At 34.3% G+C, this 72,089-nt stretch overlaps 1 protein-coding gene across 3 annotated transcripts; it reads left to right on the top strand.

The window, feature by feature from the left end:
- Nucleotides 1-18,520: 18,520 nt before the first annotated feature.
- LOC149552420 (serine/threonine-protein kinase PBL34-like) lies at nt 18,521-46,981 on the top strand. 3 transcript variants are annotated; one of them, XM_089787974.1, is made up of 7 exons: nt 18,568-18,727; nt 18,808-19,045; nt 35,418-35,752; nt 35,888-36,023; nt 43,237-43,373; nt 43,456-43,579; nt 45,705-46,981. In XM_089787974.1, exons 2-7 carry the CDS (start codon nt 18,826-18,828, stop codon nt 46,187-46,189), a joined length of 1,437 nt encoding a protein of 478 aa, XP_089644100.1. In that variant the 5' UTR covers nt 18,568-18,727; nt 18,808-18,825; the 3' UTR covers nt 46,190-46,981. The 3 variants fall into 3 exon arrangements, with proteins under 3 accessions (XP_089644099.1, XP_089644100.1, XP_089644098.1); XM_089787972.1 differs by having other exon boundaries at nt 18,591-18,727; nt 43,234-43,373; XM_089787973.1 differs by having other exon boundaries at nt 18,521-19,045.
- The last annotated feature ends 25,108 nt before the right edge of the window (nt 46,982-72,089 follow it).

Here is a 72,089-nt window from a genome sequence, read left to right as displayed (position 1 = left end):
ATCAAATGGGAGACCACATATAGATTCCACAAAAGATGTTTTGGGTTTCTCTTTTGGTATTTGTAGTTGAGAAAGTTGACTTCTTAGCTTTTGCATTTCCTTTCTTAGGATCTCAGCCTCAATGGGTTCTCGTTTCTGTATGATCCTTTGAATGTCATAGTCATGAGGGAGTTTCCATCCCCGAGAGGTCATGTATTGAAAGTATTGGTCTCCATTTTGTTCTAAATCATTTAGCATAAGTTTTTGGAGAAGTTCATCTTCTTGAAATCTCATAAGATCATCACTAGAAACTTCATTATCTACCTCACTCTCATGATGTGATTGTGAGGGTCTAGGTGGTGAGGGACATCTCGCAGCATGTGTCCTTGGAGACCTCAATGGCGTGTTATTTCCATTGTTGCCACAAGATGGTTTTTTCATGAAGGGGTTGTTATAGTTTCCATGAGCATGCCAATTTTCAAAGTCACATGTACAAGTATTGGTTTCAACATGTGTCTGAGACATCTCTCTAGTGGTTATGTGCCTAACCTCTTCTAGTCTCTCTCTACCCAACTAAGCTTGTTCTTCTCTAAGTGCAAAAAGATCCTCTAGATGGCAATTCCTCTCTTTAGGATTCATGGTGAGTAAAAGGTTATTAGTAGCCCTAATGGTGTCAAAGTGGGTATCGAAGAAATTGTCAAAATGGTAGAGTGGATTATGCCAAGTAGTAGTGTTATCCTCTTCCTACCTATCAAGGAAAGGTTCATCCTCATAGGTTTACTTACGAGGACATCTACTTGGAGTGGACAATTTCATAGAAGTAAATGAGGGATGACTTCCTTGACTGAGAGCCTAGTCACAACTGGCATGTAAGGATAACTCTTTATCATAATGAGACAAAATAGAGCCTTTCAAGGTTAGAATTTGTATAGTCAAAATGATCACTTGTAAAAAGATAATATGGAGCAAATAGCTCTTCAAGAGCACTAAAGAATTTATAATACTAATGATTCTAGCTAAGAATTGAGCAAGAAACTCAATAGAAAATAGCCAAGAAAATAAGGTAACCAAGTTTTCAACAAGTGAACAATAGAGACATTAAGTTCATACCCAAGAGACTAAACTCATATTTTCAGCTTTAGATAGTACTAGACACGGAGATTTCAAACCAAACTATGGTAGGACTAAGTAAAAAGACCCCAAATTTAACCAAAACACAACCTAGAGTTAATTCCATAAGCCACAAAATCTAGGTGACGGTTTATAGTAAACCAAACAATAGAAGTTCAACAAATTATATTGTGTGATAGTTCATACAATAGGCAAGTGATACTTCTTTAACATGTGATAGAAGTTTAGCAAATTATATCGTGTGATAGTTCATACAATAGGCAGGTGATACTTCTTTAACAAGCAACAATTCATAGTTGATTATATGATAGAAGATAGCATAGTAGGGCGATAAAGTTTGTGAAGTGGTATGATACTTCTAACAAATCAAAAGTATCGTACGATATTTCTCTGAACTGGCATGCAATAAAGGGCCAATAAACTATGTAGTATGTGACTCACTCTCTATAATGTTTATGTTTTGGTTTAGTTTTTCAAGTGTTTTAGGCTAGAATACAATCATGATAGAATAAAACTCTAGTTTATAACAATATACACAAAGGTTTGAGAGAAATTGGGGATATAAGCATGTCTCCAAATAGTTGAACAAGGGACAAAGCAACCTTGCCAACATAAGCACTTGTGATATCAAAAATAAAACCCTATGAATGCTAATGTCATGTGTATGTCCAAAATATTTCCACGGTTCTATCACATTTGAAAACACATCAAGTATAACTACCTAAAGGTCACACCTCATTACTCAACAACTTGGCACACACTTGATGCCCTCTTGCCTCACACAAAGTGTTTTCCCACAATAAATGTTGGCTTTAACATGGAGGTGTCATTGGCACAACCAAAGGGACGCAAATAGTGAGTGTGAAATCTTGAGGCAATCTGGGTAGTCCACTAGGATCAATCCTTGCACCAATATGTTGAGTGAATAATAAGAGTAGCTTCTAATCCTAAGGTGTTTTGAAAGGGTCTCATTCATGAAACTCCTCTTGCACCTAATAATAGGACACCTTTTCAGAGACAAGTAATGGACCTTGCAGCCACAAGAGTACCTTAACTATTCTTGCTTAGTATTTTCCTCATGGTCCCAATCCCACAAGTACTTCTACTAAATGAAGACAGGTTTTACACCCCCCAAGGCTTTGCCCTTTGTCAAGTGGTTTGTGATTATAGTGGGTTGGGTTAGCTAGGTTATTCTCGTTCCCACTTTGGGTTACTCCTATTGGTATCTTTCCACCAAAATAGACCCTTTAAAGGTAGTATCTCACTAGGAGATAGAAACCAAATGGATCCACACTAAGAGGTCAAGATTTTTGATTCACCCAAAGGGTGAAGAGCATACTCACCTATTCTTAGTGCTTCCCCCAAACACACCAAGGAGATTAATTAAGACCACCAAAAAGTGGAATATGCCACTCATTTTTGAGACTCAATGAAGGGAAGCCACTAGTATATGTCGCACACAAAAATGAAATAAAAGAAAGCACACTTGGTTTGTTTATTTTTGCTTTGTTTGGGCAGCCCTGCAAAACTATTAGTAGCGCCTTTTAGCAAATTGTCTTTGACATGCATTCTGTTAATGAGCAATTTCACAAGAAACCTAGGAAACCCTACAACTTGCAAAACCAATGAGTTAGCACATCAAGAAGAGGTTAGCAAAAACCTGTAATAAACTTGCAAGGCACTGGTCAAACAACATATAATCTAGAAAACCCAAAAATAAGATACGTCAAGGACTCAAACACTAATAAAAATTGAAAAAGTCCTCTGCCCTGACTCAAACAATATTTTCTGCTACACAAATATTGTATGATACTTCACTGTATTGTAGAGCAATACTTTATGCCCATGTGATACTCTCTATTAAAAAATGCAACTATATTTAGAATTATCATGCGACATAACTTTGTATCATGTGAAATACTTTTAACTGGTAAAGTATCGCATAGATATAGAAAAAAGTATTGTACGATACTGGAAAAGTATCATACAATAACTCTAACAACAAAAAGAAAAAAATAGACAAACCAACAAATTAAGAAGTGACTAAAACATAAAAAGAAAGGTAAAACAAAGTTGTTCTACCCCATGGTGGGCACCAAAAATGTACACATGAAATGTGCACTTCTCTAAGTCCTTCTATTTTAGAGATCTCATGGATTGAGAGTCCCAAACGTTGACCTAGAGCTCCCTAGTCATGAAGTGCAAAGGAATGTAAAGGATAATAAGAGGGCTCTCAACTAGACCTAAGAAATGCAACCCCTTGCAAGTACACCATGAAATGGGAGATTCTAAGACAAGAGAAAGGATGCTAGTGTCCACGAATTACCATGGAAATGTTATGCAAGATGCAACTAAACTATGTGAGATGCAAATAATGCAAGCTAAGATAACAAATATGAAAGTATTACAATCCCTCTAATTAAGCTAAGTGTGTTATTCTAATGTATAAAGGAAACTATGCTAATGCACTATGAAACTAAGCTACAATGCTATGCAAGGATGAAGATGAAACCACAAGCTCCAAGAGTACTTATAGAAAAACCTGCAACATAACTCTAATGCAAAAAAGATAGATGAAGATGAGGAGAGAGCTCTCCCTTTTAAAGAAGTACAGATGGCAGAGATCATGAGACATGAAGATCCTGGGAGTTGACTTTTGGATGATCCATATGCAAGATCATTTCCTACGATGAGAAAGAGTTGACTTTTGCATCTCCATGTGAGACAAAAAGTCATTTATTTATTTTTTAAATGGGAAAATGACTTTATGTGTGCAACTTAGGATAAGAGATGAAAGGGGTCTTTTATTTAATTAAAGGGGGACATGTTCCTTTTAATTAAATATGAACTTAGGATATAGTGGTCAAACTATAGGATAAAATCAAATAAATAAATTTTTAAATATTTGATCTAGATAAATGATTTAATAATTTAGCAAAAATGTTGAGAAGGGGGCTAATAGTCTAGGTGACCATTTTTGGGTGAGTACAGACACCATGCACTAAGGAAAGGGTACAAAAGATGGTGTATATTGTATACAACTATAATTTATGATGCTACAAAAAGGTGGTTAGACAATTCCAACTTTCACATTTGTAGTTAGCAAATTAGTCTAACCCTTTTGGCTTAAATTTAAGGGATGAAAAGATTATAGGGCGTAACTATTACATTTGAAATCTACATGAGTGTTGAAGTGTGGGGCCTTAATTGCATTGAATTTCACAATAGGATATGACCAATGTAAGCATGTTATGATATATAATAAAAAAAGACACTTAAAATAAGCACCAAAAGATGACTGCATTGAGACTTAATACAAGATAGGACTTATATTCTTGATTTAAATACCAAAATGGCCCAAAATGTGCTTAAAGGTAGAGGAGGTGAAAAAATGGGTGCCAACATAATGTAAAATTAGACTCATTAAATAAAGGAGTACAATTTACTACGCTACAACATGTCAATTAAGTTTTAAGGATTTGCGACATGATGAAATCACCGTGTTAGCCTATATATTTTTATGTTTCTGTAATGACCCCATCTTTTAGCCTTCACGTTCTCCAAAGGCTAAGTGGAACATAAGAGGAAATTAAATTAATTTCTTATAAAGTCATTAAATAAATTAAAAATTAAAAAGGTGACTTTATATATAATTAATTTAATTAATTATTGTATTACAAGGGAGAAGCTTCTAGAGTGTGTATTGCAAGGGAGGAGTTTCTAGAGAGTGCATTAATTATTGGAAGGGGGAAGCTTCTAGTACTTGCAATTAATCAATATTTTATTTCCTTCTAGAAGGGTGAAGGAAAAGTATAAATAGAGGTGGGAGAGTCATTGTTTAGCATGGGATGATTGTGAATTGCATTTGATAAGAGCTTGGATGTGTGAGTCACATATCTTTCTTGGCATTAGAGGATGTTCATCCTCTCTTGTAACATTCTAGATGTCATTCCCTTGGGGTTTGGCCTTTGGAATACATTGCTATGTACTTGATTTTATCATTGTGAGAACTAATATTATTTCAACAATGGTTTAGTTTTCAATTTGCATAAATTCCTTCCTGCTCATGTTGTGTGGATTGAAACCTATGCAAAGACATTTAAATCACTTTCAGTAATTGGTTTAGTTCTTGGGCATTTCCAGGGTGCCCATTACAATGGTATCAAAGCTTGCTTGCAAAGTGTTTTATGAAGTTATAACCAGTAGGTGCCCATTACAGTGGTATCAAAGCCGTTTCTAGGATATCCATTACAATGGTATTAGAGCGGTGCCCATTACAGTGGTATTAGAGTTATAAGTCCTACCATCCTGTGGAGATATTAAGCATTTATGTTTGAGCATGCGACAAGGGCTTTATAATTTTTGCAATACCAGAGTAAGACGAAGTAGGAGTTCAGACTTGCAAAATGGACAAGGTAGTTCATCCATGTAGAGGGACATATAATCCAGTCATACAAACATAGAGGAGATATTCTTTGAACAAGACAATAGTATGGGTGACCGAGATGATAGGAATACTGGTTTAGATTAGGAAAATGTAATATTTAGGTTCCTGGATACATTAGAGGAGGGGTAGCACATGCAACAGGAGTAGAATAGGCGAATGGATATGATGTTATAGCTAATGGCTAGACAGATGGGCATCAATATTAATCTAGGTGATGCCAAGAATGGAAACAAAAATAATAGGGGCAACGATAATGGAGGTCAAGGCAACATTAATGGTAATAATAGACATGACAACAATGGAAATGAGGCTGATAACTTTAGACATGTTGCACGCCCAATTGAACAACCAACTCGAGACCTCTTCTACCCACCTTCCCACCCAGAGATCTAGTTCAGCTGATTAATGAACTGCAGATTATGGAGTTACAGGATCAGTTCAGGAGGGATTAGGAGGCTAGTAGACTGCAGTTTCAAGTGAACATTTCTCTCAGAGATTACATGGACTTGAGGATGAGACACGTGCCTAGATAAGGAGGAGGAAATCAAAACCTTGAGCTGAGAAAGAAAGTTGGGAAACATTTTTTTACCTTATTATGATGCTTTAGGGAAGATGATCGCATTAGCTTGAGTGCAGAAGATGGATACATACTTGCAACTGAATCCTATGCCTGAGGAGGAGGCTATAAAGTATGTAGATATTCACTTGGATGGACCAGCACATGAGTGGTGGCACCATGGCATAGTAACCTTGGGACATAATCAGATCACATCTTACGAGGAGTTCACTAAGAAGCTCATAGAAAGATTTGATACTAGGGATCCTGAATTACAATTTAAGGAGATGGCACAACTCAAGTAGTGGGGATTAGTTGAGACATATATCAATGAGTTTCAAAGGTTAGTTGTGTCAGTCATAGATATTTCAGAGAGGAGGTTAGTAGTATTGTTTATGGATGGACTCTTAGTACCCTTGTGAGGTTGGGTCAAGGGGCATGACCCAGCTACATTACAGGAGGCCACTAAAAAGGCTCATAATTTAGCACCTTCTTCATTAAGGAGTAGATTTTAGCACATGGATTCTTATATGAAAAAGGACAAGGAGAAGGACAAAAAAAAATTTCACAAGGATGCTCAGCCAAAAAGAGATAAGTTGGATAATGACACCTCGAATGATTTAAGAAAGCAGAAGGTATGTTTTCATTGCAGAGAGCCTTGGGATTTATCTCATAAGTGTCTTGTCAAGGCTAAGGCAAATCAAATGGAGTATTTCTCAGTAGAAGAGTCATAGTCAGAGAGGGAGGACCAACACTCTGATTCAGATGAGGATAGAACTATAGAGGAGAGTAGCATTCCTGAGGATGAGAATTCATTAGCACAATTAATGGGGGCTCAGAAGGCAATCACATTTAAGGTTAGGGGTACTATGTAAGGGCAGAAAGTGATCTCACTCATTGACACTGGGGCTACACATAATTTTATAGATGCAAAATTGGTAGCCAAGAGAGGTCTATAGATTGAGGAGCATGCCAGATTTAGAGTCATGGTAGCTCATGGTGAAAAACTATTATTCACTTGGAAGATATCTAATCTTCACATCAGGTTTGGAGATGGCTATGAGTTGGAAGATGAGTTCTAGGTGGTAGACATGGGGGACTATGATGTCATCCTCGGCATGATATGGATGGCCTCGTTAGTAGAGTTTGCACTTAACTTAGCAAAATTGGAGATGAAGTTTTAGCATGAGGGAAGAACCATTGTACTTAGAGGACTTTCAGATGGGAGTTGCAGAGTAGTTTCCCTGAGGAGAATGTAGAGACTTTTTTGGCATAATAACATAGAGTGGGCAACAAAATGTTTCCCCCATAGTTTTTGAGAGCAGAAAACTTCGTGGAGTGGAGAGGAGCTATTCCATCTATGATCAGGTGATGTTGGCTATTATGCATGCATTGGCTAAGTTTCGGTCCTACCTAGTTGGGGGAAAATTTGTTATCAAAACTGATCACAACAGCATCAAATACTTCATGAACCATCATGATCTGAATGATAGACAATAGAAGTGGATTATGAAGTTATAGGCCTATGACTTTGACATTGAGTTTGTCAAAGGTAAGAAGAATGTGGTGGCAGGTGCTTTGTCTAGGAGACCTCATATTTGTGCTCTAGTTGAGATTACAGGAGATTGGAGAAATAAGATCACAGAAGAGTATGCGAGGGACACTTGGGCTTATGGAGTAATTGCAGGCACCATACATGATGGTTATTACGTGGTGATGGAAAGATTGATTAAGTTCCACAGTAAGATATATTTGATTCCTTCATCACAATTTAGGGAAGTAATAATGAAGACATTTCACGATGCACCTACAACTAGACATCTAGGGGTCTTTAAGACCTACAGGCAGATCCATGAGCGGTTCACATGGACAATACTCAAGGATGATGTTCAGAAGCATGTCAGGGAGTGTGTAGTTTGTCAACAGAATAAGGGAGAACACACATATCCTGCAGGGTTGTTACTGTAGACACCTAAATCTGATTACATCAATAAGTAATCATATTTAGTCATCTCCTAGGACATTATTGATTAAATATTTACTATTTAATTAATTAATCATCATCCCATAGTTAATTAATTAATTTAATTAACTATAGTCCAATTGATAAAATCAAATGATCACCCAAAATCAATTTATCAATTAAATCCCTCTTCCTCTATTAAATTGAATAAATCATCAAATCTATTCAATTTAATTCCATACTCCCATTTTATTGAATAAAATATCTAAAATCCAAAAGCCTTCCTAAACCTTATCCTAACCCCTAATCCAACCCATTCACCCATACTAACCTCACTTAGCCACCTAACTAACACATCCCATCAAATCTAAATCACTCACCACCTAACCCCCCTTCTAAGCTAATCCTAAACCTCTTCTAATCATGTGCACAATCATAAACATGGGTTAAGACTTGCTAACCCAAGCTAAAGTCAACAAATATCTTCCCCCTCACCCTCCAACATAAATGACCCTCAAATATCTCTTACACTCCTCTTAATGGCTCTTCCATCCTCACTCATGACTCTTACATACTCAACCACCCTCATCAAGCCTTTGACCAACCCTTATCCTATCCTCTCACACTCATCCTCCTTTTGACACTTGTCACCTCCTCATTGGTGCTAAACAAGCACAATCCATGTGCTCCCCTTTGAGTGCATCCTAGCCCTCCCTCACCATCTTGCCATCCTTTCATCTTGGCCCTCCATTCCTCCAACCCTTGGCCTGTAAATTGAACCTCCTCCCTTCACAAAATCAATCCACCTTTTCATGCAAAGTTATAATGCTATTTTGAGAGCTTAGAAACTACCAAAATACCATTATAATGCTAAAATACCTCCATGACTCCCTTGTTTGAAACCCTCACCCATACACACACTTGGTAAAAACCCCCATCCATTGGAAGCTTGAGCACAAAGTGAGCATACATCCCCTCCCATCAGGGACATAGCTTCGTCATCATGAGAAGCATTTGAGGAGTTTACCATTCTTGGTCTACTTTCTTCAATTATGTCTTCTTTGGTCCTATCATAAGTGTTTTCCATGTTTAGTATGGTTAAAACTTTCATTTAATAGTTAGTTTTCATGTTACACTACTAAACTAGGTGATACAGTTACAACCTTTGCCCATTCCAGATAGGAAATGAGAAAGTATTTCTATGGACTTCATCACCGGGTTACCACAAGTATAGGGGAAAGATCACATCTATGTGGTTGTTGACTGGTTGACGAAGTTTGCTCACTTCTTTGCTATTCCATCCACTTACACAACAACACAGGTGGCCAATCTTTTCTTCAAAGAGATATTCTGGTTACATGGGCTACCTAGTTGTATTGTTAGTGATCGAGATAATAATTTTATGAGTACTTTTTGGTAGGAATTGTTTAGGTTGTGTGGTACAAATCTTACGCCTAGCACTAGTTATCATCCATAGACAGATGGGCAAACAGAGATTGTAAATAAATGGGTGGAAGGATATCTGAGGAACTATGTGACTGCACAACAAAGAGCTTGGGTCAAATGGCTACATATGGGAGAGTATTGTTATAACACCACTTATCATATGCCCATCAAGATGACTCCATTCATGGCATTATACGGTTATGAAGCACCTAGTTTCATCGGTCTGGTTTTGGGGGATAGTAGAGTGCCCAAAGCAAAACATTTCTTGTAGGATAGTCAGGATATTTTGAGGGTGCTCAAGGAGAATATACAACAAGCCCAAAATCAATAAAAATTGTATGATGACTAGCACTGGATAGAGCACAACTTCGAGGTTGGGGATATGGTTTACCTGAGGCTACAACCATATAGATAGTCATCACTCAAGAAGAGCAGAGTAGAGAAGTTGAAGCCTAGGTTTTAGGGTCCCTATAGAGTGATTCACAAGGTGGGTGAGGTTGCTTATGAGATTGAGCTTCTAGAGGGCAGTTGGGTGCATAATTTGTTTCATGTGTCAAGGCTTGAGAAAGCCATCGGTCAGAGAGTTGTGCCTTCTACATAATTGCCACCATTATATGAGGAGGGAAAGCTCGTATTGATTCCTGAGGCTATTATGGATACTAGGGAAAGGACTTTGTGAAGCAGGTTGATTAAAGAATATCTAGTCAAATGGAGATATTTGCCAGAGGAAGATGCTATTTGGGAGAGTGAGCAGGTGCTACTGCAAACATGACTAAGATTGCTTGAGGACAAGCAATTTCAAGTAGGGTGGACTGTAATGACCCCATCTTTTAGCCTTCATGTTCTCCAAAGGCTAAGTGGAGCATAAGAGGAAATTAAATTAATTTCTTATAAAGCCATTAAATAAATTAAAAATTAAAAGGTGACTTTATATATAATTAAATTAATTAAATAATTGTATTGCAAAGGAGAAGCTTCTAGAGTGTGTATTAATTATTGGAAAGGGGGAAGCCTCTAGCAATTTATTTTTCTAAAAACATTATTAACTATTGTATTGCAAAGGAGGAGTTTCTAGAGAGTGCATTAATTATTGGAAGGGGGAAGCTTCTAATACTTGCAATTAATCAATATTTTATTTCCTTCTAGAAGGGTGAAGGAAAAGTATAAATAGAGGTGGGAGAGTCATTGTTTAGCATGGAATGATTGTGAATTGCATTTGATAAGAGCTTGGATGTGTGAGTCACATATCTTTCTTGGCATTAGAGGACGTTCATCCTCTCTTGTAACATTCTAGACATCATTCCCTTGGGGTTTGGCCTTTGGAATACATTGCTATGTACTTGATTCTATCATTGTGAGAACTAATATTATTTTAGCAGCGGTTCAATCTTCAATTTGCATAAATTTCTTCTTGCTCATGTTGTGTGGATTGAAACCTATGTAAAGACATTTAAATCGCTTTCAGCAATTGGTTTAGTTCTTGGGCATTTCCAAGGTACCCATTACAGTTTTGAATGATTAAGTATAGATAACCAATCTACACCATCTAAGCGCAAGACCATTAGACAAAAAGTGGTAGAACACCATTCTAATATGAATCAATTAATCAAAAGATAAAGTTGAAGATTATATTATAATTACTAAATACTTCATATCGATTTCATTTTCATTTACATTGATTGATCAATTTTAACTCTAATATTCTCACATTAGCTATTTGACATATAAATTGATAATAAAATTAGATTATTTTCTTATATACACTCAAATTTAAACTAAAATAACATCTGACAAATTGAATATTTGCATTATAACAACCTTGTAACCTTTGTCGATTCAAATCTAAACTTAAATATATTACCCTATCATTAAATAATTAATTATAAAAATCAACCATAAGTTTGAATTATGTTTCCCTTCATAAATCCAAGTTTAGACCATAGTAACCTCTAAGCAAGTGTTGATGGTCTAAGCGAGTGTTGATGGTCTTGTTAAGTAGCTAGGTGAGGGATCCTTGTTCATTCCCTTAATTAGGGGGCAACAAGGAGCAATGATGGAGTGGAGTCCTCCATGGAACCAAAAAATAAAAATAAAAATGTCCTATTCTAATATAAAACAGCTTTCCAAAAGAGTAGGACAAAGACATAATTATCCCACAAGGACCGACCAAATGTCACAAGCACATATAAACACTATGTTTCCCCCATCCAAGAATAAGTACCAAACACATTTTAATCCAACTACAACTAGATCCCACTTTCATCCATTTCTTTTACTTTTATACTCATTTTTAAGAAACACATTTTCAAACCAACCGCACGGGCTATACGTGAACCAAGTTGTAATAATTATTGACTTAATCTCATTACTCCAAACCGTAAACAAATCAATACCATGGGATTAATTCTCATTGCTATGACTTTTTCAACAAAAGTTAAAAGTACTATTCCAGAAAATTAAAAAATTAAAAATAAAAAAAAATCTTGGCATCAAGCTTGTGTATGGAGAAGCACAAATCAATTTAAGAATTAATTTTTAATATGGGTAGAGATTTTTCTGTTTGGTTTAGGAATTTCTTTATTATGAATGATATATTTTGTATTAAATTTGGTGAAGAATCTAAATTTAATTAACCTTTATTTCGATATGTTTTTAAAATTTAAATATAATTTCTCTTTTATTTTTTATTTGGTTAATTTAGATATGCAATTTAAATATGTTATTATTATTTTCAATTTAATTCTAGGTCTAAATTGACTTTCTTAATAGTCATTTTTTATAAACTTGAGAATAATAAATGCAGATCTTTGTATAGGATATTGTAAAAAAGAATAATTGTAAATCGTCCATCATTTATAATCATAAGAGAGTTTCATTACAAATCATATCATCATTAGAAAAAAACATAATATCAATATGATATCAACATGCCTACACTCTAAGCTTCAAATCATATCATCATTAGAAAAAAACATAATATCAATATGATATCAACATGTCTACACTCTAAGCTTCTTACATGATTACATAACATACTTTCAATCTTAATCAAAACTTGTATTTAATTTTAGGGACTTGACATAGGATAAAAGTCCTTACCTAATAAATACTTGTGGGTGAACACTCGTCCACATTGCTAGTTTGTAGATATGGATTGCAAAATAGCAATGTCAATTTGATATTAAATGTAAAAGATATATAGTTAATAAGATTAAATATGTAGTCATAAATATAAGTTTTGTCTATGGACTCATTTCTTGAACCACAAAAATGACATTAAATATCATAAAATTAAGTTTTCATCTAATGTTATTTCAAATATTAAATTTTTTATTTTCACTAATAATATGAAGAAAAAATAGTTTAAAGAAAATTTAAATATTTTTTTAAAAGAAAAATAGTTTATCAATAAAAAGCTTTAAAATATTATTTTTAATTCTTAAATGAAATGAATAAATATAATAATTAATTTAGAATAATTAGTTGAGATGGTAATAATTTTAAATTAAATTCTTTGAAGATTATTAATGGGGCATGTTGTAACAACAAATTCTAAGAGCATTACATAAATAAATATATTATATTAAATAGGTCAAATTACGTATTGACCAAAGAAACTAGATTTTATCTTCTTTTTTTATGGAGAGCCTAAGTATCGTATGGCCATTGGCTACCTCCTTACATTTTTCTTTATATTCTTTATTTTTGTCCATTTCATAGTAGCTTCCTCTACTTTATATGATATAAAGTAAAACGGTTTAAATAAGATTGATTAATAGTTGCTAATGAAGATTCTTGAATTTGAGGATCCACATCTCATTTCTTTTTATTTGATAAATCAAGCAGTCCACTTACTTTTTCACCTTTTCTAAGATGTATGTGGGGTTGTATAATTTTTAAGAAGAGGAGAATATTTTTTGATTTGATTTTTTTTCAATCTCAATTTATTTCTAAATTGATTAATATTTTTTTATAATTATTATGATTTCTTTTGAAAAATTAATGAAATAAATTATCTAGCATTTAAATGATAAGAAGTGATGGCAGAAAAATACTAACTTTCTATTGTATCTTTGTTTTATCTTACATTTAATTAGTTGATTGCCTTTAAAAAAAATTCAATTCCAACCCTTCCAAACTTTGTAGAAACTCAAGTTACAATATTCACTATGACCCTACTTGCTATATACCTTACCTAGAACTAAACCAACAATAGAAGAGAATACTTCATAATTAATAATTTGCTTCCAGATCCTATCTTCTACCTTTAATCATATCTATCTAGTAAACCTTTACATATATCTAGTTCAACTTAACTATAAGTAAAGGAGGAAATAGTCAAGTGATTTTTGTGTGGATCAAACACCACGACCATTACATTTTCAAACATATCTTTTTCATTCCTTATAAACAAGATTTTGCCCAAAGTATAAAGGTGGAAAAGGGAGCCCAATCTACACTAAAATAACATATAATTTTTCGATTACCAAATTACATGAGAAACCAATCATTCTTATCTTAGACTTACCCCTACTTTAAAGCTCATGACATATCCTCAACTATTTCAAACAACAAAATAAAAACACCTTGTGCCTATTGTTTTCTTTCTATTGAACCTTCAATTTTCTTTTTACTACAATGTAAAAATGGTGCATGAATCTTAGCCAATATAGAGCATAAAATATTAAATCTATATTCTAAGCCTCTTTTCTTAAAAGTTTGTTCCTCATCCAAGACTCTTTAACCAAGAGAAAAAAGTTACTCATTAGTATAAGAAATGTTATTTACATATTAATTTCACTTTGATTAAGTTTTCTTTGCATTCCTTTCTTCATTAAGAAATCTTTTAACACATTAGACATAATGTAGGCTTTGACATAATAGCTCTCTTTGGATGGAATGAAAATGGTTTGCATTTACATGGTCTTATTTACTAGGTGAAATAAAGCCACCAAACTCATGCACCTAAATAATCTTGGGCCCATCTCTAATACCTTTACTCTTTGTTAGTTAAGATATTGTCTATACAATAATTTTTTTTTAAAATTAAGTACAAATGTTGAAGTACTTAGCTTTAGACGCGGCAATAAATCAATATATCATAGATTGCATTCAATGATATAAATGTGTTCTTTAGGATTTGTTCTATTTTTGGTCCACTTTCATAGCTACATTACTAGTCATTGTAAAACATGTACAAGTGTGGTCTAAATTTGTTTAATCAACATACACATTCTTGACCTTCACAAAACTATTTCTTAATCTAATCTAAATTATAGTGTGACACCTTCAATATATCATGGATCTTTTCGTAAGGAGTTTAACTTTAGTCTAATCCCTTAACTTGATTTGCAATTATAACAAGATTGAAATACAATCAAGCATTTATGAATTATTCTTAACCTATTTTTTATTATATAGATGATGTAGCTAGCTAGAACTCTTTGTTGGTTGTGTGCTAACATCTCTCACAAGGATTGGTGACATGGTTTAACAACCTCCCATGTCTTCTATAAGTCTAGTGGTTGTATCAGGAACTAACATGTGATCTTTTGGTGTAGAAACAATTGTAGCTTCTAGCAAATGGTATTAGAGATTGGTCACAAGTTAGAATTCGTGCAGCTTGAGATGAGTAATGGTGGGAGGGGGATTGTTGGTAGTGCACCATCATCTTTCATGGGGATTCGTGACATGTTTTAACAACCTCTAGTGTCTTCTACAAGTCTAGTGGTTGTATTGAGCGTTAATAGGTTGATCTTTTGGTGCAATGACAACCCTAACTTGTAACGCTCTTGACAATTGAGTTATTTTTAAGTGATAAAGACATGAATAGAGAAAAGGTTGATGTAGATTAGATTCAAACAAAATGAATCACAATTTGTCCTTTAATGTGACACCCTATCATACAAGTTAAACATTTCATACTCTACTACTAAGGAATGGATAGTTGGAAGGAGGTTGATTGAAACATTTCATACTTTACCACTAAGTAATGGATAGTTGGAAGGAGGTTGGTTGAATTTGAACTTTCAACTTTGGGAGGTTAAATATGCGATTATGGATTAAACATAAGTTAGGGAATATTTTTTTATAGATTCATTTTTTGTCCTTGTGAGTGTATATGTTTGTTTTAGTAAATACTTGAGTTAATTTTACCAAAAGTTATGTAGAAACATACCACTATACTAATAATTACATTCAAGGCAACTAAGTTATAGTAAGTAAAAAATATAGGGGACTGACTTTTCATGCTTAGAACGATTAAGAAATGTTCATAGGTGTATGTCAACTAAATTTCTCCCCTTATGTTATAAATTTAAACTAATTATTCCTTCTAACATTAACAAAAATAAAAGCACATACTATTATTTTATGTGGTCTAAAGGGTAAAATTATTAATTAAAATAAACCCCAGATTTAATCTACTAGGATATGAGATTAATCTACATAAATTAAAAATTGAGCATGCTACAATGAAAATAATTGAAAATTGAGAGGAGTGAAAGACTATTTAATTTTTTCAATAATGTTAATTTTGATCCAACTAGCTAAATACATGTGATAGACAACTGGAGCAAGTATAAACTAGGATTAGATCAATGGTTAAGAGCTTGATACACAATTATTCCAAGGGTTTTGATGCTTGAGACTAGACCACATTCATACTTCCATCTTTGCATTAAAGTTTGTCGTGACTGATTAGGGAAGTATTGTACATGCTCCATAATTCCTTGGCGGGGTTTGAGGCTATTTTATTGGCATTTTTGGGCTGACATGTAACTAATTTTAATCCTAAAGCAACAAAAATACTTGTATAAAATGGCTTAGGGTTAGGGTTTTTTTATAACGTGTGATGTGATAATAGCTTCTTACATCGATATTGAGCTGTAAGGGATTACAACTTGTAATAAGGTTGAATCAATGGATAATAAAATGTTGGACTCGCTATTGGTGGACGTAGCCCAAGGATTGGGTGAACCACATTAAATCTTTGTGCCTTGTGTTCTCTTCTGCGTGCATTACTATTTTCTGATATTGGTTATATTGGCATGTAAATGCTATTCCCGTCTCTTTAAATCCTAACACTTTGGATTTTTTGGTCCTACACAATTTTGTCCCTCATACTAATCAATCTTTGAATTTATAGAACATTTTCATTTATCTTTATCCTTGTATCTAAAAATTGGTGTTTCTTAAAGAAACGTCAAGGGCCTCATACAAAAAATGATATAAGTATTAAATTCCTTGACAACAATTAACCCCCATGGAAAATGTATTGAGATTGAAGTGATGCAAAATGACATAGGGAATAGGGACAAGGCTTCTTAGAAGGCTAGTGATAATCTTTGGTCATTGGAGGAAAAAAAAATTGTGCTAGAAGAGTTGCTAGCTACAAAGAATAATAGAAAAATGCTTGATGATAAAGTGGAGGAAGTGAACCAGACGATGGGAAAGATTGATGGTAGGTTGAAGAAGATTCTTCAGCATAGCCATGAGAGCATGAAATTCATTGCTTCTAACTTGAAGGCTCTTATGGCTAGGTTGGAGGTTCCCTTCTAGGAGATATCTATTGTAAACATGGATTTATACATAGATGATGCTATTGGTTAGATGTAAGGGCCTAGGAAAAGGACCCAAGCAAGCCTCAAGCATAAGATTGCTACTTTTCCCATGGACATCAAAGAGCTAAAGGAGTCAACACAGAGGATGACTGCCTCGGAAGAAGAGGTCATTAAGACACCCCTATTTGGCTTAGTTTGGCCCTTTTGTGTGTTCCTTTTATTTTTTGTTGGTTTTTGGTTGTGCTAGTTTGTTGGTTGTTAGATGTCTGTTGGTGTTTAGATTTGTTTCCAACAATGTTTTATTATCGGGGATCTAATGCTTAATCTTTTGGTATTGTAAAAAGGGTCTCATGTCCCTTTAAAACCCATTTTTGCATCTAATAAAAAACAAGATTGAAGTGATGTAAACCATAGAATGAAATACACTAATATGACTAAGAATGATATAAGATTGATACCATGCTTGATGTACATGTAGATGCAAGATGCACTCTTGGATAAAAATACCCTAAGATGATGTCTTTATATATAAATCTTATACACATTATTCAAGATCTTTGACATGCAAGTCAATGGGTAATAATCTTGTTCCTAAAGTTTTCGACCGTAGAAACATGAGATTTACATTTCAAATAAGGCAGAGTACACATGGATGTAAATTTATATAAAAGAAGAACCATATATGCAATCTAGTCCATGAAGACAAAGACCTTAGAAATAGGTTACTACTAGTCTAAAGTGCTAGATGTAGGATATAAGAATGATAGTTTACAATAGAATTGAACTAGCATATATAGCAAATTTCTAACTTCAATTATGCATAATTTTTTAATCATTGTAATTTTAGATCATACTACATAATCTATCATTAAGATAGAACAAAAAGCACAGTATATGATGAAACAATATATCAAAAAAAAGAGTCAAACCAAAATAAAAATATTTATAATGCTTACACACAATCTCTAAATGCTATAATTTTTAACAAATATTTATAAATTTCTTTATATTTTCAAATTAACTTCTCTTTTTGTATTTTTAAAAATCATTGAATTATTAAAAATACATTCAAAGCCCACTTAACCTTACAACTCCGAGTCCAGCTTAATTCAAATATTTTATCTATAGACTGGCAACCTACAGCTTAATATGGGGCAACGTGTGCATGCAAAAACAAATATATAAAGTGTTGTGAAATCTAAGATAAAATCTGTTATTCTGAAAACGTATTTAGTTATTGGTATCAGATGGTAATTAATGGTGTAGGCAATGGAGTCGAAATGAAAAAAGAAATGCAAAGGTGGCAGGCAAGGCCAAGCCATGTCGAAATCAATATTCATCTTTATGCTTTTCCATATAAATAGAATCGAGATACCCATCAATCACTCCCCCACCTTTCCCTTTCGCTTTCTCTAAGCACTCACACAAAACCATTCAGGCAGACAGCCACTTTGCATTGTCCATCACATCTCTTTATCTAATTAATTCGTTTTTTCCTTCTTTCTTAGTACTGTTCTGCTTTGCACATGGGTTGTCTTGTTCAACGTTTGATCCCTCCAATGCCCGAAACTCCTGCTTTTTCTAGAATTGTAGTCATGGTCGAGTCACAGTCACAGCCATTTCAGCTGGATACCCTGTAACTTGTAAGCAAGCTACCATCACTTGATTTCAATCACCTTCCCTTGGTCAATGAATTTGGTGGATTCTGTGTGTGATTTGGTAGGTAAGGAGGTTGTCTGAAATGGGGATAGTGACAGGAGTGATGAAGAAATCGCAGGCATGGGAGAGAGTTGGCGGCAATTCCAGTGTGGTGAGGAGGAGGATGAAGGACGATGACTGTAATGACGATGAACAGCAAGGCATCACTAACAATAATAACAAGTGTGGGTGTTGGCATTATCTCATGCCCAACTGCATTGTCACCAGATCCTCCACCTCTACTGTGATCATCACTACTACTGGTAAATCTAGCCCACTTTTTTGCCTTTGTAAACTTAAATTTTGTTTGCCAAGGAAATAAGTGCATACCAGGTAATGAATCTCCTTTCTTGCTTGTTTTTGGTCCAAGGATATAAGTCCATGTGGGCATTAGGTTCAATCCTTATACTCACCCACATTTGTCTGCCTACCATTGCCGATAATCGATCATCCCTTTTTTGGCTTAACTTGTTTAATTATATCCAAGTCCATGTGCACTGCTCATAAAGTAATATTTGTCTGATTACTTTGTTCCACATACAACTATTAGGTGCATCACAGCATTTCGGCGTAATTTGTTTAATTTTGATTGCCAAGCAAAGGAGGACATTTAGGTTCATTGGTTACAAAGAAGCCTTTACTTCCTTTTTCCCTGCGCACCACCATTGATAATCAATCCCTGCACGATTAGTGTGTGTCAAGGAAGGAACTCCACTTGCGTATTGAGTTCAATGCTCGTAAGAAGCACCTTTCCACATTTTTACTTCGTAGCACCACTGGTAATCCGTATCGTATCTTTTTAATTATATTTTCACATGTGGGTATGTATTCAGTGCTATTACGAGAGCATTTGTCTGCTCTATTTTCTAGATTAACGAAAGCTAGTATAATGCCAACATCAATTTGATCTTGTATGAGGTCACTGGAGTTTCACTCACCCAGAAAGCTTAAATTGCTTAACATCAGCATTCTGCTTTTCTTCAATTAAGCAGCTAAATCATGTTGTTCAATCCCAGGGATAATTCCAATGCTCCTAAACTGAAGGAATAATGCCAAGAGAATGACCATATAGTGGACTAAAGAGATAAAGAAGCTCCAAATGCACGGATTTGGTCTTATGCAGCTCCAAACATGTGAATATGACCATGTACAGCTCTTCTTATTCTGAGTTTCAGATATGTGGACCTTTTTACTACTACCAGGAATATCTTTTACGGTTTGGGATTCTAGGTAGTCATGACCTATGCCCACGCTAGTTTATAACTGAGAGAAAAACATACATACACAAATACCCTTGCCTGTTTGATTGAGTGCATATTTATGTGCATACCCGATTGGACATCATGCATATTGTCGAGTCCATACATGTCCCTTATAACATGATTATCAAGTATATAAGTAGACTCTGATGGCTTGTGTTGCTATGCATATCCGAGGCTCAGCTTACCCGGGTTCCCTTGCTATCAGGTTTTGCCTATAAATCCAAAGAACTGGGGTTTGCAGTTTGTCTGATGCAAACTACTCAATGAATAAGAGGTCCAAGTCAGTCTCGCATGTTGACAGGCATAATGAAGATGTCAGATTGTGTTTGAGTGGAAGGGTCAGGTCTCAGTGACCAAGAATCTTACAAATCATGGCTCAAATTTTAGTTGCTATGGAAAGAACTAATATGGTTTTCCATTTACGATAACATAAAGTTGGGTATTTAACAAGAGGCTTAATAGAAGTGCAAGATTATATCCAGAACTTTGTGGTGCAATTCACAGACTTTATTGGGATCTGAAGAGTCAGGGCATTGATTGTTATTATTGAAGTTAGATCAGATTTGCAAATACTATAATTTTGCTTAATTATTTTTCTTATGTTAAACAAATGAGTAAGTAAGGTACTTACATCTGCTTGAAATGATGGGCTTTGAGATTACAGCTATTTACAAAGGCTAACAATCTAAACTTTGGGTTTGTGATCCTGCTCTTTGAAGGAACCACAACGTACCAAATTTTGTAAAAGTGGCAGTCATAATTTAAGCTTACAGTTGTAAAAAATGGGTAGTAGATCAGGAATTCGGTGTTATGACACTGCTCACTGAAGGAGCTGTAACAAACCGTATTTGTGAGTTATCTGCAGTAATTAGTTGCCCATAATTGCTTCATTGGAGAAGTATTGCAAACCTAAGCACTCATAGCATAGTTTTGGTATTGAAGTTTTGGATTTCTGATTTCTTCTCGTATCTGCAAGGAAAATTCATTAGCGGATGCAGGCCACCTACATGGCTGCAAATTATATACTCTGCTCCAACCAATCATGGAACAAAACAGAACAACCAAACTGCAACATAACATCCGACTTAAGTTCTACAAGTATTCATTCTATATGTACTATTAAGTTATGAATTCATGATGAATGCAGAAAAACAACAAAGTATAGAGCCATTTAGCAAGTGGAAAAATCATTCTTTTATTTCTTCTCTTCAGTGGCACAGCATGATCTGCTTTTGTCCTCAGCTAAGAGCCCAGACCAGGAAAATTCCTAAAAGACCAAAAAACTATTAGACGGCAAAAGGGAAAGCCCCAAATATAAAATCACAACTGCCAGCAAAGGCAGTTACAAACCAAAACTCAAAACAATCTAAAGAAAAGAAACTAACAGAAGAGTGAGAGGCTCATTACAAAAGGGTGGTTCCATCATCCTCCCCACCTTGTACAGATTATGCTCAGAGGAACTGATTTTTCAAACTTCTAGAAACATTTCATCACTACCATTAGGGAGGTGCCCTTGGCATGATCTGAGTCACCACAAGTTCTTCCAATTTATGTCCTTCCTGGGTCCAGAGTCGATGGCTGATTCCACCATCTCGTTGGGTAGGCATCCACATAACAGGTGAATCTCAAAATCATTGCTGCTGCTGCCGCGAACAGGCCTGAAATGTATCCTCTTTTTCCAATCTTGCTTTTTATCACTGTTCTTAAACTGAGCTAGGCTGTCACCTTTGACCAAGCTCTTGAAAACATTCTTGAAGTATTTTCTATGATTTTGCTCTACTTTCATAATTCACTATCCCTCTCCATCCAGTGAGAATTACTGGTAGGATCCTCCAGAGTTACCTTGGAATGAAAATCACAGCCAACCAAAACATCTTCTGAGATGTGCCTTAAGCTTCCCTTCTTTTTCATGTTTATCACACTTTCCATGTCGTTAGTGCTGGTTCTTACACACGCTTCCAGCTTACATGTCGGTTCATCTCGAAAGAGTTTTTTCTTCCAGGCTCAAATCTGGCTTCTGTAATAGAGACAAAGCTGCTATGTCAATTTCTCCTTTCTGTTTCCATGGATTTAAGAGATGTTTCAATCCTCTACGTTGTGCCTAATAAGTGCCTAATAAGTTACCTTGGAATGAAAATCACAGCCAACCAAAACATCTTCTGAGATGTGCCTTAAGCTTCCCTTCTTTTTCATGTTTATCACACTTTCCATGTCGTTAGTGCTGGTTCTTACACACGCTTCCAGCTTACATGTCGGCTCATCTAGAATGAGTTTTTTCTTCCAGGCTCAAATCTGGCTTCTGTAATAGAGACAAAGCTGCTATGTCAATTTCTCCTTTCTGTTTCCATGGATTTAAGAGATGTTTCAATCCTCTATGTTGTGCCTAATAAGTGCTCCTGTAGCTTTGATGGATTAATTTCAGTTTTTGATCATATTGACAAGGTCTTCACAGCAAACAACACACATCTAATGGCACCACATCGCACAGCACTTCATCCATGCAAAGACCAATTTTGAAAGCAACAAGACAAGTCTTATCCATAAATGAGCTTATGATCCTTCTTCAACCAAACACTCTTGTAAAGGTTGATTTTGGAATACAAGCAAGCTGCAATTTGCTAATCATTGATGTACTAATAGATTGTCGGTAGATGTACACCTATGATCATTTGGAATTTTTAATCCTTATGCTTGCATTTTATTCGAAAGACACTCTTTCTCCTCCAATCAGCCTTTGGGGCCTCTTTCTTCCTAGATGTCAAGCTTCTTCTCAATATCAATTAATTTCCAATTCTTGCTTTAACTTCTTCTGTTAGAGGGTTTTTTTTTCCCAAGGTTACCATTGCCCTTTTGGGGTTTTGAGGGCAGGCTATGACAGTATGGGCTTCATTCCAAATAAAAAGGGCTTCCAATCTCTAGAAGATTTGCATCCTTACCCCATACCTCCAAAGGTTCCGCCTCTTTTAAAATTTGGCCTTCATTCTTGCCTTCTTCTGTTTCTTCACTCATGGCCAGTTCCGAGGAAACTTCTTTGCCTCTATTTTAGCTTCTATCACCTCATTCATTCACCATGTTGCTTTTTCTGATCAGTTTCTCTTTTGCTCTTAAGGCATATTCATATGCCTAATCCACAGTAAATATCTTCACCAAGGCAAACTCATCTTGAGCTTGAAACTTGAATCCATTCATGCAGTAGACTGCTGTCTGCCCTTCATTCTACTGTATATCTGTCTGAATTTGAGACTGATTCCTTTGTGCTAAACTCTAAAAAAAATTAAATATTTTTTGCTGATAATTATAAGCAAGGAATTGAGCCTTTAGATGTTTCGGCAACCTAGGCAAAACCATACTTTCATTCCTTCTTCTGAGCATCTGGCAAAACCATACTTTCATTCCTTCTTCTGAGCATCACAGCAAGTTCCCCTTTTCCATGACTAGCAGCCCATACCAGAAAGAGGACTCCTATTCAAGAGTAAAATCTGACCGACCTCGAAAGATAAAGCCCCAAAAATAATATCACAACCACCAGCACTAAAGGCAGTAACAAACCAAAATCCAAAATAATTAAAAGAAATGAACTGAAAAAGGAGTGGGGGAATTGTTACAATAGGAAGTTAAATCACATTTTGTAAATACATATTATTCTATTACTGACTTTAAATACATTTGGTTATCATTATGATTCACATGTCAGGAAAAAACTGTTGTACTATGAACTTTTCTTTATACTTATATAAACTTTCATTGTTGGCAGCCATATCCAAATCTTGGTTAAAGTTAGTAATAAATATTACAAATTATCGTGCACCAGATGCTACAGAAAAAGCGTAAAGTTGCTTATTACAAATTATCATGCACCAGATGCTACAGAAAAAGCATGAAGTTGCTTTATGAGAGCACATATGAAGTGTTGTAGAAGATTTGTTCAAACACTTGGTGTCCATAAACGAACAGTAAGAAGGCCAATATGTATTAAGTTTATATATATTGCCTGATGTCAGCACATCTCACTTGCCTTAATATTTTGATTTTTACAGATTTTCTCAAAATCTCCTGTTAGATGTTCCCACCATGCTTCAGTCCCTTCAAATTCATCTCATCTTTTCCTTTCTATTAGAGATTCACTAGTCCACATCCTTCCATGCCAGTGCCATAATCTTTTGAAGAAGAGAATTTTCTTGTTTGTTGGAAAAGAGGTCCATTGGACAAAACCTTAAAAAATGAAACAAGGGAGGTTGCAGACAAGAGCATTGGGCATTGCACTTATAACAATGGGTTTCCTTTCAACATTGCTTTATCATCTTATTGGTGGGATATGGTGAAGACTTTATGCAATACACCTCTTCGTTATGTTGTCTTAGGTGTGAAAATGTGAAAACCACCTTATTGGTGAAGGAGAAACTTTCCATAGAGATTATTGAGAGTAATTGAAGATACATGACTCAAAACAAGTACGCCCATCATTTTTTATGGATGAAAAAATTGTAAAAATAGTCTATTGATCAATGTTATAGTAGTGCCTCCTAAAGGTGTGATGTTTTGGAAGGCAGTAGATCAAAGTGGTGAAGTAAATATGCAAGTTTCATTGCTAGCATCCTTGCTGAATCCATTGAAATGGTTGGGTTTGAAATTGTTGTCTAGATCTTAACTAGCAATGGTAAAAATGTAGCATAGCTGGGTCTAAGGTGGAGGGTGCATAAGTCTCATTTTTTGGACACCATGTGTAGTCCGTTCTTTCAATTTGATATCGAAAAATATTGGCACACAAATTGAGTGCGTCGAACAAATCTACATGGAGGGCAAGTGGATCTAGATGTTTGTGATGGATCATAACATGTCACAAGGCATTTTTAGGACCTTCTCCAAGTTGGAGTTGTTGAAGGTTATATACATTTTTTAAATATATATTTTTAATTTTTTCAATTTCAATTTTTTATTGTTGACATGTGACATTTATTTTTTTAAATACCAGTTTTTTTGCTGAAAATTGATCTGCATGTCACACAATCTTCTTAAGACATCTTGTGAAGGTGCAAGAGGCCTTGAGTTCTACTGTCATCCATAGCCCTTGTAGCGTATGGAGGCAGTCAAGCATAGAAAGATTCCAAAAGTAAAATAACTGATCTTAGATGACGAGCAGTGGGCTCATGTGGAATATGTTTTGAATTTCATTGAGCTCATCATGAGCAAGATTAGGTATGCTACTACCAATCACTCATGCTTGGGTGAAATTCATGATGGCATGGTCTCTGTGGCCCAGAAATAAGAGCAATAATAGAAGCCAAGGAACATGACCAAATGGAAACAATTTTCAAAATTGTGTAAAATATTATTGCTGACTGTTGGAACAAGATGATCACCCCCTTACATCTCTTAGCATTTGTTTTGTTGCCAAAGTATTATAGAAAAAAGGTGCTTTCAATTCTAGTGAGGGCTCCACTATATAGGGATGGGGAGGTTGTTGTTGGCTATAAGGTTTTATTTAGAAAGATATTTTCAAATGAAGATGTCCGAAGTATTATCTTGGGCGAGTTTGGCCACTTCATAGCTTCAAAAAAATTGTGATGTTTACTCTCTTCTAGACAAGTATAGGTGAACTGGTGATGAGTGGTGGTATCCACATGGTCAAGGCTCTATTTATTTGTAGCCGCTTCCAATTAAAATCCTCTCCCAGGTATGTATCTTTTCAATTTTTTTATTTTTCACATTTTTCATTTGATGCTAGCATGCTATATATTATTTTATAATAACATAATTTTATAAATTTTGTTTAAAGTTTTGAACTAAAAAATTAAATACTAAATGTTGTATGCAAACTCAACAGGTTGCGTGTTCTTCAATGGAGTGGGATTGAATTACATACTGCATCCACTCAATCAAACACAATCGTTAGAGTGGGAAAAAAGCATAGGCTTTGGCCCATATACACTTCAACCTTTGTCTCTTGTCATATGTGAAACCTAAATGCAGTGACAGTGTGACGAAGAAATTGGGATCTAACCCCTAAGTGTGCTGATTTAGATGTTATAGATGCAGTGTACAACTTTCTGGCTTGCTGAAGTCTATGTAGATGAGGGAGCTTTTGCACTTCACACACGTAGTTGGAGTGGCAGTCCAGTTGATTGTGGCTCAAATGAAATTGAACCTAACTTTGACCTTGATGCTTTTGATGAAGAAGAGTATGAAGACTATTAAATAATTGAGTGTAATTTGAATTTTCATTGTGTAGTGACATTTTGAGACTTGAATATTTTCATTTTTGCAAATGATGAATATGATTTATTTAATTATTCTATTTATTGTCAATTATGAGTATCATTACTCACTCTCTCTCTCTTTCTCGATCTCTTGACAAAGTATCTTCATTTTTGCAAATGATGAATATGATTTATTTAAATATTCTATTTATTGTCAATTATGAGTACAGCCTGAGTTGGCCTAGTGGTGGAAAACTTGTACTCTTGAAAGAGAGGTCACAAGTTCAAATCTCACTGGGGGGTAGGGTATGTACGCCTCGTTTGTAGCGCCAAGCGCCTCTCGAAAAAGAGTACGAGGTAGTCCCATATCACTGTCACCATGCGTAAATCCAAAAACTATGGCATAGTGTCATGGACTATAAAACCTCCTTTCCTTTCCTTTTTTTTTTTCTCTCTCTCTTTCTCTCATAGTTGTAATACTGACAACTAATTCTATATAATAGTTGTTGTACTGCCATCCCAGGTTTTGGTACCTGTACTCGAATTGCAAGCTAGCCCAAAATATATCACAATTGCCATCTTGTTGTATGTGACTGATTTTTTCCACAATGCAAATTATTCTCTATTTCTCCTTTGTTTCTTATGGAATTCTAGTTGTTTGATAGAGTGAATGGTTTTCTAGATCTTAGTGGATCATTCCTCACCTTTTTAGGAGGCTTTTAGCCCCACAAAAATATTTGTGAAATAAAATATGTGGGAAGATTTTTTCCACTGCTTCCATGTGATGCAAAATTCCTTGTCTTGGTGTCTTTCCTGTGCAGTCCTCTATGTTTAATTTGGATGCTTTCGTGGTCAGTTTTCCTTGGGGCTTCTAATTTTGAATTTCTACAATTTTTGCCATGTTTTTAAGCACTCATGTTTATCTTTTGCATGGTCTATGCAATGTGTAAAATCACTTTCAATGCACCTATAAATATGCATGTATGCTTAAGGGTGAAGAAAGAGCTTCATTAATATTTTTTGAGAATAAGTGAGTTTTATGTAACAGTAAAGAAATTTACTGTGTCTTTGTTGTTTTACCCAAAAAGGGTTTTGCCCAAGTAAAAAAACTACATATTGTTTTTCTTCTAATTATTTTGTTATGGTTTTAGATTGCATATCACTACTTCTAGTTTACAAGCTAGTTAGGCTTCTTTTCCTCTACATGTGGTAGTAAAGCTGGGATTGAGCTTTGTCCTTAGTGGAAGGCTGTGCAGCTGAGGATTTGTGTGTGAATCAGAATGACATGAAGCATAAGGATAGGGAAAAATTTAATAGAACATGTGGTAGTAAAGCTTGGATTGAGCTTTGTTTGAAAGTAACGTTTCTTTGCATTTGCTAAAACTTGCCCTTAGTGGAAGGCTGTGCAGCTGAGTATTTGTGTGTGAATCAGAATGACATGAAGCATAAGGATAGGGAAAAATTTAATAATTTTGAGTTATAGAAGTTGAAGATGAAAGTCTTGCTTGCTAACAAAGATCAGTAGATTGTTTTATCATCCACAAAACCATCTGTTATGAAGGATGAAGATTGTCTAATACTAATTATTGATAGGAACCTGGGGAGTTCAGTCAATTTACATTTATCAGATTCAGTTTTGTTAAATACATCAACAGAACTCATAACAAAGGATTTATGGGATAAGTTGGAGTCTTCACAGCAAGGAAAAATATCTAGCAAATAATCATTTTCTTTGAAAGAAGTTGTACTCATTTAGAATGAATGGTGCACAGAGCTGAACATTTGAATGCCTGCAGTACTGTGGTAAGCTAGTTTTCTTTTGATATTTAAATCAAAGTTACCGACTTGCATTCTGGTATTAACGTGGGTTTGAGATTCGTCCAATTTTTTTTGGGTTGGGTTCGGATTTGTTTTGGGTGATATATATATATATATATATATATATATATATATAAAAGTTCATACATCACTATGCTAATATTAAAGCAACATAGCAAAATACACCACCACATATATTAAAGAAAGTTTAGCAATGGAGGAAGAAGTTTTTCTTTTCATTCGCAAATGCACAAATGACATATAAAACAACCTTTTTTGTATTTTTACTTTTTAGTGGTCACTTTTAGGTTGGAGGGTTGAACAGACCTAAGTTGGCAAAAAATCTTTTTGAAAAAGTCAATGAAAATGACATTTTCAGTCAAATTCGCCCCAAATTCGGTCTGGGTTACTCTGCCCAAATCAGAAGTCTTCTGAATTCGTCCAAAGTTCTCACTGGGTCCTTCTGAGAGATTTTTGAGAGAACTTACGTGACTGTGGCAGATTCTTGAGTGATTTTGAATTGTACCAGACTTTGCAACTGTGGTAACATAGATTAAAATGAATAACTAATAGAAGTATATTAGTTTTCTTTGTTCTTTACATGACTCCTGGGATAATCTAGATGGCAATGCCTAATGCTATTTCCAAATAAGCAAATGAGGATGTAGTAAGAGGTCCCTTACTAGAAAAAATGAAAAAAAAGTTTGTAGATGATTATATCAATCAGATGATACGTTGACTATAAGAATTCATTCTTGTCAAATAAACAAAAAAAATTGAAGAGACAAAAAGTTAGGTGGCAAGAGATCAAATTCTAGAGATAAGTATAATGCTATGTATAAAAGTCGGAGAAAGTGTCAGAACTGTGGTAGAACAGGGTACTGTAAGAGGGATTGCAAATTTAAAAAGGTTAGAAACGCCAAGTCATTTGGAGGTGCTTCTTGTATAGAATCTAAGACCTTAGTTGTATAGAATCTAAGACCTTAGTTGAAGATTTAGGGTACATATTTTTGGGTCCTACAAGGTCAGATGAAAGCCATGATGAATGTTGATAGACTTAGGTGTCTTCTTTCATATGATGCTTGTAGGGAATGGTTCAGTGATCATGAAAAACTCAAGGAGGTGAATATTTCTAGGAGAAGATTCTATATATAAGATTATATGTAAGGGAAAAATGAAGATAAGATTGAAAGGTAAATGAATTATGACTCTTGCCAATGTTCTACACACTCCAGTTTTGGCAGGAAATCTAATTTCAGTAATAAAAATGAATTATGCAGGTGGTATATAATGAGGATAGAAGCAAAATGATTTATGGCATATGGAATTGCAAAAAGGAGTCCATTTAGGAATGTTGTTTGAACTTGATTTAAGAACAATTGATAATGGATGTAATACCTCTCACATTCTTCAAGTAAATAATATTGTAGATACACTCCTATACTCCTATATAAAATATAATGTTCTGGCATTTCTAGATGGGGCCTGTTGAGAGAAAGGCTTTTGTGATTTAAAAGGAAAATATATAGTTGATGGAATTTCTAATTGCCATGATTTGGAGGTGCTTCTTCTATCGATTCTAAGACCTTAGTTGAAGATTACATATTTGTGGTTGCGACAAGGTCAGATGAAGGCCATGATGAATGGTTGATAGACTCAAGTGTCTTCTTTCATATGACTGATAAGAAACCCTGTCATGAACATTTAAGAGTTTTTGGTTCCGATGCTTTTATGTATATTCCCAAAGAAATAAGGACTAAGTTGGACTATAAAGCAGTAAGTTTATGCTTATGAGATATGAGATTGGTGCTAAAGGATATAAGCTATGGAACCCAAAAACAAAGGAAACGGAATGTAATTGTAATGTAATTTTGAAATTTTTGGAGAAGGAAAGAGGTCTCCAAAATAACAAAAACAACTAAAGAAAGAACTTGAAAGAGTTCATGTGGAAACCACTATCAATAGTAACTGGAAGCCAAGCAATATCTCTGCCACTGTCATTGAATTAGAAATCAGTAGATCTATGTTTGAATTAGAAACTATTACTGTTAAGAAAGTAACCTGAATAACCTACAGGTCTCTGGGTACAGAATCGTGCCTCACTCTTCTTGTTTAATATTCTCTAAAGAATGACATTCTATATTATTTATAGTCTCTATTAAGGTGCCGGCCATCAGGTTGAGATTTGTTTAGTTTGACATTTAACTAATTTTAGTTAAGTCTTGCTACCATTTCAAGTCGCCGACTTAGAGACACTTAATTAATGGATGCATGTCAAGGGTTATGTCCCTTAAGGGACATACCCTCTAATGAGGATATTTAGACGGGTCATGTATTGATGCAGGAGCATCTTGCATCCAAAATAAAGGGGAGACATGTTGAATGTAAAATTTAAAATTAAAAAAAAAAAAAAAAAAAAATCTGGAGGAGAGAGAAAGTGACGAAAATAGAAGGAAAAATAATTTAAAAATAAAATAAGGGAAAAAGGAGAAAAGAGGAATTTCTATTTTCAAGGTGCATGGGTGGCATAAATAGAAAATAATAAAAATAGTTGTCATTCCATTAATCGAGGTGTGTAGGTGGCATCTTAGAAGTTTGTGGAAAGTTTCTTAAATCATGCATTTAATATTTGTTGGGTGCTTAGTTGTATTTGGGTGGGAATTTAATATTTATTTAAAGGTAGTTGTATTTACCTTTTATCCCACATTGCTTGTGTTTGTAATGTCTTGGGTTAGAAGTGCCTATTTAAGGAAGGCTTATTATCATTTGTAATCAAGTTCGGAAAATAGAAGCTTTTCAAGTGTAAGCTCTTGTAGTGAATTTTCAAGTATTAATGGATGTTTTGTGAAGCATTTTTGTCATCTCTATCTCTATATTGTTGCATTCTTGGTTGTGAGTTGTTAGAGTGGTGTGGCCCTTCATCATGTATGCAGTTTGTAGGACACACAGCACATCTACAGTCTGGACTACAAGCATACATAACCTCACCGGTTCCTTGCAACAATTTCACACTCCAGTTTGAGATTATCCCAGAATTACAGTCATATCATTATTCAGCATATTCAGACCTGTACATCAGTATTTGGATCAGGGTTATCTTTGAGTTTCACCTAACTTTGATCTTAATCTCAGTATTTTGTTATCAGAATCTGCAGAAAATTACAATTACGAAAGATGAATAAAAGAATGAGTTCGTAGAAGAGAATTTGTATCTAGGAAACATAGGATAAGAGGTTGGAGAACTATAGACATCCAAATTTCTATTATGCATTTCTTTTATTAGGTTTATTTATTACTTATGAAGACCCCAAAGGACATTTGAGGAGGCACTTAAATCAAATGAAATATAGTCTTGGAGAGGTGCAACAGAGGAACATTGGGACTTGGTTAAATTACCCCCTAGAATAAAACCAGTTGGCTGTAAATGATTTCTTAAGAAGTATAATGTAGACAGAAAAATGGAGAAGTACAAAGATTGTTTAGCAGCAAAGGGTCTTTCTCAAGAAGAAGGAATTCACTTTGGCAATATTTTCTTCTCTTGTTGCAAAACTAACTTTATTCATATTTTTAGCTATTGTTGTTGCATTTGATTTGGAAATTTAAACAAATGAATGTCAAGGCAACATGCTACATGGTGAGCATGAGGAAGACATTTACATGGCAAAGCCAAAATGTTGTAAAGTGAAAGGTAATGAGGATTTGCTATGTAGGTTGAAATTGTCTCTTTACAATTTCAAAGCAATTACTGGGGGTGTGGAACAAAAATTAACAAATGATATTGTGGGACTTTGTCTAGATCACAGCAAAGCTGATCTATTTGTGTATTTCAAAGAGGTGTAAATTTTGTTATCAGAATTTTGTATGCAGATGACATGTTATTAATTGGTAACAACATGACAATGATTAGTTTAGTTATCTTCACAATCTGACATAAAACATCTTGTTGCTATAATATTTATTTTCAGCATGGAAATTAAAAGAGATCCTGTATCTAGAAAATGGTTCTGCAGAGCTATAGGAATATTTCAATATAAGGCAGTAAACCAACAAGTATTCATTTTTTTTCTACTGAACAATGTCCTAAAACAAATGAAGAAATTGAGGAAGTGTGTCATCTTCCTTATGCTGGTGTTATGGCATCCTTGTGCACACAGTGATCTGTGCTAGGCCTATGATTCTGACTGCAGTGGACATTATGTTTGGTTATATCCCAAACTGGTAAAGTGCACTGGAACTATAGTAAAAGGCTTTTTAAATATCTATATGGTACCTCAGATTATGTGCTTTGTTATCAAGGAAGAGCTAATGAAAATAAGACTTGAATTTGGAAGGAATTTAGGGGGATGGAGATTTTGAGATTTTGACCATGGAAGATCTATCAGTGGATATGTATTCAGTCTTTCTAGAGGAGCTGTAAGTTGGATGAGCAGGGCAGTGGCTGCATCATATACAACAGATGCTAAGTACATGGAAGCTGTTCATGCAAGGAATTGGCGTGGCTAAAAAAGTTTGTGCTGGACTAGGAGATGTTAAGGTTTCAGAGTAATAGAGTGTGATATACTTGGCCAAGGATTTTGCTTAACATGCTTAGTAAAAGCATATTGGAGTACAATATCATTTTGTGAGAGAAGTGATTGATGGCAAAGGAAGCAATGTGGCAAAAAAAGTTAATGTTGGACTAGAAGATGCTAAAGGTTAACAGTCAAAACATATTGGAGTAAAATATAATTTTGTAGAGAGAAATGGTTGAAGGCAAATGAGTGCAACTGGAATAAGTTGATATAGAGAAGAATGTTTCTGATTCATTGACAAAAGTTGAGTACTAAGAGATTTTCTCGGTTCTCGGTGTAGAAAATTAATAGGTATGGTCACTCTCAGCAATTGACAGTTTAGAATTGTGGCCCCCATGCATGTTCAGCGAAGAATTTTAACCCCGGGCTACTGCTGTCTACTGTTTTCTCATTAAAACACTCGAAATAAAAATGGCTTAACAGAGAAAATTTTAATGTTTGAACATTACACTAATCACACAGTAGCTGAAACTTCAAGTTACCAAAGTCTAAAACAAATATTTAATAACTTACTTTTTATTTTATTGGAGAATGGCTGAGTTTTATGCAGTAGCAAAGAATTTCACTATGCTGCTGTTTTTCCTTGAAAGGGTCAGTTCTCCAGGTGAAAATACCATATATTATTGTTGTTGCTTTCTACTTATTCTGTTATCGTCTCAGATTGTATAAGCACTACTATTGTGTAGGGTTACCAGGTTTCTTTCACTTCATAATTTTAAAATTATTATAATAATATTGTAATAATAAAAAATATTTTGAAAAATAAATCACCTAGAAATGGTAGATAGATACTTAATGGGAAGTATGGTGATCCGTGGAGATCGCTATATTCCTATTAATTAATAAAGCTTCAGTGCATATAGTTGTATATATCTTAAGCCATATTTTGTTCCTCTTTGTGCTATTACCTCTTTGGGATTTGATTAAACAAAAATCTGCAACAAAAAACTTGTAAATTTAAATACAGAAAATAGAAAAGTCTCTTAGTGTATTAGGGCTTTTTAGCCTTTGTATGTGCTTATGCCTAACACTTAAAGAAAATCAAGTATAATCTATATGGTATGTCTGAGAAATCTCTAAGGGAAGTTTCCCAATTATCAAGGGATGCTTTTAGGAGACATATAGAGAGTGAAAGAAATTTCATATGAAGTCTCCCAATGTCTGGAGACAATTCAATATTGATCTCTGTGATGGATGTGTGTTTCCAATGCGTAGGATGAGTACTAAGGGTCAGGGTATGAGCCTTGTGGTAGCAATGGTATATATGGGCTTTGTTAACTTTTATCTTTGTAATTATGGTAAGTTGCCTGTACCTTTGGTTTTTTCTTTAGACATGTGTATCCTTCATCATCATCAATCAACTTAGCAAACCATCTTTAAATGTCTTCAATTTACACAAACATAATATGTTCCAGAATACATGCTTATATTACTTACAGAATATCAATTTCTTGCAACTATACAATTAGATCTCTGTTGCTCCTAATGTGCACAAACATCATCTACACAAACCTCAAATCTTTCATAACCCTTGAAAAAAAGGATGTTCTTTTTCTTCAAATGCCCGATGACCCTTAAGCAACAGAAAATCTTCTGATGGAGATACCGTAACAGTTAAGTCTTAAACAGACAATTTCCAGCATATTTTTAATCATACATTTAGAACATCAGGCTACTTTCCATATCTTCTTGATGTTCCAAGAATTTTCTCCATTTTATACTATATAGTCATCTCTCAATGAACAAGATAAATGTAAATTCTTCTATGTCAATGCTTTGTGGGTTTGTAGGATACAGTTCCATCACTAATCACACTGACCATCTGATCATACTTGGTTATAGATTAGCAAGCCTAGTTGGAGAGAAAGTCATGCCTGATGTATGCCAACTTTTGTTCTAAGTTTCTAAGCCAAACATTGGGTTCCTGTAAACATCAAAGTTCAGACAATGATTAATTTCTGAAAATCTAATCGTGCAAAAATTCTTGATGCTTAAATTTAACTGCTGTTGCTAGACTGGAAAAAATCCACGCAATTCAATAATTATTAATATTAGGTTTGACATTGCCCTAAAAAGGTATCCAACTGGACATGCAGTTCAATAATCATTGACAACCAGTTGTTTAATCTTATAAGTTAACATTTAGAATTTGGTGTCTGTGGAAACCTGAAAGATCGCATCTCCACTTTTTGTTGGCATCTAATAGATATTGATAAATGCAGTTCCTGTATAATTAAACAATTTGACAAGCCTCTGCATCCTGAGGAAATACTAAAACATGCATTGCTTATGATCAACACTTAAAAATTGAAATGAAGATGATATTTTATGGTATGTTTATATTTTACTGTGATATACTTTTCTTTGCTGATTGGGTTGGACTTGATGTTAAGTTTCTACTTTAAGTGCTTCTTATTGAACTAAGTCCATTTTATCATATTCTTATGTGAGGCATCATATATGTGATCTGATAAGTATCACGCCATCCTCTGCAACCATACCCATATCATAGAAACATGAATCGTGCATGGAGATTGGTTGTAGTTTTCTTTTTCATGTGAAATTTTGTTTCTCTATACCATGTTTCTGGAAGCAATATAATTGGATATCTCAAATGAAGGCTACAATATAATTCACTGACTGCACCCAGGCATGTGAATTGAAGCCACAGTATAGTTTGGCTTGTATAATTTTTCATCTGTATTGTTTGCAAAGTGAATGGATTGACAAACCCATTCTGATGGAAATCTGTACTGATCAACTAATTGTTCTTTGGGTATGGTGCAGTGGGAAGTAGATCACTGAATAATATTTGCAAAGAGGCACCCATCCCCCAGGCAGGTTCTTCAACAAGCAGTACTGACAATGAAAGTAACCCATCAACCCCAAAAGGAGGTGAATTGAAATTAGCATCACAGTTGCTTAAATTCTCCTTCAATGAACTCAAAGCTGCAACTAGAAACTTCAGACCAGAAAGCATTCTTGGAGAAGGTGGTTTTGGCTGTGTTTTTAAAGGGTGGATAGAAGAAAATGGGACTGGCCCTGTAAAGCCAGGTACTGGTCTAACTGTTGCTGTGAAAACATTAAATCATGATGGGCTGCAGGGGCACAAAGAATGGGTGGTAAGTATTGATAGGATGATCAAAGAGTAAATTTTTTAATTACTGTAGCTTGGTCTGCAAGATGAATTATTGTACTATTCTAACATTAGCTGAAGCACTACGAGTGAAATCATCTTATTGCTGATGGCTTTACAGGCAGAAGTTACCTTCCTTGGTCAGCTTCATCATCCTAATCTAGTCAAACTAATTGGTTACTGCATTGAAGATGATCAGAGGCTTCTTGTTTATGAATTCATGCCACGAGGGAGCTTGGAAAACCATCTATTTAGAAGTGAGTGATGTAAATTCAATTTCTTTGATTTGCAGAAGTACAGAAAGGTGCACATACAGTTTGGATGTGACTTCTTGTTATTAATATCCTCAAGCTAGTCATAAACAATTTTATTGGTCATTGTTGCTGTGACTTTATTTAAATCTCTAATCCATCTTCACTGTTCTCATTGTATGGTTTACTAGACCCTAATTATTCTTGTCATTACGTGATTCCAGAAGCACATAAAACACTTACCATCCATCCATCAATTTGCCTGATGATAATCAGGTTTCTGCACTTTCAAATAAATGGTTCTAAATGTATTAAACTCCTTTTTACATCCAAAATTTTCCTCCTTAATGATACCAATCTACTTTTCTTTGTATTCCAAAGTACTGCAGCAACAACACAAAATTTACTTGACTACTTAAGTGCATCTTTTCATTGTTTGTTTGTTAGTAACATATACATCACAACAGTTTCTTTACAAGTTCAATAGGTTGTTAAAAAGCATTCATGCCTTGACAACTGCCTGTTGGAATACGTTTGCTGTTGCACCAAAAGATCAACCTATTAATGCCCAATACAAACACTAGAGGTAAATGAATCCATGGGAGGCAGTTAGTCCATGTCCTGAATCCAAAAAGGGGAGGACATGGGTGATTAGTCCAACAATCGTAACCTCATCAAGGCACACCACATATATGCTCAAGCATCGACTAGCTGTGTGGCTGTTAATTGCGTATTGGTAATGACAATCTGATCATGTGGTCCTCTCGAGGAAGAGTATTTCCTTAGCTCACTATTGGAATCTAAGTCAAAACAAATCTTGGATCAGATTGATCCCATAACCTCTTTTTTCAAGTCTTATGTTCCTATAGATTAGGAATCTTAGATAATTGCGCTCAACTGTTGTGTGTATTCCAACACATGCTTGTGCTTAACCCTAAATTCTTGTTGCCATAATCAATTTGATGATTTGTCTCTCATGATTGCAATCTTAATAACTTATATACATTAGTCAATGGTCACACATTAGAAGAAAGGTAAACTTTTCTAAGGTAGATTTCAAGTAGCATCAATAAGTCCGTTGAAGAACCTTTCATCTTTTTAAAATTCAATACACCTTAGTATGATTGTAAAGTACAATCTCATCATTGAAAAATCTTTCATCATTTTAAAATTCAATACTCTTTACTATGATTTAAAGTACAGTGTCATTCATATCTGACAAGTATGTTGTTTTTGCTAGGGGAAGGGATATTGTCCTACTCCTCTCTTTCACAGTAATACAATTTCATTACAGCCAAGTAGGTCAAAAATTATTTAAATAGATTACATAGAGCCATTGATTCCATTACACCTTTCTCGCAGTGTAACCCATAGATGTGTCCCTGGTCTGATTTTCCCCGTCCCAATACTGGGGACATTTGTGAGACTTGGGGATGGCCAGGGGATGACCTCCCCATATCCTTGATTTTCACAAAATGACATGGGACGTCCCAGATATTTGGGGGCTTTGGCCAAAATTGGGGGCGATGGCTGGGGACACCTTGGAAGTCCCTGGGATGGATAGGCATCCACAATTGGATAGGCTGCATTTGCACTTATAAAACACATTTTTCTTTTATAGAACTTTCTTTTTAATCTTAAAGTGGGCCCTTCCTTTCAAGTTTGCCCTATTTTTCTTATTACTGTTTGGCAGTTAATTCATGCTATTTTGGGTCCTCTGATTAATATTTGGCAATTGAGATTAAGAATGTTGTTACAGTCATGCTAGATGCTACATGCTCATAGTCTGTTTGCAAGGTTTTGGGAAAGCACGGAAAGTGCATTACAGACCTTGAACATGCACCTTTATGTCATTGTGTGGCAATACATCAGTGCTAGGTTGGTTTTGTGTTGATTTGGGTCCTTTGTGGAACATTTGGTGAATATTAAAGTTTGCAGCAAGATGCCATCTTTCTGTAGCAGGCTTATATCATGATTGCAACTGTATAGCAAACCTGCTCGACTTCGTATTAATATCTGTTGCTTACAATGAACTGGAGGTGTAGTTTTAGGGGTGTAATGGCGTAACCTCAATTTTAGATCATTGGTGAATGTGGTCTAGAGTGAGAAGAGCATTTAGAGACATATACTTCATCTACTATCTGGAGCAGCACTTTCTAGAGTCAATGTCAAACCTACAACAATCAAGTCCAACAAATTTTCCAAGGTTTTTCATGTTAGTATTTCATAGGAATGTTATTTCTTGTACAGGCATTAATGTGCAAATGATTATCTTCAAAAGCAATTGCAATGCTATGCCTATAATGTGTACACTGATAATTTATATCAGACTTGATTTTTTAATGATAGCAATGTGCTTCAATTTGGAAGGTATGTTATCGTTCTTGTTGCTATTGACAATGAATACCAAATTATGTTCTTGGGTGTATTAATTTTGTATCTAGTTATTTTAATATTGCATATTGACCATAAATTTCAAATTATGAATGCGTATTTAACGTTGTATGCTAAGGTTGGCATGCTTTATCCATTTTTCCATATGAATGTAATGTATAAATGCAATTTTTCTTTTATATTTTAAACTTTCCCTATATTTATATGTGCGTACCCTTTGCCGTCCCTGTTCTGGAAACTTGGGGTAACACTACTTTCTTGTTGATAATTGATGGTTAAGTATAGTTCTGAAATAAATTTATCTATATGACAACGTAAGGATTGAACTCCAAGGAGAAGATAGCAACATACAAATAACTTTTGGGCCAAGTCACCTCCTTGATGCATACATATCCCTACCTCTCTTGGGGTCAGGAGTTAGAAATTTGTTCAGTGCTCCCCTTAGGATTCGTGACAAGGGCTTAACCGCTTCCTATGTGCTATAAGTTGAGTGGTTGTACTGGGCATTGAAAGATCGGTCTTTTGGTGCAACGGCAACCCCACTCTAACAAGTTGTATCAAAGCTTGGTCGCAAGTTTGAATCCTTAGACCCTCGGGTAATGCTGGGGGGGAGATTGTTAGAAATTTGTTCAGCACTCCCCTCGGGATTCGTGACAAGGGTTTAAATGCCTCCTGTGTACTATAAGTTGAGTGGTTGTATCGGGCATTGAAAGATTTGTCTTTTGGTGCAACGACAACCCCACTCTAACATCAGGTTCATGTAGTTCTCCTAGGAGCTCTAAGATTCAGGCAACATCAGCACAACTCTTGCTTAAAGGTAATCTAGATATCTTATGTTGTTTCATGCCAAGAGCCGAGTCATTGTAGGCTCCTTGAGAGACAAAAAAAGATTGTCATCACCCAATCAACTCATGGGCACTAGGAAATCGATATTAAACATCATTGTATCTCTAAGTGACACTTGTTGCCAACATCTAGTTATTGGACAATATCATGATTTCCCTACTCACATAGACTGCCATACTTCCTTACCATAATGATACAGGTGATTCTTACCACTTGCACTGCCTATAATGATAAAGTATCATCTCTCTAGATGGTGCTAGGAAGAATTAATACTATTTTCAGTTTCACAAGCACATGTCTATGTAATGTCCCTATTTTTAGTTGATGGAGTTAGCTCATCATAGCAACCCTTGTGAGCTGACAGGGTGTTTTGGGGGTCTCAGTTGTGAACTTACTATTTTTAGTAAGTCTATTATTGGCAGTTGCTATTTTTGGCAGTGCAGTGGGTGGCTTGGCAGTTGGTTGTCACCTGCAGTAAATCAGGTTAATAATTGCATGAGCTCTTATTTATTCAATGATTATTAAGTTGCATTATTATAATGATATTTATATTATTATAATAATGACATTAAGAGATATTTTAAAAAAGTATGGTGGAAAGTTTCTAGTGCTGAGTTCTTTTGGGAAACTTCCACAGTCTCTGAAATGGAGTTTTTTAGGAAACTTTTGGCCAACGAAAGTTAATAAACGAGAGCTCATTTCATTGGGAAAAGGACGCTTGAATATACATTTGCTTTTTGTGCCTTTGTGGTTTTTTCCTGATTTCTGACTTGTGAGCCCATGCTAAAGTATAAGGTTTCGTTTGAGATGTTCTCGGCAATTGTGCTGAAGTATACAATTGGCCAACATTCTCCTACTATATTCCTGTGGCTAAGGAGAATAATCATGATGATTACATTGAATCTATTGTGAATACTGGCTGAGGGTTTTAAGAAGTTTTTTGGAGAATTCTGAGAATTGCCTGAAGGCCAGCTGCAAATCGTTGTTGAGGTATAACGATTGGCATATCCTCCTTCTGTTCACACTAGCTGGAGATTGGATTGATCATTTACTGATTTGAGAGAGGAATCAAATTGCTTTCTTACCCTGCTGATCGTAATCTGGGAAATTTGAAATTGGGGCAACCGAAGCTGCTGATTGACGTCTGAAGCCAGTGTTTTGTCATTGCAATTGTTCTTTGTTGAGTTTCAAACCAAACACAACTGAATACAGAGCTGGGTGGCATACTTATTAGGGTCTGCGTTTTCTACCAGCCGTGTGGGGACCCAGTTATCATTCACGTGGACAATTCAGGCATACCATCCTGCAATAAGAACCTGCGGCTTGTGTTTGGTGTGAGTAATTTGCTTGAACAGGTCGGCTTCAGTAAAGACCAGCTGCAAATTGTGTTCAAGGGCTCTTTGGCAATTAACGTGGAACAAGGGAGGATTAAATCGCATGCTGCAGAATTGTTCCAGCATTCTCAACCTTGCGATTTGGGCCTGCACCAAGAGATTAGTCAACTGGCATCAGTTTCTGAAAATTATGACCAGGTTCTTTAATTTGCTCTTCTGATTATGTAAGCAAATAAATTAAATAAGTGGTAATTCAATTACTTCAGGTGGTAAACACTGGTCATTTCTTTACAATTTTCTTGCATCCAAATTTCAAAAAAAGAAAGAATATAAAACAATATGTATATCTATTTCACCTATCTGTATCTTTGGTATTGCAAGTTGTGTGTTGTGAAGAATAACAAACAAAAGTCTTGCTGGAATTATAAATCATTTCAAATGTTGGTGTAGAGTTGAATTGCGTTAGTTACATCAGAACTGGTTGCATACTTGCCAAAGCTTTATAAAATGCCAAACCATCCAAATGATATAAGAAATTGGTGAAATCGGAAGTTGTTCATGTTATAGCCAAGACTGGGTTTTTACAGTCTATCTTAACTTGGCCAATCTCTGTCACAGACAATTCTCTCAGAACCATCAGATTTCACATGACAACTGTCGAAGACCTCCATCCAACTAACATGAGATTAGATTCCCAACTTACACAAAAAGTTACATGTTATAGCCAAGACTGGGTTTTTACAGTCTATCTTAACTTGGCCAATCTCTGTCACAGACAATTCTCTCAGAACCATCAGATTTCACATGACAACTGTCAAAGACCTCCATCCAACTAACATGAGATTAGATTCCCAACTTACACAAAAAGTTAAAAAAAAAAAAACCTTCACACCCCAGTCATTGTCATTTGTCATGATATAGGGATGTAACTTTCCACATATGTTAAGTTTCCAACACAAACAAGCAATGCCATTGCCACTCACCAGCACTGGTAATCTTGCACAAGGAATTGTATGCTATATCAACAAGATCTATCCCAGTTACCTAGTGGTGACAGTAGATCATAAACACAGATATAATTATGATTTACTCGAAATTGCTTTAAAATCTAACTCTATTCCAAGTTTCTACATAGTAAATTGCAAGTGACAGTCATAACAATTAGCTCACTCAAAAGCTTAAAAGAAATATTTAATAGATTCAAACTAGGTTCCACTTTCATTTCCACAAGACATATCAGTCACAGAGGAATCAACAACCCAACTGAACTCACTTTGAAGTATTAATATGAGAAAGATATATCAACAAAAAGACACTCAATCAAGTACATCTATATTCAGTGAACAATCCTCCCTAGACAATATTGAAGTCCATATATCACTGTTGAAACAAGATATAATCCATACTGAGAACCCTAGATGGTCAGAGTTCCTAACAACTTAAAGCCTTCTCAGGAACAGTCAGGTCAATTCAACTCACAAACAGTAACACAAGGATAGCTGGTGTTAGCATTACCACGAGGTATGGTTTAAGCAAAGCTGTTAACACCAAGAACATTCTACAACTAGGGTTTTCTCTCCATCTCAAAATCTATCTGCCACAATTAACGTACTTTATTAACATTGTCCAATTACAGTTGAGCTTCTTTGGAAAGGTCCAAAGGACAAGCACAATGTGTTTCCTAGAGCACAGAGAGTCTTGAACTACCCAAGATTTTGAAAAGATGAAGTAACAGTTCAAGAGTTGCAGAGCTTTCCAGGCAATATAGTCACAATGGCAATATTTAATTAGATGTGATCCAGGCTCTCAAGATAACCTTGGCTGTCAAACCTACTCACCTAGAGGTCAGCCATGACAAGAAAACATTAATTAATTTCGACTCAACCCAAATAAAACTCAAGCAATGCCTTCAAGATTCAGATTCAAGCATTCATCTTTTTCTTTCTAAACCTTCTGGGATTAGTGCACAACCTATATCAATTACATGCAGAGGAAGATAACAATCTCTAACTCCACAGTGAGAAGATCAAACATTCTCAACTAATATGAGCTCCATTGAATCTTTCAAGCCAGAAAGCCTCAAACACAACGTGCAAAATCTCACCATACTCTTGGTAAATATAAAATTCCCACACACCATAACCATATGAAGCCATTAAAACATAAAATCTTGCGCATTAGATTTTGATGAGTACTTTTATCATTTATGTTACTTGTTAGCTTGTTCACATTATCTTTTTATGAAAATACTGAGCACTTAGAGACACTGTTGTGTTGTTTCATAAAATATTCGTTAATGAATGTACATATTCTGGGTGATGTGAACTCCAATAGTGTGTTAGCTTGTTATAATATTCTACTGCATTTTCAATATTTAATTCATATGAAAATTAGGGATCCTTACTTGGATCTCTGGACTTTAGTTAGAGAAATGTGTGGCTTTATTCAGTGAAAACAAAAACTTGACAGCAGATGTTATCTTTCTGAATAACATTTTAATGGGGGTTTTCAATTTTGTACCAAATGTGAGTTGCATAGTTTTACTTTTTCTTTCTAAACAATCTGATCCTACATATAAACATGCATTGGAGAAAATGCTCTTAGATTTTTGATGTCTTCTGGTAATTCCATTGTCCACACAGAAGGGTCCCTGCCTCTCCCGTGGTCTATCAGGATAAAAATCGCTTTGGGTGCAGCAAAGGGCCTGGCATTTCTTCACAGAGGGGCAGAAAGACCAGTAATTTATCGAGATTTCAAAACATCAAATATCTTGTTGGATTCGGTTAGTATCTACAACTTCAATGCTAGATGGTTCAGTATTGGGTATCTGATTCATATTATTAAAAAGTGATTTCTTGAGGCAGGAATATAATGCGAAACTTTCAGACTTTGGACTAGCGAAAGATGGACCTGAGGGAGACAACACTCATGTTTCAACTCGAGTTATGGGAACATATGGCTATGCTGCTCCAGAGTATGTTATGACTGGTAAGCTTTCTGTTAAGACTAAAACCAGTGCCACTAGGAGATTTTAGACTTGATACTGCAACTAAGTGAACAAGGCTACCATCTTATATTTAAAGGAGGTGGTAGCAAAATTCATGGGTTTTTTGTGGTAATATCAAATTTCGTCTAACAGCGAACATGTATTCAGGTTTCAGGTTATTTGACAAGAGGCCTGTATTTGCCTAAATTTCTGAATATGCATGTATGGCAAAAAACTACCACTTGCAATCTTGGTTTAAATAAAGCAGAATGACCCTCTGTTGGGTTTTGCCTTAGTCATATCATATCATTTCATATGACTGTTCTCTCCTAATATCTAATGTACTTCAATTTTTACATTGATCAATATATATTTTAAAGCTAAACAGAAGTAACTCAGACTAGAAGCCTAGTCAAGAATGTTCCCAAACTGAATTTGGGTTCAGGATCTGATCAAATGTATCCATAAACAGCCATAAAGAAATCAAAAGGAAGTTATTGTTGAAAGCACAAGCATAAATTCTTAATGTCATCAAAATACAAGGATAAGAACATCATTTGTAAGAATTGAAATTTTAATAGTTTATTGATTTTAGAGGCCTTAGTCTTTCTCTATTTCAACTATTTACTGTTCTCAGATATGTTTAGGAATTTGATAGTACTGTTTATTTGTACAGACAGCATAATTTCAGCTGAGCATGTATACCTTGCAATCAATTACAGGAAGAATAAGTTTGATGCCTCCTTCTCCCCTGAATTCCACAAGAGCAAAAGATGGCAACATCTACTGCCCCAGACCTAAATTTTGAAGTCCCAAATTTGAACCTGCATGATTAATGTTAGTGTAGGTCAGACTTCTTACTCTATCTTGGGCAGTTAAGTTAGCTGCTTTGTACCAATGCTATTGCTTCCTTCAATGTCTAACATCACAATTTGATGTCCGTACAAGTGTATCCATGGATTTGAGACTCACGAGAATATATCATTCTTTGTATTCAGAATTTATTTCTTCCAATACTTTTAAGGGTTTTAAATTTTCTGTCTGCATCATGCAACACTGTAAGCACATATAATGGGTGAATCTAGCTGGAATTTCCTCCTGTTCCATCCTTTGCTCTCAGAATTTACGTCAAACTTACAATTTGCCCAAGACTGCTCCAGCAGCATAGCCTTTCTGCATAAGCTTAGTTATAAAACAAATTTAGAAAGTAACATTGTGTTTGATAACATTTTCATGGCACTTGTCTTGGATAAAAAATGGGTTCCTGTTATCAAGAAAAAATTGAAAAAAAAATCAGTAATGCATGCGAACCGGCTTAATAATAATACTATTTTAGAAAGAAATGTGATTGATTTACATTTTTTGTAGATTGTATGGTGCTTTTGTAATGCTTTCTTGTCTGTATCCTATGAAGGATATATATATATATATATATATATATATATATATATATATATATATATATATATATATATATATATATATATATATATATTCCATGCTGAAATACATCAATCATTACAAACTGCATCGGTTTTGAGTTCTGAATTATGTTGTCAGTAGAGAGGCTTTATTGAGTTTGCATAAGGTGTATTGAAAATGAAGTTGACAAGAATGTCAAGGTATTTCTTCACAATATATTTCATTTTGAAGTGAGTGACTAGTAGTCTTTGGAGAACGACATAAACATATAATTTAATGGGTTTGAAAAATCAAATGAAGAAAGTGAGTTCTCCGTTAAAAGTGAAGAGAAACTCATTAGTTTGTTCTGCTATGTTTATGTTAAATATCAAAATACTTCAGTGCTCTTTCTTCTGTATTGAGATCAGAATTATTCTACTACAGAAATGAGCACAAACAATTTGGGGTTCTGAATATTTTGATATAAGCTGACAAACTAGTTCATGGATTTTTACCCATATCTGTCTCTTTTTTGGTTTATGCATATATAGATTTATGGAAATGATAGGTGCCCAGTTACTTTCCAGTAGATATCTATTGAAAGGAAGTTAGTCCTGAAAATGATGGCAATTCCTAAAGCAGCTCATAGTTGGAGTATAATACCACCAGTCTTTAATACAATGAATAAATTTCTGAACCTAGTTTTTCTGGCTTTCTATGTTTCAGGACACTTATCATCCAAAAGTGATGTGTACAGTTTTGGTGTTGTGCTACTTGAAATGTTAACTGGTCGAAGATCCATGGATAAGAACAGACCAAGTGGTGAGCATAATCTGGTGGCATGGGCTCGACCTTACCTTACAGAGAAAAGAAAACTTTACCGTCTTATGGATCCCCGGTTGGAATTTCACTATTCTGTGAAAGGGGCCCAGAAGGCTGCTCAGATAGCTCATCATTGCCTAAGTAGAGACCCAAAAGCCAGGCCTCTTATGGACGATGTTGTTGAGGCTCTTACACCTTTGTTAAATCTGAAAGATATGGCAAGCTCATCATTACATCATCAAGTTGTACAATCTGTTCATTCAGGTCGCCATCCACGCATGGCAAATGGGAATGGACAATTACATTCAAAGAATGGACTCCCTAGGACCAGTTCTAAGGATGCCTGCATGTCACCACATCAGCATTCTCCCAGGCATAATGGCAAATGATTGTAGGTATTGAAGCACTTTTTATTTGTTGCTTGAATTTGCATATGAATGGAAATTCTGAGATTGATTTGAAATTTACGAAGGCATGTCAGAAGGGACATCTTTTACAGAGATTATCTGCTAATGACTTAGATGTCTGAAGGGGGTGCTTGTTTGATAGAGAATTCAGCCTATCCGGATAGTAAGAAGAGTCTTCGTGTATCTAATGTCAAAAGCTTGTGTGATTGATCTTGGGAACATACAGCACAGACTACAGCTTCTCTGTGTTAAAAGGAACAGGCATTCTGGTACTTAAAAATATCACTTTCATAAGGAAGCACACTACTCTTGGGGGCAGAAATTATTCAAGGCAACTCCTTTCAAGTTTTTCTTCTGGGCTCTTAAAATCTATTGGTACTTAAAAGAGTGTACTTTGTGACATCTCTACATTCAACTCTTGGAAACCAAAGGCATTTTTTATTGAAGATTTTGTTGTAGATGGCTTTGTTCCATAAGGTTACTGGTTTCCCACTTCGACTCCAAGCATTTCTGTAATTAATTCTGATTTTCATTCTTGATTTTCTGGAGTCCGCATAAAATACTGAAGAGGCATCAGTCTCTGAGCTAAACACTGTATACGCCATTAATGGTAAAAGCATTTGGTGCCTCCTTCATTTCTGATTGTTGTCCTACTCAGTGGGGTGATATTTTGTCATCCTTATATTCATGATGAGTACTTCACATTCAAAGTTTTGAGTGATGGTACCAGCACTATGATATTGAATCTAAAGCATAGAAATTTAGAATGGTGTAGTACAGAGCAAATTCTATGATAGCCCCATCGAAAATGATCTTTAGCTTCTTTATGGATGGTAAAACATTTGAACATTAATTTGTATGCTTTTGATCAAGCAAGTAGAGAACCATACAATTTGAAATTTGCCTGCAAAGCACAAACATTTACATGGATCTTTATGCCACAAATAGTAAATCTGAACTTCAGTCATCTCTGTCAAATTAGCACATCTCAGTGTAATGGCTTCTTGTTAGTATGGTACCATGTACCATTTAAACATTCCCCGTTAGTTATCATCGTTTTCATGATAGTTTCAAACAAGTTTATCTGTTTTGTAATTGTTAATCACTGTATCAATTTAGTTATGATTTATGAACTATCGTGTTTACTGTTGAGATCTTCTCTTTTATTGAAATTTCTTGGAGATTTTTCTATGCCACCTTATAGTTGAGGTAAATGGATATTCATTTGTAACCAATTTTCAATGTATATTTCTAAATTTATCTATGATGACCTAATTGTTACCCACTTCGTTTGGACAACAGGACAATTTCATTTTTCTGGTGTTAGAGGCTGCTATTGTTTAGTGTCCTGTAATTTAGTTTATTTAAGAAGTTTTGAAGATATCTAGTATTGTGGCTTGTTTATTTTCAGATAATTATTGCCATATTTGTGGACACTCAGGCTTGCCAAAAACCCTTCAAAGTTGATTTTTGACTTGGATTCAGTTGAAAAGGCCAGCTAAAACTTGGCTAGTATTGGCTATCAGATTCAACTGAGTCTGCAAGTCTCCACTGCAGAGTCGCTGAGCACAATTTGTACCCTGATCCATAAGGCCTTGTTGAGACTTACCCAATTTTAACTCACTGATATAATTTTCTTGTTAGATGTTTGTTCTTGGTCCACATTTGGGTATTGGTACCCAGTTTGCGTAATTATTTATCCCAATTTGAATTTCAGAAGACATATCTTGGATGTCAGACTCAATTACCATAGACTTCGAAGCCTTACTCTAATTCGGATACAGAAGTCCTTGTCAAGTCTCTACACATTGATTATTGGCACTGCTTTTAGTTGGTGTTCCTGGTACATGTTGGATATAGGCATGCTGTGCCCTATTCTTTTTCCAACTTAGGGTTGATGCAGCTTGGGTATCTGCCTTAAAAAAAAGCTTCCTAGCAATTAATCATATTTATTATTAATCATGATATGTATATAGCATAAATAGCATTCAATTCAATGCTTTCATAGAGAAAATTTTCAGTCAATATTAGGTTGGAGTTTCTGGATTTGACCATTTAGGTGTTTTTTACTCAACCTTTTGATCATACTTCATGATCCATAGTACAATAAAGATAGCCAAAGAAGAGAAAAATGAATCGAAAGTATTAAGATAAAAGACGGCAAATCCAGAAATTCAATTTTTTTTGTTATCAAGTTGAATTTAAGAAATTTAATACATATTTTCTCAATTTAAGAAAGTTAAATTTTTAATTTGTTATTGACGGAACCTGAAATCAGCACCGTTTTCAAGGCAAGATGGTGTTTGGGTAGGGCATGGAAAATCAGAATTCAGGCTATTTGAATAGCTATGAGATCAGGAACCTTCTGAATAATAGTACGACTTACAGGGATGCGAGGGAAGATCATTGGTAGCGAAGTGTTTTTTTTACCTTAAATCATCTTTGAGGTAATGAAGACTGGATTTCACAGCTCATGATATAGAGGAGAAATGTAGATAAAAATAAAATATATACATTTTTTCTATTATTTTGTTCTAATTTTAGTTACAATGCTAATATTCCCAATGAATTAAGAATCACCATTGCTAGTTGAATATGCCAGGTTTGAGTTATATGCTGTAATGTCTCACAATCCATACCTATTTCACTATATTTTGTTGAGATTTTATCTAAAACGCTGTTTGAATTAAAAGTCACTGAATAATACCGAGTTTGTAGATTGCAATTGTTTTGGGGTCATTTGGCTGCTAACTACTTGTGCCACAAGCACTGAAAGTACAGTAAAGGCTTTGTAGAGCATGAGACGTGTTCGAAATTTCGAGATTCAATTTGTGAACCTCATTTCCTCCACTAGATGGAATTGAATATGACATTTCACGTTCCCAATAAACAAGTGGTACATTTTGAGATCGTAAATTTTACAGCTAGATGATTTGTTTGTATTATTTTATTATTAGTTTGCTTTCATTCAATTTTTTAATTCAATTGACCAAATGAGTTTAAAAGAAACTTCAAATGTTTGTATCTTTTTCTAATTTTTCATTATTGTATAAATCACATTTTTCATTTATTCTATTGAACTATACTATTTTGTTTGAGAGAAAATTTAATTTTCTGAAAATTCAATTTTCTTCAACAAAAATACAAATGATTTAAATAACTTGTTAGAAAATATTTGTATTTTTGTTTGGGAGAAAATTCAATTTTCTTGAACAAAAATACAAATGTTTTCTAACAAGTTTATCATGCATTAATGAATGCATTAATTACAACTTTATCTTTTCCACATTTGTGACAAGTAGATTATTATTATTTTTTAAAATCATTTTTATCTTCCACCTCACAAATGAATGTCTAATCAATATTAATTATCACTATCTATTTTTTTTACCAAATTTAAATAGAGTTAAATGTTTTTTTGTAAAAATTTTTTAAAAAAAATATATTTATTAGTTTTACATTGATGTTTGTTTTTGTCATTTGTAAAATGTTATTTTTTCAAATTTACACTATATTTTACTAGCTACTATTTTACAATCTTACTCTAATTTGTTTTTATACCATTTTACAAATTGTAAAACTAATAGTACCCTTCAAATTAATTAGATATTTTGTTAGTTTGAATTAAGTAATCAACAATTTATTTTTTAAAATAAAAAAGTTCAACTTAAAACTAAAATAGTAGAAATTACTAGTTCATTCGTATAATATAATTTCTATTGTTATTTATATATTTTTTAAAATAAGGCAAGAGCCTACAACACAACGGTAACTTGTGAGCCTCTCATCGAGGTCTTGGGTTCAAAACTACTCAAACTTAACAAATGATAATAATTAATATTCACAAATAATGATAAATAATCAAGGCTTTGGTTGATTACCTATAAAAATAAAATAAAAAATTGTTAAAATAATATAATTATGATATTTTAAAAATTCCTTTCAACTCTCTCTATCATTCTACCTTTACTTGTCCTTATAATAACATATCATTCTCTTTTAACTCTCTTCATATCCTTCCATTCTATCTATAAATCTCCATTTTCCTTCTTTTCCAATTATTGGTCGAAACTTTGACGCATTAGTCTCTAGTTTTAACATAATAGTTATGAAACTATTATTAGGGTTTCATTGTATAGTTTTCGAGTCAAATTATTGAATTGTTTTTTTATTTAGGTTAAAATAGGCTTTGAAAGGACTCCAAAACCCTTTACAACTTCTCAACTAGAAGTTTTTCATTTAAGCATAATCAACTAGACTAGCTACCAAGAGCATTGTAGGAACCTGAAACATGACAAAAAAGGAGCCCTACAAAATCGGTTCAAAAGAGATTGGTAGATAAAAAATAGAGGTGAAGTCCCAATCTACCCTGAGGAAAAGAAACCCTCAACCAGTTAAACCAAGGAAAACTCTAGGGTTTTTCTTTACCTCCCTTCTTTTGGAAGCGAAGCTTCATGTCGAAATGATGAGAAAATTGCTTATGATGTCTTCCAATAACTAGGATCCACCCCTCCTTAACCAACAAAATCACCTCCTCCGATTCTAGAATAAGCAAATCTACCACAGTTTATCCAAGAATAGAGACTTGGATAGAGCCAATAGCAATAGTTCCAATAGAAGAGGGAACAACAGTTCCAATAGAAGAGTGAACACCAACAACATGTCCAACACTAATAGAAATCCCAACACAAACAACCTTTGCCAACACAGGGGAACCACCAAGAGCAATAAGGAAATCGAGGGAATCATCCTAAGATTGAAGACCAATAGTGACAACAGGGCAACTAATAGGTTTACTAGCATACCTACTATAACAAAATCAACTCTTGTGCCAATAAAAACATCCAAACTAACCACATCACTACCCACAATAATGAAATAGGAACAATAAGAGAATAGGCTCGATAGTGGGGGAAACCTGAGCAAGCTTCTTAGCCGCATTTTAGTGTTCAGAAGAAGCCCCAATCCACTAAGAAACCTTTTTAGTCTTTGGCCTCTATAAACTACATTGAGCCATGAATTTCCCAATGTTGTAACATTTTCAACACTTGAAGGGAATCCCTTCATTGTCCAAAAGTCTGAATCTAGTTGCTGTAACGCCCCGCCAAGGGATCCAAAAGAATTAACCTAAAGTTTTAATAAGTTTGCCAAACTTTTTTTTTAAAACAAGAAAGATAAATCATACACATCAAACACATAGTAGCAGAAACAATAACATACAGTCAACTATAAACATACATAACAGGTTACATTCCTTGAGGACCCTAATACGTTGAGTCACATTTAAATTTTAATTAATTCTAAGTCTAACAAATACCACATTCACATGAAAGAATAATTAAAAGTCCAAAATCCATTTCAATAATATACATTTGTTTCGAATGCCTCTTGGCAAATGAAATTCAGAATGCTCAATTATCCACTATACATGACACAGTGTATGAAAGGCTAAAAGAATATACATATGTAGAATTAGAAATACATCGTCCTCCTCGAATGCATGACACAAAGTACAATAAAGTAAATGAAATCATCCACCATACATGATATATCCATTTGTTATAAAAAATATAAACATCCATCATAAAACATAACCATCCATCATAATGATACATAAGTAGAATGAAAGTAAATGTAGACAACGAAGCTCCAACCACGGTGACTACAGATGGATCTCAATGGTAAGAGTAAAAAACACTACCACCCGACCGCATGAAACCTAAATGGCCCACTCCCACTACGTTGAGGAGATAGTCTCAAGTCCCAAACAAGATAACAAACCAACAATCAAAAGTACTCTCTAAGTTTGGGAAATCCTAAAAGTATTCTAACTCAAGGGTTCCAAGATAAATCGACATCTATACCCAGAGGCAAATAAGACATGTAGGAAACCTACTAATGCAAGCGGACAACTGTCATTGCACGAATCATGCTAGAGTTACCTTGGGGATCTCTTAGGACCTCGACCCCCTAGTGATCCCTATGCGACCACTAGTATCCTCTAGTACTGACAAGACATACTACGGATGCAAGGTCGCAACCAAGCATCCTCTCTACTCCCATCCTAGTCTGTACTAGCACTCGAGGCATGGGCGAGAACATACAAAGACTCTTATTAGGTTCATTTTAATCTCATTTAGTGCAGTGTTTTCACTTATCAAACAACTTACAATGGGTTACCCTGGGAACCACTTAGGGCCCAACCCTCATTGCAAACCACTTCCCAACATTACAAGTAGATAACGTACCCTATTCTCGTAAAAGTATAAATCAAAGAATCATATAAAATCACCTCATTCCTATACAAGTGACTGGAAAGAATCAAAAGATAATCATAATAACACATTAGTTTTCTACGAGCAACTAGAAAGCATTCCAAAAATAATACTGATCGAAGAATCATAATGGTTAATTCAAACATGTCACAACATGACATCACCAAGAACAAAGTAAACAAACACCTTAGTCCTATCAAAGCGACTGGAAAGCAATTCAAATATAACTAATCAAGGACTAAAAAATGGTTAAGTCAAGTAGGTCATAACATTCACCTCAGTGTCACACAAAAACACTGGAAAACAATAATAATCATTAAATACAAACATATCATAGAGCATACCAACACATTACCATGGTTGAGTTAAAAAGATCGAGATCAAACCATCATAACATCACAATCACATAACACCCAAGCCTCTAGTAATATCCTAAGACTGGTCAAAGCTAGGTTAGACCCAAACCCAAAATCATAAACATCACACAGAAAACAAGATAATCTAATAGTTTGGTTTGTTTGATAATATATTGTTGAGTTGATGTAAGGTTTCCATTCCCAATTGAACGTATGTTTTAAATAGATAAAATTCATAGTTTACCCTTACAAATTATGATGTTCTTAAATATAAATAATGGCACAATTACTCTATTTCGATTTTAAATCCATTGATCCAAATGATCTAAGGATAATTGTTTGTTTAAAATATTAAAAATAATCCCCATTAATTTTAAATAGAATAATTAACAATTTCATTAAAATCAATTTTTTTTATTATTGGTAAACGACCAAGGTCATGATAAATTTTATTAATAAAATAATAAATTACAATAGCTTCTCTCCGTTTAAACGAGCACTAGTAGGAAAGAACAGAGAAGAAAACTTCCAGTCTTGCCTGGGACAAATGTCCTATATTATTACATTTTCAAGGGGCATACCCCAATAAGCATTAAAATCAGATTTATTAATAATAAATAAATCTAATTCTTCCCTAACATCTTATTAATTATTAAGTATTAATAATAAATAGCAATCCATTTAATAATTAAAATTGATTTAATAAACATTATTAAATAATAATAAAATTAATATTAACACTTAATAATGAAATAAATTTTAAAATTTATTAATTATAAAATTTATTAAATAATAAAATTTATTTATAAAAAATATTAATTAAAATATTATTAAATAATAATAAACTTTATATTATATAACTTATTAATAAAACATAATTAATTCATAACAAAAATAATAAATTTATAATTATAATTTAAAAAAAAAATTAAATAACACCCCATTGCATTTATTAGCGGTAGGGGCTACCGTGCGGCCTCTTGTTGATGTAGGGCTTGCGGCAACATTGCCAATGTAGGGCTTGTGACAGCATTGCTGACATAGTCCTTGCGATAGCAGTATGGTTGCTAGCAGCAAGGGAGATAAGGAGGGGGTGGGGTGTGGGGTCTCCCCCCCACCCTTTTCAAATTATTATTATTTTATTATATTTAAATAAAATAAAATTTGTCCAAACAATAACCTCTTCTAATATATATATATATATTATTTAAAAAAAAAAAAAAATTTTATTTATTTAAAGCAAAACCCCCCCATTAAAAAAATTTAATATATATTTTTTTAATAAAAAGTCTTAGCCTTAATCTGATAGAGGAATTATGACCAACTGGTTGAGTTTTCTATTTAAATTTTCCTTTTTAGAACTCAAAACCCTTCTCGATTTACAATTTAATTTGTGAAATTATTAGATGAGGATTCTAAGATGTTTCAATCTCTACGTATTCAGAAGATTTAACATGCATAATAGAAATTCATATAATCATTCAGATAATCATTTCACAGACACAAAGAACATAGGAAAAGAGAAAGCATAATAAATTTTAGCGAATAATCACAAGCGTCTACTTGGACACTGATGCTAATCGGTACGCCCAAGAATATTGTATAGAAGTTCCTCCTCTCAGAACCTCCTTTCTAAAAATTTCTTCCTCTTCCAAAATTTGTGGTTCCTTCCCATAACTTCCGTCCCCTAAAAAAATGAACCCTCAATTGTTGATAAGGAGTTCTCTCCTAAAATCAAGGCACTAATTGTGTGATCACCCAAGAAACTCTTCGCTCACCAGACTTCAACTCTAAATTAACTTTCCTTAATCTTTTCTTAATCTTTTCTTTATCTCTTCCCATACATGTTAATTGAATTATAAAATCTTTATTTAATTTTTACTTGACTTCTTTTTAAATTAATTTATTAAATTTAATCTCATGCGTGCATCATGTAGTCATGAACTTTTAATAAATTAATTTCTTTTTCCACTTCTTAATTAATTTGTTCTATTTTAATCTCATGCATACTTTATGAATTTTTTAAATTAATATCTTTTCATGCTTTAATTAATTTTCAAAACTTAATTGATAAAATATTTATTAACTTAAATAATAATATTATTTAGCATTTATTTCAAAATGAACTCTAAATATATTATTATTTAATTAAATAAATATTATCATGTTCTAAATTTGTTCTTATAACTTTTATCTTCAAATTTAATTCTTTTTTATTTAATTAATTTTTTGATTAATTAAATATAATTAAATATAATTAAATATTAAAATATCATAATTATTTTACATTAAATTAAATCATTAATTTAATCTTTTAATTAGACTTAATTAATAGAAAATTCACCAAAGACTCATAAAATAAAATACCAAAACCCATTATAGAAAAACACATACAAAATTAGACTAAAGGGTTATAATCACAAATTAACATCATTCGACATATTCAGAAGCTAGTCAATTTAGATACTTGTCTTAATTATCTAGGACAAATGGCTTAAAGGTTTGGGATTTGGACTTAAGAATTCATCTCCCCTCTCTTACCATTGAGATAATGCGATAGGGTATGCTCATCTTGACAATTCAGGGAAGTTGATACCTGGTACTTGCAACCTGCATAAAATCCATGCATGTACAAACACAATATTCTAAACTAAACAAGTAATGGTAGGAAGTGGTGCATCGTGTAGATCCCGACTAGTAGGTGACTACGACTCCCTCAACCACATCAGAAATGCCATACATAAAGAAAACATACATGCACACCATATACATGCAGTATGGGGTAAGTATCCATAAAAAATCACATATGATAATCCATCTAACTAATCATCATTCATAACTGAAAATATTGTATACATGATGTATAGAGTACCAAGTAATCTCATCATATATCAATTGAATTTGAAACAATATCAGACAATCTCTAAACAATGCTACTAATCATCAAGCATAAAATTGGCTTAAAAGAGTTCAACAATGATAACAAAAATGTGAACTAGGGGCAGGCACTACATCCACCCCCCTAGACTTAGGCTTACTCTTGGAAGCCTAGAAGAATGGTAAAGCTAAAGAACTCACTGTCTGGGCCCCATTGGACCCTTTCCCCCTGTAGGAGGATATGACTCCACTGAGAACACTGTCTGAGATCTACCCATGTCTCCAATCATAGGTTTTGAAGTTGTGGGTCTCTGACCCGAGAATTGTGATTTCCCTTGAGGATAATGAGATGACTTGTGTCCATGTTGTCCACATGTGAAACACTCCCCGTCGAAACTCCTCTGATCCTAGGTACACTAGACTATTGAACACTACCCCCACTAGGATAAGACTAAACACTTTGAGATGGCTGATCATACTGGTTGTGCTTATTGCGCTAAGCATTGTGATAGTTCCTAGCATTGGAACCATTGCCACCACTCTATGCTAGAGGATAAGTTCCTCCCCGCTGTTGATTACCCCTAGAAGGAGGTTTCCTATTACCACCAGAGTTGTGGTTACCCTTAGGTCCTAATGTAGAAGGTGCTCCTACAAAATCCCCATGTCTTAGGTTAACACTCTGCTCTACAAGAACGGCTCGATGTACTGCATCCTTGAGGGTTTTAGGTTCAAACACCTTAACACCCCCAACTAGATGGTTGTTCAAGCCTCTGATGAAATGTTGTGCCAATTGTGCTGGGTTGTCACTAATTCCCAAAAAGGGCATGAGCTCATAAAACTTGCGCTCATACTCTATTACAGTCATGGTGAACTGTCTCAAGTTGTGGAACTCATCTGCTCTATGCTGCTTCCATTCCTCTGGTAGGAGTCGCTCACCAAAGTTTTCCAAGAATAACTCACATGTGACACTGTTCATGTCAATGCCCAACTTCTTTTCCTTGATAGTCCACCAAGTGGCTCCAAAGTTTTCCAAGTTGGTAATAGAAAATCTTGCTTTGACATTACTGTCAAAGTCTTGCATAGAAAAAACCCTGTCAAGAGCAATAAGCCACTACTCAACTACATAACCAAAACCTAACCCATTAAAGGGTTTGACCTTGGACCTCTGAAGATCTCTCATTTGAGTAGATACAATTGATCTTTGTCGATCCCTTCGAGGGCTCCTAGACCTAGGTCTATGCTCATGTCCTACCTGATGAGCCCCATCTCGACCAACATCCTAAAGAGGAGGTAGGTGATCAATGATGGTCTTCATCATTTGCCTCAAGTCAACTTCCTTTGAGTGGGCTTGCTTCTTTCTATGGTTCTCTTCCTGATGCTCACTAACATGCTCTTCCCTACCCTCTTCCTAATTAAGGTCTTCATGGACAGACTCATGTACACTAATGTTTCTACCTCATCCACGGCCTCTACCATGGCCTAGGCTATGACCTCTAATTGAAGATCTCGTACCAGATACCATCCTACAACAAGATACTATAATAACCATAAAACATACTAGTGAAAGCATAGATAAAAGACATGTTTTGAAAACAATTTAAGTTCAATTTTCAGTTTTGCCTATTTTTAGGTTTAAGTAGAATTTTAGTTTTAAAGTCTAAGTGTTGAAGTATGAAAAAGATACAACTAAAAGTTTATGTTTAAGTTTCAGTTCAACTAGTTCAAGTTTTGGTTTGAAAGAGATACACCTAATAGTTTAAAGTTTTAATTTTTGTTCAACTAGTTAACACTAGTGGTGTTCTAGTATACACTCCTAATGTAGAAACTCGGGCTTTGATACCAGATGTAATGCTCTGCCAAGGGATCCAAATGAGTTAGCCTTAAGTTTTACTAAGTTTGCCGAACTTTTTTTTTTTTTTTTTTAACAAGAAAGATAAATTATACACATCAAACACATAATAGTGGAAGCAATAACATACAATCAACTATAAGCATACATAACATGTTACATTCCTTAAGGATCCCAAGACGTTGAGTCATATTTAAATTTTAATTAATTCTAAGTCTAACAAATACCACATCCACATGAAAGAATAATTAAAAGTCTAAAGTCTATTTAAATAATATACACTTGTTCCGAATGCCTTTTGGAAAATGAAATTCAGAATGCTCAATCATCCACTGCACATGTCATAGGGTATGAAAGGCTAAAAGAATATACATATGTAGAATTAGAAATACATCATCCTCCTCGGATCCATGATTCAAAGTACAATAAAGTAAATGAAATCATCCACTATACATGATATATCCATTTGTCATAAAAGATATAAACATCCATCATAAAATATAACCATCCATCATAATGATACATAGGTAGAATGAAAGTAAATGTAGACAAGGAAGCTCCATCACATAACACCAAAGCCTTTGGTAACATCCTAAGATTGGTCAATGGAGGTTAGACCCAAACCCAAAATCATAAAAATCACATAGAAAATAGGATAATCTCATAGTTTGGTTTGTTTGATAATATATTGTTGAGTTGATGTAAGGTTTCCATTCCTAATTGAACGTATGTTTTAAACAGATAAAATCTATAGTTTACCCTCACAGATTATCTCGTTCTTAAATTTAAATAATGGCACAATTACTATATTTCAATTTTAAATCCATTGATCCAAATGATCTAAGGATAATTGTTTGTTTACAATATTAAAAATAATCCCCATTAACTTTAAATAAAACAATTAACAATTTCATTAAAATCAGATTTATTATTAATAAATAAATAAATCTAATTCTTCCCTAACATCTTATTAATTATAAAGTATTAATAATAAATAGCAATCCATTTAATTATTATTGCTCCCATTAGGAAACCCAACTTTAAACTTCTCAAGCAAACCCTTAGAGACATCCACCTCAACAAGGATTCTTGCATAAATGAAATGCAAAAAAATTGATGAGTCTTCATCAACCATTAATAAATATTGACTAACTTCTCCCACAACTTCCAACAAGGAATAAACCCAAAGATGAAGATGAATGTAAGGAAGTCGAACCCAAATCATAAATTTAGTAAAAGATTTAGTAGTAGGGGAGAAATTGGGATGCCATCATTTCACCATCAATGGGTGGTGTTGAGTCAACTAAGTGAAAGAAGGGCTAGAAAGGATCTTCTTTTGATCCTCACTATCATCAAACTTAGCAATAAAAAACCCCTTAGCCATGGGGAAAATGTAGACAATACCTAATAAATGGGTTCCTACTTTGTGGGAATCCACACATGCAAATTTGAGAGACAAGGCTATAGGCCATGAAAGTGACAAATCGTGGCATAGTTTGAAAGAATGTTAGATGCATCCACAATGTCATCCATCATATTCACCTCTAAACTGAGCAAGAAAGGGTTACATATAGGAAAGGGATCCTTTGCCTTTTAAGGAATCAAAGACCATGCCACAACGCTAGCAACATATGACATAGATCCACCAAACACCCTAGTGCTAGCACCCAAACTAGCCCCAATGCCAACAGTAACACTAATACTAGAACCAGACACACCAGCACCAACAACGACATCAACAATTGATAAGAACCTAGTGCCAAAATTAATACCCACTCCAATGCATGAGCCAACTGCATCAAAACTACCAAGAACACCAATAGATGAGTAAAGCCTAACCCCAATCCTCATACCAATGCCAACAACTGCACCAACACCCAATCCATATGCTCCAGTGCTAAAAAAAAAACTTTCCTTTGGCAAAACCCTAGCACCAAAACCAATATTAGAACTCACACCAACCCCCAAACCAGTCGCATCAGTGCCAACATCACCAGCGAACAAGATAACACTAGTGCCAACTCCAACAACCATTCTCTCAAATTGTTGAATTGTTATCATAATGTAATTGTATAGTTTTCAAGTCAAATTATTGCTTCATGTTTCTATTAGGGCTTATTGTATTTAGATGATTCTCATAGAAGTGAAGCATTATAAATTTTTGAGGTCACTTATTCCAATACTAATGCAATTCAAACTCGTTTAGCTATATAGTTTACCTCAAATTTAAATATTATATTATATTTTGGACTATGCAAAATATCACAATGTTACATATAAATAATTACTAGTTATATTATTATTATTATTATTATTATTATTATGTTATTTACATTTTATAACACTAATGCTATTAGAGATAGTCATCATTTACCTTGTAGTTTACATCTTTGTGGATTCTTAAAAAAAACAAAACATGTGAATAGAATTGAAAATGAAAACATTTGAACAATCAAGTAGGAGATATTTTCTGTAGCAAGTCAAATTGTGATATTTCTACTAGGATTCAATTGTGTAGTTTTTTGAGTCAAACTCATTGATTCATGTATCGTGAGCAGTGGTTTGCAAGAACCCATCTCTCATGAGAGTGAGTGCAATACTTACATTCATTGTATCTAGGTGCTTCTCATGACAAAATGTTGGGACTTCCTGGAGGTCACCTATCCCAAAACTATTCATCTTAAGTGTGATTAACTATGGAGTTCCCTCAATGGTTAACCTCACTCTTCCTACAAACCCATTTGCAAAACATTTAACAGATATTGTGCTTTATGAACCATTCATTAGAAGGCCCTTTAAGCTCATCAATTGATAAGCAAGAAACATTTTCCACAACAAGTCAAGTTGTGATATTGCCATTAGAATTCAATTGTGTAGTTTATTGAGTCAAACTCATTGACTCATGTTTCATGAGTAGGGATTCACAAGAACCCATCTCTAGTGAGAATGAACTAAAAACTTCACACTCACTACATCTAGGTGATGCTCACAAAGGCGAAGCACCAAACCTGAGGAGGTCACCTAGTATTACTCCAGCTCAAATGTACTTAACTATGATTCCTTTATGGTTAATCCCACTATGCTTGCAACCCTACTTGTGAAATCCTCAACATGTGTTGTGTCTTATGGGCTATTCATTAAAAGCCCCTTCAACTCATCAATTGATAAGTAGGAGATACTCTCCACAACAAGTCAAATTGTGATATTGCTATCGGGAATCAATTATGTTGTAATGCCCCGCCAAGGGATCCAAAGAATTAACCTAGAATTTCACTAAGTTTGGTAGCATTTTTTAAAAAAAAATATGAAAGTAAATACCACATATAACTTATGCACAATAACAAAAGCAATAGCAATGTCCATCTGAAAGTAAACATAACATACATAATAGATTACATTCTTTAAAGATCCCTTAACATTGAATTACATCCAAATTAACTAACATACATGAATCCATCTAGTAAAACAACCACATGAAATAATAATGATAAGTCCAATGTTTATACATTACATTTCAAATGCTCAATCATCCACTGTACATGTCATAGGGTATGACAAGATCAAAAGAATATACATATGTAGAATAAGGTATATCATCCTATTCTAATCCATGATACATCGAAGTAACGATAATCACATGATACAACATCATAGAAGATCAAACATAATAAACTAAGTGCACGGTTCCTCCCAACTGTTAATAGCATCATTAGACCATCGTGGATCCTAGCCATCCCTCCATGCGTAACATTTCAAATCATCGAAGAGATCATTAGTATTAACATAGTAGGAATGTCACTCCTAACATGTACAACATCATATGTAGAAAGTAATCTAACATGCAAATATAAGCATAAGATAACATCATCTAATATATGCTAATTATCAATGAAAGGATACATATCCACCATCACGAAGGATGCATCAACCACGATGTCTCAATGAATCTCAAATGATAAGAGTGGAAAATACACTACCACCTGACCGCGTGGTACCTAAGTGGTCCACTCCCACTATGCTGAGGAGATAATCTCAAGTCCCAAACAGGCTATCCAAAATCACATAGCACGAATATCTATAAGTCCAGGAATCCTAAAAGTATACTAACTCAAGGTTCCAAACACAAAATCGACATCTAATCCCAGAGGCACACAATGACATGTAGGAACCTACTATGCAAGTGGGAAAGTGTCATCGCATTTATCACGTACAAGTTACCTTGGCAGTTAGCTAAACTCCACGGGTCCATACTGATCTCATGTGGCCACTAGTATCCTCTCATACTGACGAGGCATACTACGGAATGCAAGGTCGCAACCATGCGTTCTCACTACTCCCATCCTAGCCTATACAAACACTCAAGGCATGGGAGAGAACAAAACACTTATCTTTTTAGGTTCATTCAGTTAGTATTAGGTGTGAATGTTATCACTTATTAATCCAACTTACAATGAGTTACCCTGGTAGCCTCTTAGGGCCCTAACCCCCATTGCAAGCCACTTCCCGTCACTACATGCATATATCCTACCCTAAGCTCATGGAATCATAAATCTCAAAATCAAAAAAGATAATCCATAATAAAATCATCAAATATGCATAAAAGCATCAAATCTCCATGAGCAAAGATCCATAGAAAATCATGATCACAACAGCTCTCTATTGGCAACTGAAGCATCACTGATAATCAAAGTATGCAATGGTTCTCAATAACCAAAATATATCTCATCATACTGATCGAAGACTCCAAAAATGGTTGAGTAAAACATGTCACATCATGACATCATCAAGAATAAATCCACATTACAGTCCCATCATGGCGACTAGAAACTAACCAAGGATAACTGATCGATGACCAAAAATGGTTAAGTGTCTCATACATAAGAATCTCAACTATAACAATTAGTAATTAAAAACAATACACAAAGCATTCCATCACATAACCATGGTTGGGTTTATAAAGATCGAGATTAAAACATCATCATGACATCACAATCACATAACTCCCAAGCCTCTGGTAGACGTCCTATAATTGGTCAACACTAGTCAACCCAAAACCAAAAACAATAGCATAAAGAATACACAATGCAAACACATGTTTTGGTTTTGCTAAATTTACAAACTTGAATTTAAATGCAAAAGTCTCGGTTTACGTTTTCCAATTTAAATATCAAGTGGAGAAATTTCACGTTTAACCTAACCCATATTTTTGTATTGGTAGATAAAAGTTTCTCCCCAAAAACCATTAGACTCAATTTTTTAAATGTTCTAAATGTCTCTTATATTCCCATTTAGACCCCCATCATTTTCAAAATAATATTTGAAATTATTTTCATATTCATCTTTCTAAAATAAAAGCTTATATTGAACCTATATTCAACAATATAAAATAACTTGTTATTAAAGAATTATTCTTTAATTCCAAATATCTATTAATATATCAATTATTTATTATTAATAATGTATATACATACATATACTTATATATATATATATATATTTATACATATATATATATATTTATACATATATATATATATATATATAAATACATATATATATATAAATACATATATATATAATTATTAACTTATAAACGAATTATATATAAAAAATTGAATAAACATTTGACAACACACGACGAGTTTATAACCGCCGACACATATATATGTGTGACCCGCGGATCGCAAGGTACACTGCGATCGCAGGTACACTGCAGACCGTAGGTACACTGCGGTACCACAATTTGCTTTGGCAATACCATCGGTGGGAGTAGGAAACACGTCCCCCCACCCGTTCAAATTTATATTATAATTGCATTTTATTAAAATGCATTCCTCAATCGCGATGCGTCATTCGCTCACTGTGAATTATGTGACATTCGACTTTTTTTAAATGAAATATATATATATGTATATATGCATATGTATATATATATGTGTGTGTGTGTGTGTGTGTGTGTGTGTGTGTGTGTATAAATATATAGAGTTTAATCAAATATCACAACATATAGACATATATATATATATATATATATATATATATATATATATATATATATATATATATATATATATATATATATGTATTCAAATTTGGAAATATAAACATATATAAATTCAAGTTCTCAGAATTTCCCTATAAGTCTTTGATCTCAATTTTTTTTTCCAATAATTAATCTAATGGGTTTCACTATGAATCTAAACCCTAGCCCCGTGTTCTTTTCAGATCTATGCATATAAATTTCTCAAATGAATTAAACTACCCATACTGAGAATGCATACAATAAAAATATGAAATTCCTCAAAAGACATATGGAAGACACGAAGAAGACAGGGAATGCAAGATGCAAAAATAGCATAAGTAAAATCACAAGAATCTACCCGAATTCTGATGCTAATTCGCTCTTCCTTAGAAAACCTACAGAGCAAGCTCCCTTCCTCAGAGTTCTCGAATCCTCCAATGCTCCAATTGCACTCCAAACGCTATGTCTAAGCTTCTAGGAATGCTTGAATATAAAGAGCTCTCAGGAAACATCTAGAATGCCTCTAGAAACAGCTAGAAGGTGTCACCAACTAAGCATGGGTCTTTTCCAACCTTCTAGATGGGTCATAAGGTTGTAGACACCATGTGCTTAATTGATGCACTAACCCCCGTATTGTTGACATAAGAGAAATAGAAAAGTGCATTAACTCCGATGCAAGCTTATAACTCCAATTTACTTTTTATATAATTTCTATTTAAATATTTATAACTTTCATTTTAATTTTTATAACTTTTATTATTATTATTTATTTATTACTTTATTATTATTTATAAATATTATTAATTTTAATTTCTAATTTTCTTTTATTTAATTCTTTTTCCTCAATTAATTCACATTTAATTAATTATAATCAAAATATCAAAGATCATGATATTTTATATTAATTTTCTCAAATAATTAATTTATTAATTAAATCTATTTATTAAGACTTAATTAATAGAAAATTCACCATAGACCTCCAAGATAAAATATGAAAACCCATCATAGAGCAATTCACACAAAATCAGTCTAAAGGGTTAAAAATCATGAATCATGTCATCTGACACATTCGGTGGGTAAAATATCTAGATACTTGTCCTACCTCACTAGGACAATTGGCTTAAGGGTTTGGGATTTGGACTTGAGAATTTATCTCCCTTCTCTTACCATTGAGATAGTATAATAGGGTACACTCATCCTGGGAATTCAGGGAAGTCGATTCTCGGTACCTGCAACTTGCAAAAAAACCATGCATGCACATACAATATATATAATGCTAAGCTAAATAGACAATGGCAGGAAGTGGTGCATCATGTAGATCCCGACTAAGCAGGTGACTACGACTCCCTTCCTTAAACATATCAGAAATGCCATACGATAAGAAAACAAGCACACCATACACATGCAAGTATGGGGTACGTATCCATAATAAAACACATGAGATAATAAACCATCTAACTAATCATCAACAATAACTGAAAGCAATGTAATGATCATCAGGTATGCATGAAATGTAAAGTCTAAATGATCTCATCATGTACCAACTGAATCCATAACATAATGTCTGATAGTCTCAAAACAATACCACTAATCCATCAGCCATAAAACTAATCTATCATAGCCTGATAATAACAACAATAATGTCCAGAAAGATGTGAACGAGGGTAGGCACTACATATGTAGTTTCTTGAGTCAAACTTGTTAGGAATATTTAGACAGAAAATAACAGTTACATGCAAATATAACCAATTACACAAGGAATAAAACACACATAAATGGAACATAAGACACAAATATTTAACATAGTTTACCCAATTCTCGGCTATGCCCACTAAACAAAAAGTCCAATATTATTATCTACTAACTTTAACTTGTTACAATTTATAATCTCCCTTACAACTCAATATCATTGTAAGAAGCTCTATATTCTCTTTAGAAAACCCTAACTATAAGCCAATATAACATGACTTATGTTGGCTTAGCAAGTTAACCCTAAACATTCTTGATGAAATGCATGACAAGTTAACCCAAATTTTTTTTCTATTGCCTTAAACCCCATACCTTATGAAAAGTGTACAATAGTTACCTGATTAGTCACCACAAATCAACAACCTCCCACTTGGGGATTGATAAAGCTTTAGAGTAAAACATCTCCCACTTGAAAACTGATCCTGCAACCACTCTGCTACTCTTGAAGCTCTCATTGGATTGATGCACTCTGGATGCTAATTTTTTTTATGCGCAGGCTAGAAGACTAACTAAAATTGAAAAGGAGTTTAGCTTCACCCTGGGCATTGCCTTTGTAAATGTACTTGTTGGATTGTCATATGTATGTATTTTTCTAGCTTTAACTATCTAACATCCAAAAAAAATTGAATAAAATGGTAACACAACCATATTTGTTTCATCTTTGAATGTAAAAAAAATAAATATTTGCAAGATAAATGACACTTTGTCTATTTTTATAATAGATTTTTTAGTCTTTGATTTTTTGACCCTATGGCAAGACATATTGTGAATTAGTGAGAAAACCACTTAAGTTATCTAGGAAGGTCAGTTAATACTACAACCAAGCTTTCCATCAGAGAATAGTTTACAATGTAGCTTGAGCAGATGAAGGTATACTATGCTAACCAAGCTCATAGTATACATCAAGCTATTCAATATTATTAGTGGGAAACAAACTTTGTGTGTAAACTGAGTTCACATAGTTAACCGAGCTCTCTATGTAAACTAAGCTAGCTATATCACTTGAGCTCCACAGTGTTACCGTAGAATCCAATACTAACCATGGTTCAGTATCACCCAAGCTCTCCATATTTTCTGAGTGATAGTAGAAGATCAAAAACACTATATTGCCCGAGCATCAGTACTTGAGCCAACCTAAAGGTATATTTAGTTTTTGTAAATATATCTATTGTGAGAGCCATCTAGATATAGAGTTATTGTTTGAAGGATATATAAGAAAGACAAATTCATTTGTTTAGGTGTGTAACATTGTAAGAGAAGAAGAAATATTCTTATTTTGGAGATAAAAGGTGAATATGGAGCATAATATGTAATTAGGCTACAAGGAAGTATAAAGAGCAAAGTAGAGATTCATACATCACTGATAGGTGATCAGATTATTTAAAGGATCTTATTCAAAAAATCAAGTTGCATTGCAAATATCATCTTGTTGATTCATCCTAAGAGGTGCATCAGTCAAATCCTCTAACCAGGTGAACCTAACAGTCTTATGAAAAGTCTCTTAATAGAGAAGATACTTCATTGTATTGTAAAATCCTTTTCTAAGGTGGACCTAGCATTCGTTCATATTACTAATAAAGTAAGTTCAGAAGAAGTGATCAATTGTAAGCCCTAACAAGACAATTTTATTACCACAATAGTAAAGCATTGTGGGTATCATTCCCACCCTAGTTTTACCTTCTTGGAGGGTTTCTGCATTACCATATCTTGTATCAAAGTGTTATGGTGTTGATTTCTTTATTACTTAATGCTCATGCATAGATTAGATAATATAAAGCTATAATCTAAGATAGAAATTTTTTATTGGTTCCTGATTTTCCAACAATTGGTATTGTTATCTCTAGAAGTTGTGCCTAGACTGGATTCTAATGCAGTCAACTTTGAATAACATGGAAACACTCCTAGGTAATGGGAAGTACTAGGGTTAGGAGTGAGTCTCTAGGTTATAGGCTAGTTCCTTATGATGTTTCATGTTATTGCTTTCTTCAAACATAAATTTAAGCTTGAGAGGGATAAGGATAAAAGGATTACTTGAAAGTAAATTGAGGTGATACACCAAACATTAATATGAGGGTATTTTTGGATTGACATGATGAAACACTTTTGAAAAATTGAAATAATCATAATATTGATCACTATAAGTTCATAAATAAGTATTTCATAAGAAGGAAAGCACTTCAAGAAAAATGCTAAAGGGAATGATAGCATTCATAGTTAACTATTTGAGACAAAGTATAGATTCATGACTTATAACTTTTATGAACACATCCAGAACCTTACTTGTGAATAAAACTGAGACAAAGACTCAAGGATTTAAAATAAATCACAAAATTTATATCATATCAATAATTTGAGTAGCAGAGACACAATAAGGACCTCTAAACTATTCCTTTCTTTAGGCTTCAAAGGTAGTTCCACAACATTCCTCAAGATTGACTGTAAAGAAATATGTAGAAAAAACTACAAAGGACTTGAAAGAAATCACAACATAATAAGTTCTGCATGGAAACTTTTAGAATTCAACTAGCTAGCACTACCCCTTTCTTTACATCTTGGAAATCCTTATAAAGAGAAGGATTACAACAAGCAATATATGGGAGGGGCACATGTCATAAACTATCGAAAGAATACAAAGATATTTTTTAGAAAATTACATCTACATTTACATTCTCTATATTCGGGTAAAGCCATGAATGTGGCTATGAAATTCGCCAGATGATAATTGCTATAAGAGTCCTTTAAATAATTCTATTACTTTAATCATGAAAATATTCTAACTGCATCAGTTGATAGGGCCATGACATCTTTGACTGCTCCTACTACATCCATTTCTTCTTTGGGTCTATTCAAAATATTTGATTCTTCTTTTCAATCTCTTGACTCTGCTTTATCCAAAAATAGATTTTCATTTGCTTGATCTAGCTCTACAACTTGAACCAATAATTTTGTGCCACTTTTAGTCAAACTTTCAATTGACTTCCCAGTGAGGTCTACATGTCATTGTTTGATAGGTTGGACTCACCACCTTTCACATTTTTGGAGTTACACTTCTATGTTGACTAGGTTGACTCACAATGATGCAATGCTACAATCTTACACTAGAGAGAAACTATTTGTGTCACCTGTGGAGTAGAGAACTGGCTTTACGATCTCATGATCATCATAAATTAGACCTTTTTTTGTGACATCGCGAGCCTTGGAAATGGTTCTACAACCATACGATATCCTAGCTGCCATGGCGTCGGACAAATCTCTTTAGCACCTTACGATCCTATGATCATGGTTACACTTTTCCTTGGCATAGCTTTGGTAGTCAACCTTCAGACTTCTACAATGTCACAATACAGGTTTGCATAACATCAAGGCTTCACTTTTCATCCCTCACTACCTTATGACAATAGTTGGACCTTCTTTGTCATAGCTTTAGAAGCTTTACACCTTACCCTTACGATCTCACAATGAAGGAGATATTGCACCATCTTATTGTCTTAACATCTTAGTTTAATGGCTTATCCATAACATCTCAACTTCCCTTCTCATTCTCTATGATCTTATGATCGCATCTTTATCATGCCATTAGGCATCTTCTATTTTGGCCAGATGATCTTACAATCAAGGTGAATCCTTGTGATGTTGTGACCACATGATTATACGACCAACGTATCATCTTATTCCTCCACCTTTTTCCTTGAGATCCCTCGACACACTACTTGTTGTAGCATCATAACCCCATTTCCTTGTCATGACATCTCAACTTCAGCATTTGACCTTCCTGATCTTACAACATCATAAGATTATAGCCCATTTTCTTTCTTCATTTGATCTTATGAAATGCACTCTATCTCATAGCATGAGAGCTTTAGAATTAGCATGTGCATATTTATCTTTGATTATGCTTCTAGGCCTACCTTATCTTATCACTTCAACCTTTATGACCTTACAATCAGAATTTTCCATGTCATTAGGCCTCTCTTGTTCTGGCTTTGATCTCACGATGCACTGTGTATTGTAACATCAAAACTTGAAATCTTTATCGTGACATCTTAGCTTCACTACTTTCTCCATCTGATCTTATGACTAGCATGATCTTATGACCATATGACTCCATAATGAAATGTAGCATTTTAGGCCCTTTTCCTTGGCTTTACAATCTCTCAACAAGGGTTTTGTCATATCATGGCATGCCCTTTCCTTTTGCTTGACAACATTATGACTGAGTGTATGATTGTAGCTCCTTTTATTTTGGCTAAATGATATCTAATGAATCACACTTGCCTTTATCAATTAATGTTTCCTCTAAAAGTTGAAACTATTGATGCCATGAAAAATTAAACTCACAAGATTGAGCCCACCCAAAAATGTGTTGTGTTGTCATTGTGTCACTATGGATAATCTTCTTGCAGCTTCACAAAGCGACATAATGTCATCCATCAATCTTGGGAAGATTGAATGACTAATGAACAACTAGAAACTTGTTTGAAAATTTAGGACCTTCAACCAATTGGAGCATACCACTTGGTCAAACTCTTCTAACACATTTCATCAACCTATGATATTACGATTGTGGCTTAGCAAACCATCTTCTTAGCTTCAGAGGTCAATTCCTTAACCCTCATGATGTCACGACACACATTGTTGTAACATTGGAGCCATTTTCCATTCACTTTGCACCTTATGACCACACGATGATGGTTACCTTCTATCTTGCATAGCACTGAGAGTTTGATATTTAACCTTTATGATCTCATGACAAACAAAAATTGTAAGATTAGAGCTTGCATCACTAGGCTATGAGATCATACGATGAAACCTAGTCATAACATCAAAAGATTAGAAGATTAGTGGTCTTAGCCTTTATTGTAGCCTCAACACATCTTATGATCTTATGACTATCCTTTACCCCATAGATTTGTGCCATTCTCGAAGATCCTTTACGATGTCACAAAGCCTTTCCTTTCATAAGATTGAAACTTTACTTTTGAACACCATACCCATGATCTTATGACACCATGTTTAGCTCACAACCTGTCAAAACTTCCTCTTCAATTTGACAAAAAACTACATGTCATAGCATCGATACTTCACCTTTTCATGACCATGATACACTTATGATCCTATTGGGCGATTATGTGAACATACAACCATACAACAAGGCATATCATCACAATATGAAATCTATTCTCCCATGATCCTATAGTATCCATCTCAGCTTCATTAAACCATACTTCTGATGTCACAACCTGATAATCTTATGACTTAGCATGAGATTGTAGACTTCATCTTGTACCTTGGTGATCCCATTACAAATCATGGCATTGTAACACTTTTGATTCAGCTTCCTTATCACATGACCAAGGCATTTTTCATGGCATCGCATCCTCATAGCATTGGAACTTCATGCTTTCTTTTGAAAAGCATGTTGAATGAACTCAGACTTCTTTTATCGATGCTCTTACAAAACTCATCTGAAAGGTGACCCTACCACATTTTTTGACCCTTTGCCTCTTCCTAAAGATGTTCCACATGGTTGCTTGTGATTTGTTCACATCTAATATGCTTTACTCTCTGGGCCCACTAGGACACGTATTGTTTTGTCATTGTATCACTATGGATAATATTCTTGCAACTTCACAAAGTGACATAATGATGACCATTGATTTACTCTGAGATCTATGGCTTCCATGATTTTTGACTATGAACATAAGATATAATTTATAGAAGCTTGAAGATTATAATAAAAAATTGGACGCAAGCATGAGCTATGCAGATTCAAAAGATTATAAAACCTAGGGATATAAAAGATATAACATGGTCAAACATCTACATATCCCTCTAATTTGCATGGTATTCAATAATTCAAATATCTATGGCCACCATCCTAAAGGAAAAGATTGGTCAACATCTTTTATCCATTTTTTGCATAGTGATAAAAATGGTAACAGGTATTAGAGCAAGGTTATCCTATTAGTGGCTTAATAGATAGATAGTAAAGATATGAGGAAATAGAAGTGTACAAACTAGATAAATCTATTGACAGTGACAAATTAGACCTACACATGACTACAAAGAAAGTCAAGATAGTCAAGGAAAAACTTACTCACTCTCTTAAAAGAAGAAAATAATTAGTTATAAAAATGAATGGCAATCTCTACACATAAGAAACTATAGAAGACCTATACAAAGGAAGAAGTTCAAATTTAGTAGATGTAGCTATAGAAGATCTACTAGTGAGAAATGCTACTCTACAAAAAGAAGTAAGGAAATTGAAAAGAGAACAAGAAAGTCACTTATTCAGGCTATGTGAAGTTGTGGAGCAAAATAAAAAGACAATAAATTACAAAGATATGGAAGATGAATATATAAGACTACTTGCTACAAGGCTAGAGGAAAATACCAATGAAGTTCAATGATTATCTCAAAATCAAGCACACTTGGTAGATCAACTAGATGATGCAAATCAAGGAATCACCAATCTAAGAACATAAAATTAGAGACTCTAGAATGAACTAAGAGCTAAAAAGGAACTAAATGAGAGAAGATTGAGATCACAAGAAAGTGTGAATCAATTACATGAGAAAACCTTGAACATACCCAAAGGAACTATTGGCTTATGGTATACCAATCAAGGAGAGTCATCAAAGAAAGGAGCATAGTAGAACAAAAGATGTACATGCAACACTTGTGGAAAAATAGGTCATCCATCAAAAATTTGTTGGAACAATACCATGCAACCCAAGTTCAAAGATTAGTGCTA

This window comes from Cupressus sempervirens, chromosome 6, assembly GCF_028749045.1.
Source record: "Cupressus sempervirens isolate cs-2001-9-10 chromosome 6, ASM2874904v1, whole genome shotgun sequence".
Classification (NCBI taxonomy): Eukaryota; Viridiplantae; Streptophyta; class Pinopsida; order Cupressales; family Cupressaceae; genus Cupressus; species Cupressus sempervirens.
The sequence above is the reverse complement of the archived record's forward strand: the minus strand, read 5'-3'. Positions and strand labels throughout refer to the sequence as shown.

Bases quoted from the DNA above. Each gene is read 5' to 3' on its own strand.
- LOC149552420 (XM_089787972.1), top strand. From the start codon at position 18,826: ATGGGGATAGTGACAGGAGTGATGAAGAAATCGCAGGCATGGGAGAGA. The intron at 36,024-43,233 runs GTGAGTGATGTA...TTGTCCACACAG, and splicing joins GGAAAACCATCTATTTAGAA to AAGGGTCCCTGCCTCTCCCG. The intron at 43,580-45,704 runs GTAAGCTTTCTG...TCTATGTTTCAG, and splicing joins TCCAGAGTATGTTATGACTG to GACACTTATCATCCAAAAGT.